The sequence below is a fragment of the Loxodonta africana genome, chromosome 15, assembly GCF_030014295.1.
Source record: "Loxodonta africana isolate mLoxAfr1 chromosome 15, mLoxAfr1.hap2, whole genome shotgun sequence".
Taxonomy (NCBI): Eukaryota; Metazoa; Chordata; class Mammalia; order Proboscidea; family Elephantidae; genus Loxodonta; species Loxodonta africana.
In genome coordinates this window covers 37,138,571-37,210,659 of record NC_087356.1, presented here as the reverse complement: position 1 = coordinate 37,210,659, position 72,089 = coordinate 37,138,571, and the positions used below count along the sequence as shown (strand labels likewise).

Sequence of the window (72,089 nt, the reverse complement as noted above, 5' to 3'; positions counted from 1 at the left end):
ATCTTTACAGGAGCAGATCACCAAGTCTTTCTTCTTCAGGGACAGAAGGGTGGGTTTGAACTGCTAACCTTTGAGGTAGCAGCCTAGCGCCTAACAGTTGCACCACCAGGACTTCAGTGCAAAATCACTAAAAAGGAATAGTTGTTTTTTTTTTTTTAATTAAATAGCCTATAAAGTATACAATAAGTTTGACTTATATTCTCATTTTCTCTGGACAGCCAATTAATTCAACAAGACCAGATGGGTTTGCTATACAGACATAGCATACATCTATTCATTAGTCTCTTCATTTCATTCATGCACATATTCATAGATATTTGAAATGTTAATGTGAAATAGACATAGTCTTAAGACTGGAAGGTTTAAACATCTGCTAAATCAAATGATAGTGTAAGCAATGAAATATAGGACCATTACAGTTGCTATCTCAACCTAAAAGTCAATGGAAGTTTCATAAAGGAAATTTTAAAATCACCTTGAGAAATGAGTTGGATTTCTCACAGCAGATAAAAGGAAACAGGTATTGTGTGGGTATGGTAGAATAGTTTCATGCACAGAATCAAGACAGAGAAGTGTTTGGGAATGGAGAGGGTTGCAGTGGCAGGAGTATTAATTGCTTAAGTGGAAGAATGTTGGGAAAGTGTACTCTGGCATCAGAAATGCCCTTAAACATAAGCTTCATATTCCCACCACCTGAAGAATCTATTACTGATGAGTCAGTAAAGAAACAATGTTGGGAAAACTTTAGTTGATTTCCATAGAGTCAACTTTCCAAATCTGAGTATTGTTGTTTTTGTTAGATGCTATTGAGTTGATGGCATAAATAGACCTCACGGCAACCTTATGTATAACAGAATGAAATGTTGCCTGATCCTGGGTTATCTTTATGATTGTTGGTATGTTTGAGTCCATTCTTGTGGCTATTGTGTTATTCCATCTCATTGAGGGTTTTCTTCATTTTCACTGACCATCTATTTTACCATACATGATGTCCTTTTCTAGAGATTAAATATTCATAATATATTTTCATGTAGTAATTCATTTAAATATTTGTTAGCCTATATCACACTTAAGGAATAAAAAAATCTATAAATTTTCTTCCACTTCTACTCTTCTGTGAAATAGGGTTTGCTTTATTCATGGCTTTCTTTCAAAACTTTTTAAGCCTGGTTTCCTAGTTCTCAGATTCTGAGATCATGTCTTTCCTTTATTTCAGGCAATGTAAGGAAAAATGTAATATTCTGTGCTTAACCTTATTTAGTTATTATAGAATACTGCCAAGCTTTGTTTAGTATATCTGTCTCTGCCATTCTCTTTTGAATCCATGGTACCTTGTTGGTACAATTGTGAAACCAGCATGCCTGAGAGCTGGTAGGTATTCAGGAAATAAATACTCAAAGGATGAATTGGTAAATGAAAAGTCGAATGTCAAGCGAAAAATACAAAGATCAGACTTTGTGTACCATAGAAATTTAAAGTGGTCTCTTTCCATCCTAATAACACCCTTAGGATGTAGGTGATTATCATTTTGGCCAAACCACCTCATCTTGGTCATGTTAAGACAGAGGGGCCATGTGAATAAGGCTTTTTTTTTTTTTTTTTTTTTTTTGTGACTCTTGATCCCATTTCTGGGAAAATTTAATTCTCTGTTCATCAGAGCTCTTAGTAATATGGCTTTTTATTAGCCATTCCCTATATGCAGCAATTCATGTATTTTTAAACAATCAACAGGGCTTTTCAAGCCTTTTCAGGGAAGTTTAGAAAGATTCAAGATAAATAACTCTCTATGGGAGTAATTTTTGATAGTGGAGGAATGATTTCTTAGAATCTGAGAAATTTTTTTCTTTTTTAAAAATTTATGTAGCATTTTCCTTCTTTCAAATTCTGTGAGTTCCCCTCCAACCACCCCTTCCTTTCTCTGTGACGTTCACTAACATGGTGATCCACTGTTACTAATGAAGTAGGTGAGACCATTAGGTATGTTGGAGAAGGAAAAAATATTTGAAACCTAGCTGAATTACACAGTAGTAGCATTTTTGTTGTCCTGAATTCAAGATTAAAGTCAAATAGAATAAACACAACAAAATTTAAAATAATTGGTTTGAGTTCTTTTTCTGTAAAGTGAATAATTTTCATCATGAATGGATTTGTAAGAGTAGCTTAAAAAACTTAAAGAATGGAGTAGAGATTCTTTTTATTAGGTGATTATCATTTAGGCCAAACCACCTCGTCTTGGTCATGTTAAGACAGAGGGGCCATGTGACTAATACACATGAGTAAAGAAGGAAAGATAAGAGATGACAGGAAGTTATGAGAAATGGATCCAATGGTGAATGCATGCTAAATTGGATGGGAATAAGGCATCCTAAGTTCCAGCCACTTTTGGAAACCCTGGTGGCATAATGGTTAAGAGCTACAGCTGCTAACCAAAAGGTGGACAGTTTGAATCCACCAGGTGCTCCTTGGAAACCTTATGGGGGCAGTTCTTCTGCTTTGTCTTATAGGGCTGCTACAAGTCAGAATTGACTTGATGGCTACCGGTTTTTTTTTTTTTTTTTTTTCATTTCAGTGTATAAGTCATGCATTATTAAAGAGAAGCCAGCCGCCCATATAGATTTTTATCTTTAAAATAATTATATTGTCAAATATAATACATCTGTGGGCCACATAGGGCCTGTAGGCTACAAGTTTATAACCTCTGTATTAGAAAAAGAACCTTTCATTATTTTTTTTTCATATTGGTTCTTGCATATGGCTGTCCAATCAGAGTTAATCATGTGACTTGTAAGTTTTTTTGGATCCCAGAATAGCACTGCTCAGAGTTGACCAAAGGGGAAAAAGTTACTCGCTCTTATGTAAAGCAATGAGTCCTTATTTTTAAACTTATTTCTACCAGGCAAGAATAAATAAATAAATATATTGAAAATACATTTTGAAGAGCTGACAGAAGAATGTCAAGAACATTGAAACAAAACAAAAACTGATTAAAATGCCATGTATAATTACCATAATTAAATAAAAGTTTATGAACGTCTTTTATTAAAGAACGTACAGTCCTCTGAATTAAAGAAAAAAAAAGGCGGGGAGGGAATCATTAACAGCAATAATAATGAAAACTTGTTCCAACCATGTCTACTTTTGTCTTATTTTTGTCACCAACTGGAGCCCATTTAAACACCACCACCATTTGGAAACCTGCTTTAGAAATTCCAAGGATCTTCATTTAAACTGGTTTTTCTCAACCAGGGGCAATTTTGCCCTTTCTCCCCCAAGGGATATTTGGCGATGACTAGAGACATTTTTGGTTGTCACATTGCAAGGAGTGAGGGGGAATGCTATTGGCATCTAGTGGGTAAAGGCCAGAGATGCTAAGCATCATACAATGCCCAGAACAGCCGCCATAGCAAAGGATTACTCATCACAAAATATTGAAAGTGCTGAGTTTGAGAAACCCAGCTCACTCAGGTTTAATAGGAAAAGTTAAACAAATTGCAGGAATAGTCACAACTGGAACTGATTCCCTTACCCTTCAGTGTCAGTAACCACAAAGCACTCCACTAAACCCCTTCCCCAAGTGCATGACCATCCTCATACTTTCAGTGGGCTTATGACAACAACATGGTAGGATTATTCCATTGACATCTAAAAGCACATCCAAATCACTAAAATGTTTTAATTGTAAGTTTAGAAATGACCCAATTCAGATATTTCTTGAATTCTAAGGGATTACAAATTATGTTTTGTAAAATTGTATATTTTGTAAAATTGTATTAATTGTAAATTAATGAATATACCTGTATACTACACAATTGTTAAGTAGATTTATACGTAAAATAGTGCTAGGAACTGGGGGAAGACTAAAAGAAATTAAAACTTAATACATATTTTTATGGGGAAACAATCATACCTAAACAACTAGTGAATAATAACCCAAAATATCATATGACTTAACACCAAAATGCATTGTTCATATAACAAGAATGATAGAGTCAAGAAGAGGAGAAAAACAGTGGTGAATATGGTTGGAACTGTTCTATGGATAAAGTGAGAACTGAAATAAATCTTTAAGGAAAAAATAGAGCTTGCATGGGTGAAAATGAAGGACATAAATATAAAATAATTTTTGTGAAATTTTTACATTTCATTTTTCTGCATATATTCTCTCACTTTCTGACCTAACAGTATTCCTGAAAATAGGTACATTTCTGAGGGTGATTCTGGGGCTCATAGAATCCAAAGAAAGTTTCAAGCTATATAGGAAAGCCCTGTCACAGTCAAAAACAAATTAAAATAAAAAAAAAAAGACAAACATACAAAGAGACCTTAGTTCAACAGATTTATGTCTGCCTGCACATTTAGTTTGGAAAATCACTCAGCAGATTTGCTGAGTTTTCAAAATGTTCTGAATATTTTTTTATTGTGCTTTAAGTGAAAGTTTATAGCTCAAATTAGTTTGTAATACAAAAATTTATACATAGGTACGTGACCCTAGTTTCTCTTCCTATAATGTGACAGTACACTCTTCCTTTCCACCCTGTATTTCCCATGTCCATTCAGCCAGCTCCTGTCCCTTTCTGCCTTCTCATCTCTCCTCCAGACAAGAGCTGCTCATTTAGTCTTATGTATCTACTTGAGCTAAGAAGAACACTCTTCACAAGTATCATTTTATGTCTTATAGTCTAGTCTAATCTTTGTCTGAAGAGTTGGCTTTGGAAATGGTTTCAGTTCTGGACTAACAGAGATTCTGGGGACCATGTCTTCTGGGGTCCCTCTCCAGTCTCAGTCAGACCATTAAGTCGGGTCTTTTTACTAGAGTTTGAATTCTGCCCCCACTTCTCTCCTGCTCTGCCAGGGACTCTCTGTTATATTCCCTGTCAGGGTGGTCATTGGTGGCAGCTAGGCACCATCTAGTTCTTCTGGTTTCAGGCTGATGGAGTCTCTAGTATATGTGACCCTTTCTGTCCCTTGGGTTCATATTTTCTTTGTGTCTTTGGTGTTCTTCATTCTCCTTTGCTCCAGGTGTGGTGGAACCAATTGATGCATCTTGGATGGCCACTTGCAAAAATGCTCTGAATATTTTTATTGATGACTACTACTGATCTATTGTCTGTCTTATGGGAGAAAAATGTATGTATAAACGTGTGTATGTGTGTGTGCATATTAAATTAAGAGCTGCTAAAGGGTCGCTATGAGTTGGAATCAACTCAACGACAGCAGTTTTGGTTTATTTTGGTTTGAGATGAGCTTTTAAAACAAATCACTGAATAGTCCAACTTAATGAAAAATGTGAGTTCCAAAGGAAATGATTTTGCCTAAGACTCAGATAATTGAAGAGAGAGTGTCCCCAAGGAACAAGTTTTACAAACTGTACTCTGGAATTTACTTGAATTTCTATGATAATAATTACCAAACAGAGCTGGTCTTTCCCTACTTGATAAATACCCCTATGAATATCCAAAGATATTCTCATAACCATGACCTGTGGAAAAGCCTGTACGTTTGGAATGAAATATAAACTCCTAGGACTGCTTCATTCTGCAGAGGCTGTGGAGGGCTGAAAGAACAGAGAGGGAGTGCAGATTTATTGCAATGTGAAAAGTATACAAGGGGTGTTTGTGGTCCAGCTCTAGAAATATAGAGCTAATCTAAAACAGAGACCCCTGAGGATGTGAGTCTAGACAAAATTTTTAATGCCACCTTGTTTTGCATAGCCCTGGCATCCACACATAATTGAATATCATGCCTAGCTGTGGAGGCAGAAACACAGCCCCTCAGTGCCTTAGCAGCTGAAGGAAGATATTAGATGCTCTGCAACTACGTTTGTACATCTTAGTCAAACCTTCCTGTTCTTGATTCCTTTCAGGAGCAAAGGACCAAGCTCGAAGTTATATTCTCCCCAGTGCAATTTATTTCTTTTTATTTGAACTAGCTGTGGATTTGGCAGAGCCACCAAGCTCCTCTACTCAGTACTGTCCCATCAGACTTCATAGAATAATGGAAATATTGTATGTCTGTGCTTTCCAACAGAGCTGCCACTTGTCAAGCATGACTGTTGAGCCCTTGCATTGTGTTTAGTGTGACAGAGAAACTGATTTGTTAATGTTAAGGAAGTAAGTTTAAAAGCTGTATATGGTCTGTGGCTAGTCTATTAAAAATGGATAGCATTAATTCTAGTCTCAACCTCTTAAAAATCTTAATACTGTGAGTGATTATAAAACAATACTGTCTAGCATATTCTCAACCACAGTCGAAAGAAAAACAAAACAAGAGAGAAACATTTGGAATCTCCACCCACTCAGTTTATCTTGTTACTATTGTTTAGCATCTCTTTGTGTCAGCTACTATGGTAATAGTTTGATGTGGCATGTCATTTAAAACATGGTCCATACACACCAGGTAGTGTACTTCCTACCAAGGAAAGCAGGCATGCAATATTAAAGATTCGATGACGTAATACATAAGCACAAGGTGTTACTGGAATGCAGAGAAAACCTTTTACATCTAACTAGGATAAAATGCTTCCTCTAAGAGATGACATTAAAATTGAGTTTGAAAAAAGAAGCAGCAGCAGTAATGGGGCACAATTGCTTGATAAACTTCCAGTCATAAACTCTTAGAATTGCTGGATAAAATATATCAAAATAGCCTTAATAGAATAAGGAAGCTCACAAGAAAAAAGGAAAAAAAAAAAGGAAGTATTTCCCAGCTCATTAAAAAGGAGAAGAAACTGAAAAATAGATTGGCAAGTATTATATATGAACTGACGTTGGAATTTGTTAACCCAGTAGATTTTTGTTCTTCGTTGCTCAGAGGCCTGGGTTTAAAATCTCCCCAAGATGCTAGACAAGGTCATGGGAGTAGAAACATAAACCTTTGCAAAGTCAGCGTCTGGTTGTAAAGAGCTGTGTCCTTGCAGACAGGTTGGACTAGCATCAGTGAAGAGCGTCAGACAAGCAATGTCTCTAAATCAGCGGTTCTCAAACAAGGCTGAACGTTAGAATCTTCTGAAGGGGCTTACAAGCAAATAACCACACCCACAATAAAGGAACAAAAAACAAGGCTGCTAAGACTGGGTCCAGCACGCTAATCAAATCAGAATCTCTGTGGGCATCAATCAACCTTCATTTAAAAGTCCATGGGCAATTCAAATATGCAGCCAGGTTTTAGAACCACTATGGGAGGTGGCAATCTTTTGTAAGAATTGAGAAGCCAGCCTAAATATCATACAAAATTCATATTTAAATTTATTCTAATGCCTTGAGCATAGAACCACAAACTGAAATACTAGGAAGGATAATTTCCACAAGTTGGTGTTATGCCTGGAGATCATGGCAAAAGCACTCTGAAGTAATGTTCTCAGGCTTCAAGAGATCTCCACTGATAAAAGGATCTCCTCCAAATATGAACTCAAAAAATAAATAAATACAACAAACAAACAAACCAACCTGGAGGAGAATGTGTATATGAGAGAAATTGTTCTAAATAGAGACTAAAAGAAAAAAAGAGACAAAATATGTTCATATGGAGGGAGAAAACAGCCAAGAGTAGAAAATAGTTATCTTTTCAATGCACAGAAAATATTAGGGAAGTAATGTAGTTGAGGCAGACTTATCGTTTTTTACTAATACCAAATCCTGTTTCCTCTCTTTGTAACTATGGTAGATTTCATTATTGCCTTGATTCTATACCGCTTCCTGTGTCTATAGCCCTTTGGTTTGACATTTCAATCAAACTTACTAAAAAAAAAAAAAAAAGTGGAGTATATTTCCTACCTTTTAAATTTGGACTTGGGTTTGTGGCCTGCTTTGCCCAATGGTCTCTAACAGACATGATATAGGCTGTTGCTGTTGCTGTGAGGTGCTGTTCAGTCAGCTCCTACTCATAGCAACCTTATATATAACAGAATAAAACGTGTCCTGTTTCTGTGCCATCTTCATGATTGTTGGTATGTTTGAGTCTATTGTTTGGCTATTGTGCCGGTATATCTCATTGAGGGTTTCCCTCATTTATGCTAATTCTCTACCAAATGTGATATTCTTTTCTAGTAATTGGCCTTTGCTGATGATGTGTCCAAGGTAAGCAAGGGCTCAGCATCCTTAGTGCAAAGGAGTATTTCAGTTGTATTTCTTCTAAGATTGATTTGTTCATTCTTCTGACAGTTCCCAGTATGTTCAATGCTCTTCATCAACAACACAATTTGATGCATCAATTCTTGTCTTCCTTTTTTATTGTCCAGCTTCCACATGCATATGATGCTATTAAAAAGACCACAGCTTAGGTCAGGAGCAACTTTAGGCATCAAAGTGACATCTTTGCTTTTTAAAACTTTAAAGAGGTCTCTGGGAGGAGATTTTCCCAGTGCAATACCTCATGTGATTTTACATTGTTTGATTTCTTGACTGCTGTTTCCATGGACATTGATTGTTGATCCAAGTAGAATGAAATCCTTGACAACTTCAGTTTCTTCTTCATTTATCATGAGGTTGATTATTGGTGTCATGACACAAATAGAGGTTTAAAATGTACTTGTGCAGCTGGGCCTGTTTTACTGTTCCTCTGTCATCTGCATTGGAAGGCTACCCTCCAGCTAGCTCTGGAAGATTGGAGATACATGGGACAGGATTGCCCCAGACCACTTAGGCCATAATGTGGGTGACTGAAGTAAAGTATAGCTGAAGAAAAACGATGAGAAGATGTCCACAGGCTGTGTAATGCAAGTCATCCACATAAATGTTAAAGTGTTCCGGGATAATGGCCCCGCCACTTTTGAATGATTAGTGAAGAAATAATCAGGCTCTCCTGGAAAGAGATACAGGCCGAGATATAAGACAGAAATGAAAAGTGTACTGTGTCAAAGATTAGGAAATGAGGCTTTGCTTTCAATGTTTTCAAACGGAAATACACTTATGAATAAAAAGGTACATAGTATATAGAGTAATTAACCAGCACCATTTGCCTTATAGAGTCGACTCCGATTCATGATGATCCCATGTGTGCCAGAGTAGAACTGCTAGCTAAAGTTTTCAATGGCTTTTTTGGAAGTAGCTCTCCAGGCCTTTCTTCAGAGGTGCCTCTGGTGTGGACTTGAACCTTGAACTTTTCGATTAGCAGCTGAAGGCATTAACCCATTGTACCACTCAAGAACTCCTAGAGTAATTAATCTCTACATAGTAATTCTGGTAATGCAGTTGTTAAATAAAATTAAATAAAAATGGACTTGATTCTTTTTCTTTCAGATAAGATAATGTTGGGAATTCAAGGTACATGGACCATTTGGAGATTTTTCCTCAAAGTCATCTTTTTTATCAAGTGCATCTGGCTGGCAGTCACCTTGTCTGTGCATTAGCACTCCTTCCCATTTCCCCATGAACACAAAGCTCATGACTTGTCCATGTGTTTTTATCAAATGCTTGCTCTCTGGGCAGGTTGACTTGTTGTATTAGCTTGAAATTATGCTGACTTTTCTCTCTGTCAGGAAAATCAAAGTTAAACTTTGCAGGCAAGTCTAACACCCAGGCTTTTTTCAGAATTCTCTCCTTTTCAAGATAAGATGAATGACAAGGTTAAGTTATTTTTGTACTGGCTAATATTAAATTAAATGAATATTAAATTTAGAATAGTTATTTTTTTAAAAAAGTATATGTTAGCCAGCAAGTTTGGGTATTGAGAGTATTCTTGTCTCCAGAAAGACTTTAGACATCATGGTGACCTAATAGATACATGGATTGTTATATTAAAGAAAGAACCAAAAAATAATTACTTTCAACAAAGGCAAAAAGCTTCATTATTTAATTTAATTATGTATTAATGCTATACTAGCTCTATAATCCTCAAAAGGTCCTTGTATTCCCTTAGCTCTTACCTCCGATTGCAGAGCTTTGGAACAAAACAGTCTATTCTTGAATATCAACTTTTTCATATATTGGTTGTGTCGCTGTGGGTATATTATTTAACCTTCTTATAATGAAGTCTCCTCAGTTTGTAAGATGAAGGTGAAAAACAGAATTACTTCATCAGATTGGGTGTTTGATTAAAAAAAAAAATGCAAACAGAAAAAAACAAAGCATAGCACAGTGCCCAGAGCCTGTTGTGTGCTCAGATTCTAGCTATTAACAACTAAGATTATAACCACACCCTGTAGTAACGGCTTGATTCTTTGTAAAGCCTAGAAAGGCAAAGGTCCCCACTTTCTATGTTACTTTTCTGCATATAACTAGCACATTAAATATGTTCCCCTGGCTGGGGACAGAGAAAGGGTCTTATCTCCTCCATGATGACACTTAACAATCTTTTTTTTTTTTTTTCTTACACTATTTCCTTCAGGAAAACTGTTCCCATTTTTTTTATTTCTTACACTCCTGTATTTGTATTGATATACACTAAATGCTTTGTATAATTCTAATTAATAAACCTGGATGGGTTGACAATTTAAAATTCTTATTTATGTTACTTCTTGTTTCCTAAGTGATTTGAGATGGTTTAAAGAAACACAAGAAACCTGGGGGACCTGGAAGGAGAAAGTAATTCATGAGTTATTAACACATAAAATAAAACCTGCTTGTTGGCTTCCTAGCCATTAATGTAAAGAAGGGATAATAAAGTAAATGAAAAGGTATAATATTTAAACATATTAAATCATATATAGAATCAAACTTAATAATAGTGTTTATTATATTCACTGTGAAAACTCTTTATACTTAAAGGAATTAGCATTAGAGATGTAAAGAAAGCATCTTTATGCCCCATATGTAGGGGAGTAAATAGTGGGGCCTGTTATTAATCTCAGGCTTCAAAGAATATTTTTAACCACCGTGCTTATCTCATCCATCATCCATACATGGCAATAAAATAGTAAATACATACATTTCCATTTTTTTTAATAATGTCAATTTGGAGGCACATAAATTTCTATTTACCATGCCAAATTTAGCATTAAGTGATCATTTCTAGCTAAATAAAATGCAGCACAACTAATGTTGACCTTCGTTTATTAACACCTTTTAATTTATTACCTATTTTACAGTGTTCTCTAATTGCTTTGTGGGGGGATGGGTAGGGGTGGGAGGAGACCTGTAAATACATGCAGTGATTTAGGCTGGTGAAAGATGATGCCAAAATTTATAAGCCAAAGAACTGTTATCACCACAACAGAATCTGAGAATTGTTGCTTTGAAATGTTGAAGCACAGTAGTGATTGGGGCAGCCCATTGATAACCAAGGTCAGCTTTTAGATCAGCAGGCCAATTGATCAATTGCTATCAATTTACCGGGGCTCCTGCTGTAGTATTACCCAGAGGCAGAAAGCGGCCCCTTCGGACTGCCAAGTCTCTATTTGTGAATAAGCTAAATACAGCCTCACAAGGAGCAAAGCAATTAAAATGTGACTTTGTTTACATAAGACTCTATAAAAGCCGTAAAATACATCTTTAATTGCTTTCTCCATTATCCTCGAGTTGATTTTGACTCATAGTGAATCTATAGGACACAGTAGAACTGTCCCTTAAAGTTTCCAAGAAGCACCTTGCAAATTCGAACCGCCATCCCTTTGGTTAGCAGCCATAACACTTAACCACTACACCACCAGGGTGGTTGCTTTAGTTAGTGCATATAGAGCAAGATCTAGTGGTTCGTCATGTATCGGATTTCCAAGAGGGTCATTGGATGGGGAATATTTTCCAGGACGTGTTAAATGTAACATGAGAGAAAATTGGTAGGAGATGTGCTAGAGTGATCAATAGCCATGGAAGCAGCAGTCAAGAAATCAAAAGATGCATTGCATTGGGTAAATCTGCTGCAAAGAACCTCTTTAAAGTGTTGAAGAGCAAAGACGTCACCTTGAAGACTAAGGTGCACCTGACACAAGCCATGGTATTTCCAATTGCATCACATGCCTGTGAAAGCTGGACAATGAATAAGGAAGACTGAAGAATTGACGCCTTTGAATTGTGGTGTAGGTGAAGAATATTGAATATACCATGGACTGCCAAAAGAACAAACACATCTGTCTTGGAAGAAGTACAACCAGAATGCTCTTATAAGCGAGACTGCGTCTTACATATTTTGGACATGTTGTCAGGAGGGATCAATCCCTGGAGAAGGACACCATGCTTGGCAGAGTACAGGGTCAGTGGAAAAGAGGAAGACCCTCAACGAGGTGGATTGACACAGTGGCTGCAACAATGAGCTAAAGCATAACAAAGATTGAAAGGATGGCTCAGTACCGGGCAGTGTTTCATTCTGCTGTGCATAGGGTCGCTATGAGTTGGACCTGACTCAATGGCACCTAACAACAACAACAACATGCTAGAGTGAAGAAGTCATCTTTAGTGATATTTCTGACTCATCAAAAGACTTCCCTCTTACCCTCTTATCTTGGAAAATACATTAGAACTTACTCTAAGTTATGTTTCTCAGACATGTCTGAGTTTTCTAGCATTTCTGAGAATAATTTAAAATTCACACCTGGCAATAGTCAGAAATGACATGTATATAGATAGGAGGGTGTTGAGGTGTAGGGCAAGAAACAATATAAGTATAAATAAGAAGATTAAACAGGGGTGCGTTTCCTTCAAATAATTCCTATAATTGTAAGGAGTTAATTATTTGTGTGTTTATTCAATATTTGTAAAGTCCATGAAATCAGAAAAGATGTCTAGTTTTTATTTGTATACCCAGAATAGCTAACAGTGTTTATGGCATATAAACCCACTGCCATCAAGTCGATTCCAACTTATAGCAACCCTATAGGACAGAACAGAACTGCCCAGTAGAGTTTCCAAGGAGTGCCTGGCAGATTCAAACTGTCAACCTTTTGGTTAGCAGCTGTAGCACTTAACCACTACACCACCAGGGTTTCCGTTATGGCATATAGACATTGCTTAATATATTCATTTTCACTAAGAGAGTTGATGAGTGTATTATTGAACTCATGAATGAATGTAGCTGGGAACAGGAAAGTGGACAAACCAAGCTTATCCACACAAAAGGATCATAATTGGAGAATAGTTACTAATAAGATGGATTAAATAACTGATTTTTTTTTTTTAAAGCATTGACAGCCAGGTAAAAAGGATTTGAATTTAATGTAGTGGGAATAGAGAATCACTAGAAAGGATGGCAAAGATAAATTGAGGGACTGAGATGAGGCTTACCTGATTCTAGATAAGAGGAGGAGAAAAGGAATAGACAGAATAAAAGATTTTGTGGACTCAGAAGAGGAGTTGGCTATCAGAAACTGATAGTTTATGATATATGAATTATATTCATATTGCTACAGTTCATACTGGGGGGTAGTCCACTACCTGGTGTCCCCAAGACCACCCTCAGGTTCAAGGATTTCCTAGAAGGACCCAGAGGACTCAGAATTATTACGCTCATGGTTACTGTTTATTGCAGTGAAAGGATAAAAATTAAAAGCAGCAAAGAGTAAAAGTGCATGAGGCAAACTCTGTAGGAAGCTAGGCAAAATTTCCCCAATGTCCCTTTCTAGTGTAGTCATGTGGAACACCTTTAATACTCCCAAGAACGATGTGTGACAAAGCATGGAAAATGGGGCCAACCAAAAAACCTCACCCTAGCCTGGATATTCAGGTATTTTTTTTTTTTTTCGTCAGTCATGCGGCACTTTCATGGCAGACCTAAATTTCTCCAGCTCTAAACTCCTGGACAGAAAGCAAGTGTACACCATAAACCACATGGTGAGTATAAACTATCTGGACAAACAGGTACAGAATGACTCAAGGCATCAAGTATACAAAAACACTTATTCAGGAAGCGTATTCTGAGAACTCAGTTCCAAGGAGCCAACCAAGGACTAACACTTCTTGGGAATGTGCAAAGCTTGAAAAACACAAGCATGCCTAGTTAACCCTTTTCTGAGAAGGTTAACTGGCTCTTGGCCTTTACTGTCGTACAACAAAACAATTGTATTTTTCTGGACGTCTGCATTTAGTGTAGCATCTATATAACATCTACCATAAACAATAACAACAGAATAGATATTCCCAACATTTGTAGGTGCCAACAAAATGTAGGTGGTTCAAATCCACCAGGTGCTCCTTGGAAACTCTGTGGGGCAGTGTCTACTCTGTCCTATAGGCTTGCTGTGAGTCAGAATCGATATGACGGCAATGGGTTTTTTGTTTGTTTGTTTGGTAATGTGTGGGTATGTACAGACTTAAGGAAACACTAATCCATCCTATAAATCCATTAGTTACATTTTCACATTTTTATACTAATTTGATTCCTTGTTTACCCCTTAATCTACTGCTGTTTTTACTTTGTGGTAAGCTTGCATGCAATGATTTAACCTGGGAATTAGTCGATGTTTAGTTAAATTCATTTCTTCCTCAGACAAGTTATTTTCCATTGATTTTACATCCTGATAAGGCTTTAATTAAAAATTCCAAAACCTTTGATCATAGTATCAGTACTATTACATGAATTATTTACATAGGATAATTAAGTCTTGGCAACAACGTCAGTGTTCTACCACATTGTAGTATGGTCATGGCATAATCAATTTCATTACAGACCAAATCAATAAGAATTACAGAGCTATTCTTTATGCATTTCCAATTGAATTGGCCTTTATCCTTATACCAGATGTTATTATGGACAGGTGATATTATAATTGGCCATATTTGGTTATTTCATGTTCCATATCAATTGGGGGCAAAGCCAATCACCCCGTCTTAGTTTAGAAGCTTGAGCTAAGTCTGATTTTCACCATGTGCTTTCATATAGCAAATCCCACATCACTCTTACAAGGAGGACGCAGGTGTTATTTAGAGTAGTTCACAGTCCTGCTAAGTATACTATACAGTGTGTTTATTATGATCTGTTATCAAGGTTAGAACAGTCAGAGGGCATTGATGAAAATTGCACAAGCCTCCAGAGAACATATGTTAAGTTTTGTGGTCCATGAAATCCCCATAGTTTTGCCCCTTGAACCACAGTGGCTAGGATGCAAGACATTTCCCATGGCTACTTTGGCTTCCATCTGTATTAAAACAGTCAAGAGGCCCCATTTGGTTAGGGCGAAAGAGGAATATGTTGACATTCAATTTACTTTTCCATAGCTGTAACACCCCCGTGTCTACTCATTTCACAAAGGTAGCTTCATCAAGTGAGCATATCAGGATACCTACTTGCAGTTCCAATTACCGTCTGATCCTGGAAGGGAGTTCTGATAAACATTGACATGTCCTACTTTGATTTGCCTTTTAAAATTTCAGAGTGATTTCCACTGTGTTGCGCCCCGTATGGACATCCCTTTGTCTTTCTTTCTTTTTTTTTTCAGTTTATGGACATCCCTTTAGTAGTCTTTTTTTTTTTTTTTTTTCAGTTTTCCATCTGCTCGAGAAAATGGCCAACAATTGACTGCTTATAGGTCAATAAACCCCCAAAATTCAAGGGTTTTATTCTTATCCAATTCTCCCATTGATTCAAGGTAAATAGCATGTTATACAACTCACTGAGCTAATTATCCTTATCTTCTTCAATCAGAATTTTTCTATCAATTGGTTTTAGTGCAGTGGCTTTCTAAACTGGATGTTGTCTGTCCACCTTTGAGCTGCCGTTTTTAAAAGAAGCAGCTGTTTGTTGGTCAATTTAGAGCCATTCATAAGGAAAAGCCCATGTGGAAATACGATCTGATAGCTCCTTAGATGGTTACATAGTTGTACCTAGAGGAAAAGAGCTACCTGCTTGCATTCCTCTGGTAGCATTTTACTACATAAACCATTTCCATTTTATTCTAGAACTTTTATGGGTGCTGCCTTTCTTATCTCTGACATTACCCAAGATACTATAGGTGTTTCAGGTTTCAAAATTATTTTACGTCTTTCAGTCATAGGATCAGTTTCAGTTAATATCCAATTGTAAACCAGTAATTGTCTTTCTAATGCTGTGTATCATATCACTGTGTCAAGAGAATTTCTGGTCGGGTATACCAGCAGTTGCTACTAGTATAGACAGCTTTCTTGGCTTTTGCTGTAAACTCCAGTCTGAGTAAATGTAAATTTCAAACTGTGATGGTTGATGTTATATGTCAGCTTGGCTAGGATATGATTCTCCATGGTTTGGCAGAAACAGGACTGGTTGCTCTACAATAATGCTGTTGTTGTTAGGTTGAGTCAGTTCTGACTCATAGTGACTCTGCACAACAGAATGAAACACTGCCCGGTTCCCATCCTCTTCATTGTTGTTATGCTTGAGCCCATCGTTACAGCCACTATGTCAATCCATCTCATTGAGGGTCTTCCTCTTTTTTGCTGACCCTCCGTTTAACCAAGCATGATGTCCTTCTCCAGGGACTAGTTCCTCCTGATAGATAACTTGTCCAAAGTATGTGAGACAAAGTATGTCTTGCCATCCTCCCTTCAAAGGAGCATTCTGCCTGTATTTCTTCCAAGACCGATACCACACAGTATTCCCTTGTTCTGTTTGAACAGTTGCCTCTTGATCTAGGTACAGGTTCCTCATGAGCACAATTAAGTGTTCTGGAATTGCCATTCTTTGCAATGTTATCCATAATTTGTTATGATCCACACATTTGAATGCTTTTGCATAGTCAATAAAATACAGTTAAACATTCTCTGGTATCTCCTGCTTTCAGCCAGTATCCTCCATAATGTAATACAATGTAATTACTTTCCATTTCGTGATCTGATGTAAGCAGCAAATCAGTCGAAAGGGGAATTTCCTTGGTGGTATGTCCTCTCTCTTGACCTTCTCTCCTGACCTCTGGTTCTTGGGATGTAAGCCTGCAAAAGTCTCCATCCTGCCACCTGATCTGTAGATTTTGGATTCACCAACTCCTGCAATCACATTAGTCAGCAGAGGTCTCTAGCCTCCCCTCTGACCTACAGATAGAGGTTTGGGACTTGCCAATCCTCACAATTATATGAGCCATTTCCTTGAAGTAAAAGTCTCTATATTTAGACAGACAAATAGGCAGACAGAAGGACAGACAGATAGATGCAGACACATGTCTCATTGTTTTTTTTTTTTTCTCTAGAAAACCCGGATTCCAAAATCATATCTGGATATGGATCATAAGGGTTCCAGGACATTGATGGAATCACTGCTTTTTGCAATTCAGAATAGCCTTCCTTTTTTCAGGCTCCCATTCAATTTGACCTTCTTTTGGGTATTTTTATGGAAAGGAGCTAAGAATATTCTTGGGCATGACATATGTGTCCTTCAATATCTGAACAACCCACCCTGGAATTGTGCTTCTTTTTTGTGAATAATATTTTACTGTGCTTTTGGTGAAAATTTACACAGCAAGTTAGGTTCCCATTGACAATTTCCATACGAATCGACCAATGACATCAGTTATAATGTCCATATTCATCCTAACCAAAATATGACAGTAAGATGGTGAATCCAAAATAAACTGTGGCAATGCAGTGTATAAATAAGGATCTTTCCCACTTGAAGGCAAGCTATAGTTGATTTTTTTAAAGATTGGCATTGAGGAAAAAGTATTTTTTGACCTGTCACTGAGTACCATTCTCCTTAATCTTCTTGTATTGTTTGCACTGTTGAAACCACACCAGGGACTGCTGATGCTGGTACTAATTTATTCAACCCTTAACCTGTGATTAGTCTCCATAGCTATTCACTGTTTTCATGTACCACACAGGGCTATTGAACTGAGAATTTTTTTTCGTTGTTAGCTCTCTAGAGTCTAACATGTTATTATATAAAGTGGTAATATCTTTTTTGCCCACCGAGCATTCCGTATTGTTTCAAATTAACAACCTGTGTGGGATGGTCAGTTCTGTATATTTCCATTTACCATGCTCAATTAATATTGGCTAAAGGACAAATCTGAATGTCTTCTGTTTTACAACATGAGGTATGGGAATTGCAAGCCAGTCAGACAGAATATCCATCCTAATAATGTATTAAGGTAATGGAGATACAACCACTTCACAAAAAGTCTGCTCAAACATTTAAATCCCCATCCGAACTTATATCTTAAACTCATAATATTTAATTACGAGTTGCATCTCCATACCCTACCAATCTAACTGTAACTTCACCAGGCTTCACCAATAGTGCTTGTAATCAAGGTGGCTTTCTATGGAAGAAGCTCCAGAAACACTCCTTCTCCATCCCTCGGCCATTTAAAAAAAAAACAAGTGCCAGTATCCCACAAATATTCATATGGAATCTTCAGGTAAGGGTCATTACAAGAGACTTTCATCACTTTCGCACCTATTAATCTGTATACCATCACTCCAGAAGATTCAAGAATATGCTTTTCATTGTTATCATTGCCTTCCAGCTTTTTGTTGTTGTTAGTTGCCTCTGAGTCTGCTTCGACACATGGGGACTTTACATATAACAGAAGAAAATGTTGCCCAATCCTGCACCATTTTCATGATCATTGGTGTGTTTGAGTCCTTTTTTTTTTTTTGGCTATTGGGTCAATCCATCTCATTGAAGGTTTCCTTTATTTTTACTGACCATCTACCAACATGATGTCCTTTTCGGGGAATTGGTCTTTCCTGAAGACAAGTCCAAAGTAACTGAGCTGAATTCTTACATTCTTCCTTCTAAAGAACATTCTTTTAAAATGGGTTGTTTTGTTCTTTTGCCATCCATGGTTTAGTCAATATTCTTCATCAACAACACAATTTGATGCATTGATTCTTCTTCTACCTTTTTTATTGTCCATCTTTCACATATGTATAAGGCAATTGGTCAGACTCACCTTAGCCATGAAAGTGTCATCTTTGCTCTTTAAAACATTAAGGAGATCTTTTTTGAAGTAGAATTGCTCAATGCAATAAATTATTTGATTTCTGCTTCCATGGATGTGAATGATAACAAAACAACTAGTTTGTTAATTAGTTTGTTATGATATGGCTTTTTAAATTTCTTTAAGCAGGGGAAAGTACAGCAAATTTGTTTTTTAAGGTTCTTCAATGTTGGGTGAACAGCTGGGACTCCAGTTGGTCCACCTAACCTCGAATAATAATAAGGCCTTTATTTTGACACCATGTATGCCCTCTCTGCTCATCTAATTCCTTTCATAACTACTTAAAGACTCTCAGTCTGGTGGGAAAAATCTCTTGGCCATTCCCTTTGTCTTTCTCCATTTTTTTGTGAATCATTTTGATTGTAAGCATCTGTAAAATCCATAAGCGGAATCTGAGAAAACAAATCTGGTATGGCTTCTCAGACTGTTGCTTGATTTTGAAGCAGTAAGCTTATATGGGAAATCTGGCTAAGGGGCACCCTTAACCACAGCATTTATTGTGACCTGCGTAAGGGTAATAATAAGTACACGAACTTGCCAATTACCAAAAAAAGCCAATTCAACATGGCTTGCGTATGCAGCATAACAGCCACTTCATCCAGGGTGTTCAGCTTGGCATCTAAAGAAGAGGAAGGGAAAATTAAACTAAATTTTTAATAAAAAAATAAATGCAAATAAATCCTAGTATCTACCAGCAGCTTTATAAAGAGAAAATGATTTAGCAAAATGCATTTATGTCTTATTGAAATGACAATGCATAGAACTTGATGAATACCTGGTATTGACAGCTTGTATGTGCCCAGCCTCTTCCTAAATCATGGGAAATTATAAAAGATAATAGATATTTTTTCAGCTTCTGTAAATGCCATATTTATGACAACCTAGGCCAAGGACAAAAGACCCATCAAAAAAAGAAGATAGTGAATATACCATTCTTTTTAAACATTTAATTGTCATTTCAACCCAATAATGGCCCTGTGCATTTAAATACCAGATCTCTTTTACTTTGGTATTCCAGTTAAAATAAAAATACAGTGTCCAATAGAAAACACTCATTTTTTTTTCTTCTCCTCCTTCTTTAATATGTAATTATGGTAATGTAAATGTGGATAATGTTCTGATTGTTGAATGTATCTAAAGAGGACACAACTTATGAGGTTATGGGAAAAATGACATTCTTCATTAATAAGTCTGAGAAAACTTGAAATTTAAGAACATGTTCTGGAATAAAATATAAACATGATTCTCACATGATCGCCTAAACATATCAAGGTCCTGGAATAACATTCTATAACCTACAAAAATCAATGCTTATTCCAACAATCAACATTCCAACAAAAAAACCAAACCCATTGCTGTCAATTCCAACTCTTAGGGACCCTATAGGACAGAATAGAACTGCCCCAGAAGGTTTCCAAGGAGCATCTGGTGGATTCGAACTGTAGGCTTTTTGGCTAGTAGCTGTAGCTCTTAACCACTATGACACCAGGGTTTCCAATCAACACACACTGCCACTTTTCTCCTTCAGAGATGGACATGTCTGAAGATTGTATGCAGGTTTTAACAGAAACTGATGATGCTGCACATGGACCCAGCTAATTTTATGCTCAACTTGCATCCATTTATGAACATTGATGGAAAGTTATAAAAACTAAGCATATCAACATTGATTCTGGTTCATCTCGTGAAGTCACTCGATAAGTTAGGGGAAGGGTTTTTTGTCTTGTTTTATTTATTGTGTTTTAAGTGAAAGCTCACAAATCAAGTCATTCTTTCATACAAAAACTTATAACACCTTTTTTTTTTAAATTCTCCTAGTTGCTGTCCCTCTAATGAGACAGCACACTACTCCTCCCCACCCTGTGTTCCCTGTGTCCATTCAACCAGCTCCTGTTCCCCTCTACCTTCTCACCTTGCCTCCAGACAAGAGCTGCCCACATAGTCTCATATGTCTACTTGAGCCAAGAATATCACTTCTTACCAGTATCATTTTCTGTCTTACAGTCCAACCCAATCCCTGTCTGAAAAGTTGGCTTTGGGAATGGTTCCAGTCTTAGGCTAACATAAGGTCTGGGGACCATGACCTCCGGGGTCCTTTTAGTCTTAGTCAGACCATTAAGTCTGGTCTTTTTACAAGAGTTTGAGGTCTGCATCCCACTGTTTTCATGCTCCATTAGGCGTTCTCTGTTGTGTTCCCTGCCAGGGCCATCATCAGCGGTAGCCAGACGCCAGACATCATCTAGTTCTTCTGGTCTCAAGCTGATGTAGTCTTTGGTTTATGTGGTCCTTTCTGTCTCTTGGGTCATATTTACCTTGTGTCTTTGGTGTTCTTCATTCTCCTTTGCTCCAGGTGGGTTGAGACCAATTAATGCATCTTAGGTGGCCACTTGCTAGCATTTAAAACCCCAGACGCCACTCATGAAAGTGGGATGCAGGACTTCTTCTTAACACATTTTGTTATGCCATTTGACCTAGATTCACCCTGAAACCATGGTCCCCAGACCCCCGTCCCTACTACTGTGGCCTCCGAAACATTTTGTTGTATTGAGGAAACTTCTTTGCTTTTGGTTTAGTCCAGTTGTGCTGACCACTCATGTATTGTGCGTTGTCTTTGCCTTCACCTAAGATACTCCTTGTCTACAATCTAGTTAGTGACTACCCTCTTCTTCCCTCCCCACCCCATAAACATCAAAGAATATTTTCTTCTGTGTTTAAACTTTCTCTTGAGTTTTTATAATAGTGGCCTCATACAATATTTGTCCTTTTGCAACTGACTAATTTCACTCAGCATAATGCCTTAGGGAAGGGTTTTTACAGATGTTTGAACCTTACTTTGAAAATGACCTGCAAAGATTTTCAGGAATTTGAGATTCCCTAGAAACACGGTCTCTTTTTTTTCTGATTGGACAAAAAGAACAGCAGGTTTTATAATGATGATGCAGAGGCAAAGTCAAATAATATTCACTCATTTCAGTTCTTTGTTGGTTTTACTTAATTTTAGAGAAAACTACGAGATAATTATAAAACCTCTAACAAGCAGCCCCCGAAAGCAGGCAGTAATGTATATGTTTCCCTGTTTGAGGGAAACCTTCTCTACAACTCTCTTGTTCCCTTGTTTTTGGATCAATCTCTGAGAGTGGAGAGACCTCATTTCTAAATAATACTTCAGAAATAAAACCTCAGAATGCTTATACTAAGTGAAATAAAGAATGAAAAGGGTGATTGGTTTCACTCTTTGAATCAAAACAGAGGATGTAAAAAAGCTGAGTAACAATTTAAAATTCTTGAAAACGCACCCTAATTATCATTCTTAAGCTTTGATTTTCAAGTATGCTTTTTGAATATTACTTGTGGTATATATGCACTGATTCCATAAAATGGTATTTTTAATTTAAAAAAGACAAAAGAAAGTTAATCTCTTGAGTAAATGTGACTATGACTGAAATTTGGATACTTTGTACATGAGACTATATAAGTAAGATACTATTGTCACTAGCCGCTCTTACTATATTGTCTACCTATATTACCACCTGCTCAACCACTATTATCATTTATTCACCTGCAAACACTTCAATAAGTCTTTTGCATGCATTGTCTCACTCGATTCTTAGAACAATCTATGAGAACATATTGTGTCCACTTTAAGAAAACTAATATTCACTGAAGTTAATAAAAGTGCCCAAGGTCATTGCCTAAAACAGAGAATCCAGGTATGCCTCTGAAACCTGTACTCTTAGCAACTGTACTGTGTTTCTTCTCATGCTTTTTACTTGTGGCTATAATTTTATAACCACTACTTTGAACCATAAGTTTATGAAGAAGGAAGATGAGAAGGGGATTTATATTTAATTTAAATACATAAAGTAAATGAGGTGCAGAGAGATTAGTTAGCATGCCCAGAATTACACAGTATGATAATATTAGAAAAACTGCTATAACCGTCTTCTACTAATTCCATCTCCAGAGCTTTTTCCAGTTTTCCTCACCCATTCCGGTATTCTCTTGTATACCAAGCATCTTTCTAACTAAAAGTGTCACCTCAATAGGGTTCTCCATCTTCTTCTATCTTTCATGACTTATTTAAACCAAAATGGCTTTGCTTTCAGACATTTTCTCAAGGTATCCTGAGAAATGCCGAGATGAAATCCCACATTCATTGTGTTCAAAATAGACAAAGGACAAATTCAATAAAAAAAAATTTTAGTAAGTAATGCATTGAGAAAACAGCAGAAAGTTGTTGTAGTAGTGCAGAGAAAGGGGCAGTAAGTTCACCACCATGTTAAAGATGACTTCCGAGATTAATCTTATAGATTATTTTATTTAGAAAAAAAGAGGAATAAGGATTTGGGTTAAAAGAGAATGAATAAGATGTGAACCTGTCCATATGCATGGTGTGTGTATAACACAATTAGTGGTAGAAATTGGCAGGAAAGAGGACAGACATCTGGAGGAATCAAGTGAAAACCACAAGACTGGACTAGCACTGTATGCTGATGGTATTTCGCTAGAGGATCCGAATGATCTGCTCTTTTTTTTTTTCCTAAGTGTATATGAGCTATTGAATATTTAAGCTTCTCTCAGATGAGAAATGATTTCAGGATATTTTGTTATTTTAGCCATTACATTTCTATCCGAAGCCAACCAGTTTTTATGAAGGTAAAACAAAAACAAAATAGCAATTACATACTGAATTTTTCACTTTTTTTAACTTCACACAATTTGTGCTCAGTTATGTACTTCCTGAGCATAGTCCACAAATAAAATGTATTTGAAATTTCGAGCATATTTTATACATAATTATACACTTTGGCCTGTTATTCACTTCCATTTAGACAAATGAGAAAATAGGCATAATGTTGAGAAAAGCAATTATGAAGGGGCAGGAATGAGAGACAAATATGGGCTTAATGAAAGAGAAATGACAGAAAGGGAAGAAGAATAACAACAGAAATCAGTAATTAATTCTGAGCTGGATCATATAAAGAGAAGTAATACAAAATGGTAGCTTGTAATACAAGGTGTGTTTCCCAGCACTTGTTTGTTTTTATTGTACTTTAGGTGAAAGTTTATAGCTCAAATTAATTTCTCATACAAAATTTTATACACACTTTGTTATGTGACACTACTTGCTATCCCTATACTGTGATGGCACACTCCCTCTTTCCACCCTGGGTTTCCCATGTCCATCCAACCAGCTCCTGTCCATTCCTGCCTTCTCATCGGGCCTCAAGACAGGAGCCGCCCATTTGGTGTCCCGTGTCTGCTTGAACTAGGAAGCACAATCTTCATGGGTATGATTTTACGTTTTATAGTCCAGTTTAATCTTTGTCTGAAGAGTGGACTTCAGGAGTGGTTTTAGTTCTGGGTTAACAGAGTGCCTGGGGCCCAAGGCTTCGAGGGTCTCCCCAGTCTCAGTTAGACCATTAGGTCTCATCTTTTTACGTGAATTTGAGTTCTGCTCCACACTTTTCTCCTGCTCCTTCAGTGACTCTGTTGTGTTCCCTGTCAGGGCACTCATTGGTGGTAGCTGGGCACCATCTAGTTCTTCTGGTCTCAGGCTGATAGAGTCTTTGGTTTATGTGGATTTTTGTCTCTTGGGCTCATATTTTCCTTGTGTCTTTGGTGTTCTTCATTCTCGCAGCACTTGTTTAAAACATGGATGCCTATCAGAAACGGAAAATGGACTAATTTAATAAAATTCTATTTTTAATAAAAAAAGATTTTAATAAAGTTAATCTTTTAAGTAAATGTAACTGACTAAAATTAGTATACTTTGTGCATGAGACTATATAAATAGGATGCTGTCATTAGCTGGTGTTCCTATATAGACACAAAATTTTAGTAAAATTACAAGTGATGGCACATACCATTAATATGAACTTTCACTTAAAAAAAATAAGTGAATATTTCTCTTCAGATAAGATTCAGTGGAACCACTTTTAATTCATCTACTTCCGCTATAGTCTATCTTTCTGCAGCTATTACCTGGTATGAGAGATGCGTGTGTATGTGTGTCTGTGTGTGTGTGTGTACGCAGAGTACAGAGTATGCAGAGTACAGAGTATGCATTGTATGCTAGTTAGCAGTGCTATTTAACTTCAGAAGTTTTACACATCACCTAATAACTTACAGTCAATGTGGAAGACTGTATCATATATTATTAATGGTAGCAAATGCTCAGGGACATAACAATGAAGAATATATTTCTCAAGCTCCCTTTATTGCCTTTTGGGTCATTTCACAGTAAAAAAAATCTTGAGTTGTCACTTAAGGAAGCTAATGTTCACACCAGCCACAAAAAGAAAGATCACTGATTAATTGCTGTCTCTGAAGTGATTCAAAGAACAAAATTAACAAAGGATAAAAAACAAAACAAAGAGCCAATGTTCTCACTAGCACTACTCTTGAGTTGTTCATTCTTGGAAATCATCTTTAGGTTTTGCTGACCCTGAGTCATTAAGAAAAGATGTCATCTGTCTGCATGTCAAAAGCCACCCTCCCTGGGGCGGGGAGGTGGGGAAACTCCTTATATACTTTTCTGAAGCCTGCAGGAAAGTTCTGCAATTACATCTTCATCTGTTGATTTAAGCAGTATAATGGATACACTGGTGTACCACAGAGATGCCAAACCCACACTTCAAGATGCGGCACTCGTTTGGCAAGATCCTGGAAATGTTGACAGAGAAAAGCTCTCACCCAAGTCCCTCCCTGTTAATCACTACTGAAGAGAGCTGACTTGCCAAAGTTTATGGCCCCTTTATGGGAAGTAGTTTACGTTCAACGATGGGTCAATGCAAGGGTACAATGTCTTTCTCCCTTTCTTTAAGTGAACAAACCTGTAAGGCCATGCCAACTCCAAATTTCCCCCATGGAATCAACTGAGGCTTTTTGATGACTGCATCACAGTTCAGTGCCCTGCTTCCTTCACTCCCCCATAGTTGTTGAATTCAAAAGCCCTCTCCATTTAACATTTTGCTCCCAAATGTCTGTTTCAGAATCTGTTTTCCAACAAACCTGACCTAAGACAATTAGAGCCATGAATGGCTAAGAAGCAGATTGCAAAATGGAATTTTGGATCTGGATCACCCACAAGCTGGCTAGGAATAAGAACCGCATCACTGATGAAATGGAAAGCAGCGTTAGTGTTTTGCTTGCTCTAGCAGTGCAATCCCCCATGTGTCTGTCAGTTTGTCCTACTGTGGGGGTTTGTGTGTTCCTGTGATGCTGGAAGCTATGCCACCAGTAATCAGATACCAGCAGGGTCACCTATGGAGGATAGGTTTCAGCTGACCTTCCAGACTGAGACAGACTAGGAAGAAGGACCCAGCAGTCTACTTCTGAAAAGCATTAGCCAGTGAAAACCTTATGAATAGCAGCAGAATATTGTCTGATATAGTGCTGGAAGATGAGCCTCCCAGGTTTGAAGGCACTCAAAAGATGACTGGGGAAGAGCTGCCTCCTCAAAGTAGAGTCGACCTTAATGACACGGATGGAGTAAAGCTTTTGGGACCTTAATTTGCTGATGTGGTATGACTCAAAATGAGAAGAAACAGCTGCAAACATCCATTAATAATCAGAACCTGGAATGTACAAAGTATGAGTCTAGGAAAACTGGAAATCATCAAAAATGAAATGGGACACATAAACATCAATATCCTAGGCATTAGTGAGCTGAAATGGACTGGTATTGGCCATTTTGAATCAGACTATCATATAGCCTACTATGCTGGGAATGACATCTTGAGGAGGAATGGTGTTACATTCATTGTCAAAAAGAATGTTTCAAGATGTATCTTGAAGTACAACTTTGTCAGTGATAGGATAATATCCATACGCCTACAGGGAAAACCGGTTAATACGACTATTATTCAAATTTACGTACCAACCACTAGGGCCGAAGATGAAGAAATGAAAGATTTTTATCAGCTGCTTCAGTCTGAAATTGATTGAACATGCAATCTAGATCCATTGATAATTACTGGCGATTGGAATGTGAAAGATGGAAACAAAGAAGAAGGATCAATAGTTGGAAAATATGGCCTTGTTGACAGAAACAATGCCGGAGATCGAATGATAGAATTTGGCAAGACCAATGACTTCTTCATTGCAAATACCTTCTTTCACCAACACAAATGGGGACTATACACGTGGACCTTACCAGATGGAACACACAGAAATCAAATTGACTACATCTGTGGACAGAGACGATGGAAAAGGTCGATATCATCAGTCAGAACACGGCCAAGGGCCTACTGTGGAACAGACCATCAATTGCTCATATGCAAGTTCAAGCTGAAACTGAAGAAAATCAGAGCAAGTCCACAAAAGCCAAAATATGACTTTGAATATATCCCACCTGAATTTAGAGACCATGTGAAGAAGAGATTTGACGCATTGAACACCAGTGACTGAAGACCAGATGAGTTGTGAAATGACATCAAGGACATCATCTATGAAGAAAGCAAGAGGTCACTGAAAAGACAGGAAAGAAAGAAAAGACCAAGGTGGATGTCAGAGGAGACTCTGAAACTAGCTCTTGAGCCTTGAGCAGCTAAAGCAAAAGGAAGAATTCATGAAGTAAAAAGAAGTGAACAGAAGATTTCAAAGGGCCCCTAGAGAAGACAAAATAAAGTATTATAATGACATGTGCAAAGAGCTGGAGATGGAAAACCAAAAGAGAAGAACACGCTCGGCGTTTCTCAAGCTGAAAGAACTGAAGAAAAAATTCAAGCCTCGAGTTGCAATAGTGAAGGATTCCATGGGGAAAATATTAAATGATGCAGGAAGCATCAAAAGAAGATGGAAGGAATACACAGAGCCATTATACCAAAAAGATTTAGTCGATATTCAACCATTTCAAGAGGTGGCATATGATCAGGAACTGATGGTACTGAAGGAAGAAGTCCAAACTGCTCTGAAGGCATTGGCAAAAAACAAGGCTCCAGGAATTGATGGAATATCAACTGAGATGTTTCAACAAGCAGATGCAGCCCTGGAGGTGCTCACTTGTCTATGCCGAGAAATATGGAAGACAGCTTCCTGGCCAACTGACTGGAAGAGATCCATATTTATGCCTATGCCCAAGAAAGGTGATCCAACCGAATGTGGAAATTATAGAACAATATCATCAATATCACATGCAAGCAAAATTCTGCTGGAGATCATTCAAAAATGGCTGCAACAGTATATCAACAGGGAACTGCCAGAAATAAAGGCCGGTTTCAGAAGAGGCCGTGGAACCAGGGATATAATTGCTGATGTCACATGGATCCTGGCTGAAAGCAGAGAATACCAGAAAGATGTTTACCTGTGTTTTATTGACTGTGTGGATCATAACAAGCTATGGATAGCACTGTGAAGAACGGGAATTCCAGAACACTTAATTGTGCTCATGAGGAAATTTTACATAGATCAAAAGGCAGTTGTTCAGAAAGAACAAGGGAATATTGATTGGTTTCAAGTCAGGAAATGTGTGCGGCAGTTGTATTCTTTCACCATACCTATTTAACCTGTATGCTGAACGAGTAATATGAGAAACTGGACTATATGAAGAAGAATGGGGCATCAGGATTGGAGGAAGACTCATTAACAACCTGCTTTATGCAGATGACACAACCTTGCTTGCTGAAAGTGAAGAGGACTTGAAGCACTTCCTAATGAAGATCAAAGACCACAGCCCTCAGTATGGGTTACACCTCAGCATAAAAAAAACAAAAATCTTCACAACTGGACCAATGAGCAACATCAGGATAAATGGAGAAAAGATTGAAGTTGTCAAGAATTTCATTTTACTTGGATCCACAATCAACAGCCATGCAAGCAGCAGTCAAGAAATCAAAAGACGCGTTGCATTGCTCAAAGCTGCTGCAAAGGACCTCTTCAAAGTGTTGAAGAGCAAAGATGTCACCCTGAAGACTAAGGTGCACCTGACCTAAGTGATGGTATTTTCAATCGCATCATATGTATGTGAAAATTGGACAATGAATAAGGAAGACCAAAGAAGAGTTGACGCCTTTGAATTGTGGTTTGGCGAAGAATAGTGAATATATCATGAACTGCCAAAAGAACGAACAAATCTGTCTTGGAAGAAGTACAACCAGAATGCTCCTTAGAAGCAAGGATGGCAAGACTGCATCTTACATACTTTGGACATGTTGTCAGGAGGGATCAGTCCCTGGAGAAGGACAGGGTCAGTGGAAAAGAGGAAGACCCTTAAGGAGGTGGATTGACACAGTGGCTGCAACAACGAGCTCAAGCATAACAACGATTGTAAGGATGGCTCAGGACCGGGCAGTGTTTCACTCTGTTATGCATAGGGTCGCTATGAGTCGGAATCAACTCGACGGCACCTAACAACAAAAACAGCAGTGCAATTTTTTGGACCTTCATCATGGTAAACTGGGAAGTGGTTTATACAATAGTGGGGAGATATCTCAGGTGTTTAAGGAGATCTAAGAAAGTACTAATTATTATATAGTGGAATTCAATGATTCTTACTAGAGGCTATCGATGCTTTGAATAAAGAAAATTAAAGGCTGAGGGTAGCTGACCACCAGTTGATAAGTAAGAGGAAAAGTAGTGGACTTCCTTGGTTGTATATACTGAATTTCTCTTTCCAGCAGCTAAAGGAAAAAAAAAAAAATCTTAGGATCAGGCCTGAGACTTAAGTATTATAGTAGCATAGCTATAAGAGAGGTTGAATTCTCAAGCTTGGAAAATGGCCTTATCAAGATCTAGCCTGTGATAGGAAGGAGTGGGGCCCATAGGTATGTGATAGGGTTATCTGGGTAAATGCAGCCAAAATATTGAATATTCAGATATTCTTGAGATCCTGAGCTAATATAAGTGAACCACTACCCCTTGTTAAATGTAAGAGTTCTTTCTTTGTATGAAATCTATTGTAAAGGTTGAGGTCTTGCAAAAACCAGGGACCCCAATGAGGACCTACCCACACTTGCACTTATGCCCGTAAGATCAATAAATAATAGATTCAAGTTGGAAAAGTGAATGGCCAGTTAAGAGAAGAAGGGTACTATACTCTGAAGGAAGGGGCCCTGGTGGCAAGTGGTTAAGAGCTCAGCTGCTGACCAAAAGGTAGGCAGTTCAAACCCACCAGCTGCTCTGCAGGAGAAAGATGTGGCAATCTGCTTCTGCAAAGGTTACAGTGTTGGAATCCCTGTGGGGCACTTCTACTTTGTCCTATAGGGTCACTATGAGTCAGAATAGACTCGTTGGCATGCATCAACAGTATACCATGAAAAAACTGCAACCTTCAGCCAATATGCATTGGTAGAAGGCAGGAGATTATATTTAGAACTAGATTTAAGGAAGATGGATTAAGACGGAGAGAACATAAAGCTGAAAGAAGAATTTACGGATCTGGGAACTCTTTTCTATAATATTAGATTTAACATCTGGGCAAGATGCTGGAAAATGGTGCTAACACATGCCAAGATGGTTTTTTCGAGCTTGAGGAAGGTGATGGTCCATGGTAAGTGAAATAGAAATGCCAGTGTGATGTGTCAGAACGTAGAATAATGGAAGTGGGAATGCTGGCATGAATAAACAACATATGGCTAGAAAATTTACCAGCCGACAATGTTCCATGGGAGGAGCTGGAAGATACTTTGTTTACAAAATTTACAAAAGGTGTGCTGGTGAGAGAGACACACACAATGCCAAGAAGCTCAGTGATTGTCTTCTGTAGGCCACTGTTGCTGGTAAGAAATGCTGTTACAGCATTGGGTTATAGGAATGGCCATAGGAACAATGGGTTTGTGAAGAAAAGAAAAACAAAACAAAAAAAAGTAGTGGATCGGAGGTGCAAACATCGTAAGTGGGACTATCTGAAAGATACCGGGAGAAGATTTGATACTATCTCAGAAAATCCTAGAAACCTCTCAAGATGCTTAAAAGCAATTCATGTTCCTAGAGAAGTAGTTCTCAACTAGGAGGAATTTTGCCCCCCAGCGGACACCTGTCAATGTCTGAAGACATTTTTTATTGACATGACTAAGACAATAGTGCTACTAGCATTAAGTTGGTAAAGGACAGGGATCCTGCTAAACATCCTATAAAGCACAGAACAGCCTCCCTACCCTCAACAAAGTATGGCCCAGAACACCATGTTTGTTGTTCAAGGCTAAGAAACCCTGTCGTAGAATCAAAAGATATCAAGCGTGGCTCATCAGCAGTCTGGTGGCATGTACTCCCAAACAAGTCATAAAATCTTGACTAGTTTCTGGATTTGGGCCAGTTTTCCAGATTCAGAATCCACTGGTTTCAAGAGACATTGGGTATCGTGGGTGAAGAACATTAAAATGCCACAGGTACTGAATATCACAATGATTACTCAGTTTTTCACCCAAAAGGCCCATTCAGGTATTTCATGCTAGGAAAAGGGAGTACACAATTATTTTGAGGATTACTGGACACCGAAATCAAGGTGATATTGGGTATGTGGAAGAAAGGAAATAAATGAGGTTCTGGCTCATGTCAGATGTATCTTCAGACTCACATCCCCAAAAGTATATTTAAAATGAGCATATGTAAGAGTTATCAAAACTCAAACATTGGTTATTTGGCCCAGTAGGTAAGAGCAATTGTAGAAGGGAAAGTAAGTGGAAGTATCTATAATTGTCCGTCTTCATTGCAGGCCAGATAGTAAGTCAGAAACAATATCCTATCTCAGAAAGAAAGGCAGACATTCTTTTCACCTTTATAACATAAGGGAGGCTGTCAGCCAAGATGGTATAACAGGGACCTTCTGCATGAAGTAAATAAAAAATGGGAAAAATATACAAAATAAGTCTTCCAAAGAAGGTACATCAAGCAACAAAGTGTGGTTTTCAATGAAAGATGGAAAACAAACAAGGTGTGCCCTAACATTGCATGAATTAACTGCCTTGAGTTAACAGGCCACAGTACAATAAGGAGAGCCCAAGAAGAACCTGGTAGACTCACTGAGTTGAGGATATGGAATTGAAGAGTCCAGGGAGAACAAGATGGATAGACTTTGAAAGATAGTGTAGCAGAGAAGAGACAGCAGCAGACAGAGTGAATTCCGGTGGTCTGCAGCAGGTCCTTCATGAATATTCAGCAAAGAAGAAATCATCAAATGCATATGATATATGTGTATATATCATCGTATATATATAAAAACCTGTGAAACCCAGAACCTGTGTAAGGTGAAAACCTGTCAAAGGAGGAAAATTCAAATATTTCCCACTAGAAGGAGAGATAGAATAGTGGTAAGACTGCACCTTGACAAAGGCAGAAAACTAGAGAGACCCAGAAAAACAAGGCAGTGCCGTCAAGTTGCAGCTCTCACAGTTTTCACTGTGTGTGTATATACACATATGTATATATCCATGTGTGTGTGTATATATATATACACATATATACATATGTGTATACACATATATATGTATACACATATATACATATACACACACACACACATATATATATATCAGTTGCCTTTGACTCTATTCCAACTCACAGTGACCCTATAGGTCAGAGTAGAACTACCGCATAGTGTTTCCAGGGAGTGGCAGGTGATTTGAACTGCCGACTTTTTGGTTAGCAGCCATCCTCCTGACCACTGTGCCACCAGAGCTCATATATATACATACAGCCTTAGAGTCTATTCTGACACATGGCATCTCCTTGTGTACAGATACACATATGATATACATATGTATATGATACACGTATGATAAACATACACATATAAATATCCATCCTCAAAAAAGAGTCAAGATCCTAGATTTAAATTTAAGCTTAATGTAGAAGCAGGCAAATCAGGCTTTTTGGACTACTTTCGTTTTGGCCTAGTGATAATTAGAAAAAAGTAAAACTCTATAATTCTTCCTAAAACATTTGCCTCTTTTGTCCATAGACTAGCTTGGAATATCTAACAGAGAATGATTCCTTCTCTGTGACAATCTCCTATAATTTTTAAAATTTGCTATGTAAATACACACTTATTTTAGCAAAAGTTATAGTCTAATAACATATTTATCACATTATTCTTAGAGACTGCTTATTAAGACCTTATGTTCTTTCTTGAAATAATTTGAAGTTTGCCACTTTTTCTACCCTTGTGTTAATAATCAGTGCTTAACCAGGTTAAGACTTTAAGTTGGTTCTCATAGGATATTTCTACCTGAAATTCTCCATATTTGCTGTCTTCTCTGGATTTGGCCGCATATCTAAATAAGAACAGCACAAATCTCAAAAGAGGAAAACAAATACAGAAAAACTTGACAAATAATTATGTGTATTTCAAATCAGCTAGATGGTAGACTGTACATCTGTATATTTAGACATTTTTGAATGCTATCAGACTGTAGTAGTCTAAACATGAGAAGCAACTTACTCAGAAGGCATATGAGGTCTTGAGGATATAAAATTGAACAAGAAATTCATTCTATTATAGAATAAAAAAGTCAGAATTTAATATTTTTATTTTCAGTTTAGAAAATGAAATAAAATGATTAATGCAATGTGATACAGCCAGCCAGCCATAGCTGGAAGTCGGGAATCATTTTCCCAATCTAGTTTACCTTCATCCTTACATTTGTATACCTCGTTCCAGAATGGATCTCAGCTTTAAATTATGTTATGAAACCTGCCTGTGTGTTTTTATAATCTATTTTTTAAATTTTTCATCAAATTTAAATTCCACTTAAATGTTTACCTCTTTCAGAAAGCCATCCACCATCATTCCATCTTAGTCCCATACTGACTACTTTTTTCTCTGAGTTCATCTTAGTGGAATTAAGCAATTAACGGTTATCTAATTGTGATATCGAACTACATTTATCTCCATTACAGAGAAAACTCAAGTCAGGTACAATGTATTTTGCCACTATTATGGCTTTAGTCTTCAACATTATCAGTCTCTTTCTGTATACTGGCTCACTTCTTTGGGTTCCTGAGAGTGTGACCTTTTCTACTTATCTTGAATTTTTTTATTCCCATTATTAACTGACTCCTAAACTTCTTAGAAAATTGGCCAAGTCTACTTTTTGTTTATTTTCCCTTCCCTCTGTCAATATCCCACAGCTAAGATTCCTTAAATTGCAATTTTAAATGCCCACATAATTATTCCAATTACCTATACACTGATATTTCTCTGAATACTTTCTTGTTATCATTCCTGCTGATTTTGATTATTTACTATTAATTTTCTTCCCAACTGTAATCATGTAAGACCCCTCTTCCTCCTGCCCTGTTCAAAATGAACACATTACTGAGTATAAATCACACACAAGAATTTATTACTGCAGCATAATTCAACTTTCCTGACTGATATAGTCCTTATAAACATATCTAATAGTTAACAAGATCACTTGAAGATAGATAATGTAGGATTGGTTTAAATGGATCTATCTCAAGTTCTGGGGGGAAACAAACAAAAAGAAAGGCAAAACAAACAACAACAACAATAACAAACACATTTTCTGCCAATTCCCTTTAGTTAAGACACCTTAATATCAAAGAGCCTAAGCAAATTTGTGATATGGTTGGCTAGAAGAAGGTGGCAATACCTGCCATTTGTTATTTGGTGACTAAAAAGGCTTAAGTGTGAATATCCAATGGTATCCTGTCATTTTACTGACTATTCTTGGTATAGTGGGATTAGGATAAACTTGCCTCCATGATTTTGGAAAAGTATGGTCCACTTAACCTTGAGAGTAGAAATATTAGAGAAATAAAATGCTGTCACACTTTGAAGCCTCCATGACATAGGGTGACTCTGTTCTTTTACCTTACATTCTTCTCAAGGACCCAATATAATCTAAGGGTATAATCAAAAGGATGATATGATTTATGCACTGGGTTTATTACCATCTCAGAGGAAGTTACAAAGCATACCTGTAAGAACTAGGTGACAATACCGCCACAGTAGTCAAAACAGCCTGGTACTGGTACAACAACAGATACATGGTCCAATGGAACAGAATTGAGAATCCAGACATAAATCCATCCACATATGAGCAGTTGATATTTGACAAAGGCCCCAAAACAGTTAAATGGGGAAAAGACAGTCTTTTTAACAATTGTTGCTGGTATAACTGGATATCCATCGGCAAAAAAATGAAACAAGACCCATACCTCACTCCATGCACAAAAACTAACTCAAAATGGATCAAAGACCTAAATATAAAATCTAAAATGATAAAGATCGTGGAAGAAAAAATAAGGACAACGTTAGGAGCTCTAATACATGGCACAAACAGTATAGAAAACTTTATTAAGAATGTAGACGAACAGCTAGATAATTGGGAGCTCCTAAAAATCAAACACCTATGCTCATCCAAAGACTTCACCAAAACAGTAAAAAGACTACCTACAGATTGGGAAAAAGTTTTTAGCTATGACATTTCTGATCAGTGCCTGATCTCTAAAATCTACATGATACTGCAAAAACTCAACTGCAAAAAGACAAATAACCCAATTAAAAAATGGGCAAAAGATATGAATAGACACTTCACTAAAGAAGACATTCAGGTAGCTAACAGATACATGAGGAAATGTTCAGGATCATTAGCCATTAGAGAAATGCAGATCAAAACTACAATGAGATTTCGTCTCACTCCAACAAGGCTGGCATTAATCCAAAAAACACAAAATAGTAAATGTTGGAGAGGCTGTGGAGAGATTGGAACATTTCTACACTGCTGGTGGGAATGTCAAATGGTACAGCCACTTTGGAAATTGATTTGGCACTTCCTTAAAAAGCTAGAAATAGAACTACCATGTGATCCAGCAATCCCACTCCTTGGAATATATCCTAGAGAAAGAAGAGCCTTTACACAAGCAGATATATGCTCACCCATGTTTATTGCAGCAGTGTTTGCAGTAGCAAACAGATGGAAGCAACCAAGGTGCCTATCAATGGATGAATGGATAAATTATGGTATATTCACACAATGGAATACTACGCATTGATAAACAACAGTGAGGAATCCATGAAACATTTCACAACATGGAGGAACATGGAAGACATCATGCTGAGTGAAATTAGTCAGTTGCAAAAGGACAAAGATTGTATAAGACCACTATTATAAGAACTTGAGAAATAGTTTAAACTGAGAAGAAAACATTCTTTTGTGGTTACGAGAGGAGAGAGGGTGGGAGGGGGCATTCACTAATTAGATAGTAGATAATAACTATTTTAGGTGAAGGGAAAGACAGCACACAATACAGGGGAGGTCAGCACAGTTGGACTAAACCAAAAGTAAAGAAGTTTTCTGAATAAACTGAATGCTTCAAAGGCCAGCGTAGCAGGGGCAGGGATCTGGGGACCATGGTTTCAGGGGCCATCTAAGTCAAATGGCATAATAAAATCTATTAAGAAAACATTCTACATCCCACTTTGAAGAATGGCATCTGGGTTTTAAACGCTAGCAAGCAGCCATCTAAGATGCACCAATTGGTCTCAATCCACCTGGATCAAAGGAGAATGAAGAACACCAAGGACACAAGGTGATTACGAGCCCAAGAGACAGAAAGGGCCACATGAACCAGAGACTACATCATCCAAGAAGGGGTGAGCTTCTTGCATCAGGTGGACACTTGAGACTATGTTGGCATCTCCTGCCTGGAGGGGAGATGAGAGGGTAGAGGGGGTTAGAAGATGGTGAAATGGACACAAAAAGAGAGAGTGGAGGGAGAGAGCGGGCTGTCTCATTAGGGGGAGAGTAATTGGGAGTGTGTAGCAAGGTGTACATGGGTTTTTGTGTGAGAGACTGACTTGATTTGTAAACTTTCACTTAAAGCACAATAAAAATTATTAAAAAAATGAACTAGGTGACAATATTTTTAAATGTTTAATGATTTATGCACTAAAATGTGGACGTTAACATTGGAGGGTATAAATTCAGACAATCTAGATTTAATCTCCTCTGACTTACCATTTCTATGTAACTTTGAACACATTACTTACCCAAAGCACAATTTTTTTCATTCACAAAATTGAAATTAAAAAAAATATATTAAAAGGATCTGCCTCACAGGGTGGTGGAGGATATTGCATTAGCATTTAAAATGATTGACACACAATATGTGTACAATAATTTTTAAGTAGTATCTATTTTTAATCAATCACGTGGTCTACTATGCCAGAAAAATCAAATTGAAGAGGAATGGTATTGTGATCATTGTTAAAAAGAACATTTCAGGATATATCCTGAAGTACAGCGCTGCCAGTGATAGGATTATATCTATAAACCTACAAGGAAGGTGTTAATATGACCATCATTCAAACTTATGCACCAACCATCAATGCCAAAGATGAGGAAACTGAAGATTTTTACCAACTTCTGCAGTCTGAAATTGATCAAACATGCAATCAAAATGCATTGGTAATTATTGATGATTGGGATGCAAAAGCTGGAAACAAAGAAGGATTGGTAGTTGAAAAATATGGCCTCAGTGACAGAAACAACACGGGAGATTGAATGACAGAATTTTTTAAGACCAACAACTTCTTCACTACAAATACCTTTTTTCAACAACATAAACAGAGACTATACACAGGGACCTCAAGGATGGAAAAGAGAGGAATCAAATTGACTACATCTGTGGAAAGAAATAATGAAAAAAGCCTAAAGTCATCAGTCAGAACAAGACCTGGGACCAACTGTGGAACAGACCGTCAATTGTTATATATACAAATTCAAGATGAAGCTGAAGAAAATTAAAACAAGTCCATGAGAGCCAAAATACAACCTTGAGTATATTACACCTAAATTTGGAGATCATCTCAAGAATAGATTTGACACATTGAATGCTAAGGACCAAAGACCAGAAGGGTAGTGTGATGACATCAAGAACATCATACATGAAGAAAGCAAAAGGTCATTAAGACAGGAAAGAAAGAAAAGATCAAAATGGATGTCAGAAGAGACTCTAGAATTTGTTCTTGAATGTAGAGTAGCTAAAGGGAGAGGAAGAAAATTGAAGTAAGAGAGCTGAACAGAAGATTTTAAAGGACAGCACAAGAAGACAAAGTAAAATATCATAATGAAATGTGCAAAGACCTAAAGTTAGAAAACCAAAAGGGAAGAACATGCATTTCTCAAGCTGAAAGAACTGAAGAAAAAAGACAAGTCTCGTGTTGCAATTTTGAAGGATTCTGTGGGCAAAATATTGAATGTTGCAGGAAGCATCAAAAACAGATGAAAGGAATACATACAGTCACTGTACCAAAAAGAACTGGTTGCAATTCAACCATTTCAGGAGGTACCATATGATCAAGAATCGATGGTATTATAGGAAGAAGCCCCAGCTGCACTGAAGGCACTGGTGAAAAACAAGGCTCCAAGAATTGACAGAATACCAGTTCAGATGTTTCAACAAACAGATGCAGCACTGGAGGTGCACATTCATCTATGCCAAGAAATTTGAAAGACAGCTACCTGGCCCACCAACTGGAAGAGATTCATATTTGTGCCCATTCCAAAGAAAAGTTATCCACAGAATGCAGAAATTATCTAACAATATCATTAATATCAGACAAAAGTAAAATTTTACTGAAGATCAGTACATCAACAGGAAGCTACCAGAAATTCAAACTGTATTCAGAAGAGGATGTGGAATGAGGGTTATCATTGCTGATGTCAAATGGGTCTTGGCTGAAAGCAGAGAACACCAGAAAGATGTTCACCTCTGTTTTATTGACTATGCAAAGGCATTTGCCTGTGTGGATCATAATAAATTACGGATAAAATTGTAAAGAATGAGGATTCTGGACACTTAACTGTGCTCACGCAGAACCTGTAAGTAGACCAAGAGGGAGTCATTTGAACAGAGCAAGGGAATATTGCAAGTTTTAAAATCAAGAAAGGTGTGTGTCAGGGTTGCACCTTTTCACTATACTTATTCAATCTGTATACTGAGCAAATAATCCAAGAAGGTGGACTATAAGAAGAAGAATGTGGCATCAGGATTGGAGGTGGACTCATGAGCAACCTACAATATGCAAATGACACAACCTTGCTTGCTGGAAGTGAAGAGGGCTTGAAGCACTTACTGATGAAGATCGAAGACTACAGTCTTTAGAGTGGATTACAGCTCAACATGAAGAAAACAAAAATCCTCACAACTAGACCAGTAAGCAACACCATGATAAATGGAGAAAAGATTGACATTTGCAATAATTTCATTTTACTTGGATCCACAATCAATGTCCATGGAAGCAGCAGTCAGGAGATCAAACATCATAGTCCATTGGACTAATCTGCTGGAAAAGACCTCTTTAAAGTGTTAAAAAGCAAAGATATCAATTTGAGGACTAAGGTACACCTGACCCAAACCATGATATTTTCAATCACCTCCCATGCATGCAAAAGCTGGACAATGAATGAGGAAGAAGAACTGATGTCTTTGAATCGTGGTGTTGGTGAAGGCTATTGAATATACCGTGAACTGCCAAAAGAATGAAAAAGTTTGTCTTGGAAGAAATACATTCAGAGTGCTCCTTGGAAATGAGGATGCTGAGAATTCATCTCACACACTCTGGACAGTGTTATCGGAAGGGACTAGTCCCTGGAGAAGGGTGTCATTCTTGATAAAGTAGAGGGTTGGTGAAAAAGAGGAAGACCCTAGACAAGATAGATTGACACTGTGGCTGCAGCAATGGTCCAAACATAACAACTATTGTGATGATGGTGCAGGACTGACCAACGTTTCGTTCTGTTGTACCTGGGGTGTCTATAAGTCAGAACTGACTCAGTGGCATGTACCAACAACTACAAATTATCTATTTTTAGTTAGTGAAGCATTTACCTGTTCAGTGGTAGAACCCTTGCCTCTCATAGACTGAGATCCAGCTGATTTTCCAGCAATGAGCCTCATGAGCAGCCACTACCCATCTGTCAGTGGAAACTTGCCTATTGCTATGATGCTGAACAGGTATTAGTGAAGCTTCCAGACAAAGATTAACTAGGAAGAAAGTCCTAGAGATCTACCTCTGAAAATCACTCGGTAAAGACCCAAGGGATCGCAATGATCTGAACCACAACAGATCATGAAGGCAGCATTTCATTTCACTCTGCATGGGGCAGCCATTAATCCGACTGACAGCAACAATTATTAGATTATCCTCCCCTTGGTTTTCCCTGAGGGGATTAGGTTTTAAATCCTTAAAGTAGAAATTACCCGTATATTTTTCTCTGAGGCCATTAGAAAAATAGTAACTGAGGAAATTACCTCTAACTGTGGTGCCAGGAGTTTCCCTGGGTGGCACCCGTTTGCTCTTGACAACTGATGCAGGTGTTAAGAGCTCAGGCAGCTAACCAAAATGTCGATAATCCAAATTTACCAGCAGCTCTTTGGAAACCCTATAGAGAAATTCTACTCTGTCCTACAGGGTTGTTATGAGTCAAAACTGACTCAACGCACATAACAACAACAACTAACTGAAACATTGGTGGCTCGAACCCACACAGTGGCAACCAGAATAAAGCCCTGGTGATCTGCTTCCATAAACATGACAAGAAAACCTTACGGAGCTCAGTTCTGCTTTGTAACACATGGGGTTGCCATGGGTTGGAATCAACTCTATGGCAACAGCTTTGGTTTGGATTTGGTTGTACCAGAATTTGGTTTTCTCAGAGGCAGAAAAGGGAGATCCCCAGAAAGCGAAAGAATGATGGGAGACTTGGTATAGCATATAAGCGGTAACCTGTTTCACACTTTTCTGTTTCCTGTCCTAGCAAAGCAATACCATGAGGAACATGTAAATGTTTAAAAAAGTATTAAAACTGAGTCATGCAATTATAACTGAGGAAGCTGGTCTGGTGCTACCTCCATGAATGTTCTTTTCAATTTGCCTACTTCAAATCTTAGTTTTTTCTTCTTTACTTAGCAAATATTTGAAACCATTAACTAAATATGCAGAAGTAAATAAACCTTCGAGAAAAAATCAAATCATGTGAATTGTACACAGTTCTAAAGCATATTTGTCCTTTTTTTCCCCTCTTATTATCAAACCAAATTTTAGACCTTGGTATGCAATATTAGTAAAAAGGATGCTTGCATTTCTATGTTAATATACAGCTGGAACAGAATACGTAGCAATTTTGTGATGACTAAAAGGCCCCAAAACATAATAGCCAAGTTTTGAGCAATTTAGTCCATTAAAATCCCAGTTAAGCAAATAAAGAAAAATGCTTTTAACATGTTTGTAGTAAATGATGGACTGGTAAACATTTTAGTATAATGTGATATTTTTGAGTAGTTTCACCTCCTAAACTAACTTTTTTCAGAAAATGGAATGAGACTCCCTTTATTCGTTGACATTCTGATTTTCAACAGTATCTCATCTAATCCCCATAATTTAATTTTTTATGCTTTTCTACAATCTTGCTTTCTCTTAACCTTTACATCCATATTATTTCTCTGATGCACTCTATAAATGTAGGTCTGTCATCTTCCAAATTAAGTGCTACGGCTGCTAACCAAGAGTTCAGCAGTTCAAATCCACCAGGCGCTCCTTGGAAACTCTATGGGGCAGTTCTACTCTGTCCTATAGAGTCACGATGAGTCGGAATCGACTCGACGGCAATGGGTTTTTTTGGTGGCTGGGTCATCTTCCAAAACCAACACTCTCATCTCTGCCTCCTTCTGTTTCTCTTATCACTGTCTTTTAGATGCCACTTCCCTATTCAAATCCAATTTATCCATGATACCCAACTTCACAGCCACCCTCTTCCAGCCAGTGCAATTTATTAGCAACTGTGTTTCACATTCTACCCTAGGTACTGAGGATAAAACATAACAGTGCCATGGAGTCAGTGTTATTAATCTGCTCACAATTTAGTACTAGATTTTTTTTTTATATTATTTAGAAGTAATTGCAGTAAATTATGTTTTATCCTGCATGAAGGAAAGAGTATTTCACTTTGCAAGGGTCAAAGCCTGTTGAAATTATTGAAGTGAAAGCTTGACTGTGGGAGTGATATGCAATGATTGCTTGGAAAAATGATTATGAATGCCTAGGTAGAAGAAAACCCTGGTGGCGTAGTGGTTAAGTGCTACGGCTGCTAACCACAGGGTCGGCCGTTCGAATCTGACAGGCGCTCCTTGGAAACTCTATGGGCTAGTTCTTATCAGTCCTATAGGGTTGCTAGGAGTCGGAATCGACTCAACAGTGTTGGGTTTTAGGTAGGAGAAAGGGAAGTTTAAGAAGAGGGGAGAAGTTGTTCTAAACCACGGATGATTCAAACAATGTAACAGTTACAAATAGGAGTCAATATAGCATAATCTATAATATAGCATAATCTAATCCATAATATAGCATAATCTAATCTATAATATAGCATAATCTATAATTAATATAGCATAGTCTATAATATAGAAATTGGTACCCATTCAAAAAGAATTCACAGATCATTTGACTAAAGCAATAGTATGCAGAGGGGCACTTTATTAAGAGGCAAGGTTCAACAGGCAGATTGGGGCCAGATCATGAAGGGTAATGCCCAAGTATTCTCCATAGTAAAGTGCTCAAAAGTTATTCTGTAGTTGGTGAGGTGCCAAAGGAATTTAAGGAGTGATACTCTTTTATGTATATCACTCTGAAATCTTTATGGCAGATGGGAAGAGATGGGATGAAGAGTTGGGCTACCAAACAACTGAAGTGATGTATCTGAACTACTCTCTCACCAGCAATGCCAATTTCTGTCTTTGCTCTCTGCAACATCTTTCTAATAGCAGACTGGTCATTAATGCAGGCCTCAAAGTGGGTTTTCTATTTGCATACCTGGAGGACTAAGGATTTTGAAGGAAAAACCATGTTCACCTACCATTATAGGAGCCTCTGCACAACCTGCAATTAATTATTTTCTTCTGATTCCTTTCTAAAACTTAGATGTTCTCTTAAAACCGTCTGTTCAAGCACACCCTTTCATTCTCCGTAGACTACCTTATCTTTTATATCTTTAAGGATATTGAATATTTGGATAATTTAATGCCTTGTTTTTCTTAAAGAATATTTATTCTCATTAGCCTATAAGGTTCCAGACCACATTCTAAAAGTTCTCTCTTGACGCTATATGCATTTAGTTATTAACTCATGTATTTTGTTATAAATCTCAAAAATATTGTCGACACTAGCTTTCCTTAATTTTACACTCTTCATTTTCCTCTTCAGTCTGGTTCTCCCTCATAGTTGTAAATGAATGGCTCCCATTAGTGTCACCTATGCCCTTTAAATTGCTCAATCTCTGGGCTATCTTCATCATATATTTCTGATGACCACCATATTTGGCATTTCCCAACCCCTCCACTCTTACGGTTTTCAATCTCTTTGACTCTTTTTTTTACCTCTTTAAACATGCCTTCTTTTGTTAATTGTTCAAAGATTTTCATCTTAATGTTTTGATCTCCCATCTGCACACACACTTTTGTTATGTCCTCATATATAGCATTTCAATGCAACATAAACATTAAGGATTTCTGAATCTACACATCACAGTAGAATTTTCTAACTCTGATATTTAGTTGAGTTCTGAACATGTTCACATGAATCACTTTTAGGTACCTTAAATATAGCATGTCTAACATGTCATCTTGACCCCAAACTTACTTTTCTATTCCCTAGTACAAAGAAAGGTAACAATATCGCCCCAGTTACAGAGTCAGAATCTAATATTGGGTGTAAGTTGCTATCATTCATCTGATATCTTCAATCATTTGCAAGTCCAGAAAGTCACATTTCTTTTGAGCCCCTCAAAAGTAACAAATCCTAACCCTTTGGCCAATACCCAAGGCCAAAGTTTAAAAGATAGAGTGATGGAATTTGAATGAGAAGCAGACATCATATGAACAAGGTCTATTTTATACAACTTTCCTTCTTTTAATAGTGAAGTAAAGTTTTCTAATTATCTTATTTATGATCATCCAAAATCAGTTAAAATATCAATATTCTTTAAGAGAAGTATTGTTTATTTATCTATTTTTTATTTAATTTGACACAAGTAAATGAGCAAAAGGAAAAAAAAAATCTGGCCCTTGTGATTTTGCGTTTTGAAAAATAACAAATGACCTCAAAATGAGGTTGATCTAGTTTCCAGTTTCTATCTGATAAGAAGTATTGGAGTGTTTTGTTCGTTTGTCTGTTCTTATGATCTTTATGGTACCAGCAGTAGCAGAATTCCAGATATTTATAAATGAACAAATACATATTTAGTTGTAGATTACATTCAAAAGTTTTATGGTTGACAGAGTTTTGCAGAAAGCAGTAAGAGTTGTACATATTTGAAAATGCTGACAGTGATCAAAATATGATTTGTAGAGGATGGAAAGTACAAAATGACAAGTAAAAGTGGGGTCAAAATGCCAAAGGGATGAAGAGCATGTAGTGGCCAATGTGAATTAACTAGGCATTCCTTGGCTAGGCTCTGTAGCTAATGAGGGAACTTAATAACTAAATGAGTATTCTTTTTTCCTGGTGTAAATATCTATAAATCCAAATAAAGTTGCAGATCTAAGCACTCTCAGGAATCCTTATTTTTTCTCATTAATTTGGGGACACTTTAAATAAGTGCGTAAAAATAAATAAATTGGGAGATGTTGATGCAAAGTTATGAAAGAAAAACTCTTAAATTTAAGGTAGCCTACTGAGGACATTCCAAAAATAAATTAAAATTGTATGGCAGCCTCTCACTCCTCCCTTCTTTATTTTATAAAAGGCTTCCACAGTCCTCTTCGTCAGCTGAAGTCTCACATCCTCTGATCTGTCCTATATATATTTACCAGACTAATTATCTCTAAGGACATATGTGATGATTCCCAAAAGGAAAAATAAAAGTCCCTTTGCAGCCTCTCCAGTTCCGCCCTCAGTAGGAGTTAATTTTCTCTGTACAGTATATATTTATCATCTTCCAGATTCTCTCTCTGAATCAATAAATATGTATGTTCCTAATTTTAAACTATATACTGTTTCCCAATTAGCTTTCTTTTCTTAAAGATAACTAATAAAAAAAAGGAATAATTGATTAATTATACATCCTCACAATAAAAGAAAATTGAATTTTATTGTGAAGATATACCCTAATTACATAACTTAGGCATTTTTCTGGTTAGACTTTTCCATAGTTTCTAGTTAATTTTTAATATAAACCCTTTATGTTTAGCCTTATGCATATTGCCTTTAAGGCAAATTCTAAGGAAATTGTAGGATTAAAAACTATAAAAAAGAGTATACACATATAAAATATGCCAAACTTTGGCAAATCTCTATAGAAAAGATTTAGCTAGCTTATCCTCTTACCGCCTCTGCATCAGGGTGCCTGTTGCTTCACACTCTTTCCAAAATGGAGTATTACCAAACATTAATGTCAAGTCAATCTTATACGTGAAACATAGCCTCTCAAAGTTAAAATTCCATTTTTTCTTTATTAAAAAGTTTTGACATAATTTCTCATGCTCGTTTGTCATTCATAATCATTTACCATAAACTTGCATTTTATAATAGGTTAACCTTTTAGTATTTTTTTGAAAATTTTATATATTAAATAACTTAACTCTTTGCTTCATATTTGTATTGCAAATATTTTTTCAAGTTTATTCTTTTAAACCTTTGAGGTATTGTTATTTTTATTGTGATTAATATTATCATTGATTTTTTTCAAGTAAAACATGTATGTAATCAGTTTTTTTATGAATTTCAGCTATTGTTTCATATTTTAAAAATAATTCTTTGTACCAAAAACACACACATATTTAGTTTGACTAATGTAAGAGTTGATTTTTCTACTTTACACTTTATATGGGATTCCTTTTGGAGTGTGGAATGAAATCAATCCAGGTTTACTTTATTCTAAATGGACGAACAAGTTGTTCTAAAAAATCTTAATAGAACAATTGATTTATTCATTCATATTTACTGAGAATTTACTATGTGTCAGTCATAACTAGAAGAACACTAAATATTTATGTTGAAGAATAAGGAATTTTTGTTTCCCCTAATGTTAATGGGAATGCTTCCTGTGGTTCCAAGTAATCCCAATTTTGATATTACTTTAAAACTATTGCTTTAAATAATGAAATTAAGATTTACTAATTTACATAAAAATAACTTTATACATTAAAGAATACTTCAAATTGTTAAAAAAAATATTTGAAGTTGTTGTTATTGAGATTCATGGGACATGGTTTGCATTTCAATCACTTGCTTCACAATTTCTGCTGGTTTTGTCCGTCTACTCTATCTGTGAATCCATAACTATTAATGCTGAAACTTCAGCAGAGTGTCTCTTAGGAGTTTGCATTCCCGGTTATGCTTCCAAACCTCCTGCATTACTTCATTCAGCTTCTCATCTTCATTTCCTCCTTTACTAGCCCTGGGGAGAATACACTGAGTAATCATATCTCAGAGCTTTTCCAAGGCAACATTGAATCCTCAGCCCCATTCTCAGGGTTGTGGATATAAGCACCATCTTTTGGTTTGGTGCCAAGTAACTTCCTCTTACTCACAATGGGGTTGGTCACAGAATGCAAAGGTTTGAGGCCGATGTTCAGATCCTGGATTCACATGTTGTCCAATTGCTCTGCATGAGACTGCTGGGTTCCTCCCACCACTTCCTTACCCATCATCAGTTGAGCGGAGGGCAGTACAGTATTCAGGGCCTCAGTACTGCTGAGCCAGGAAGGGTCCAACACTCCCTCGATGGTGAGTCTCTCTTCTGGTTTGATCTTCAGAAACTTTACCACAACATCTTTGGCCATATCTGAGATCTGGCTCCACTCTTCCTCTGGGAACTCAAAACTGCCTGTCAGGATCTTTTTTCCACATATCCTTTGGGATGTCTGGCTGCAGTATTTGGAGTGAAAAGGAGGGTATCCACACAGTAACCCATACATAATCACCCTAGGGACCACAAGTCACAGCTCTTGTTATAAGTGTATGGTCTAACATTATTATTTTTAAGGAAGTAGTATCTCTTCTGAGCTTTACTAATATCTTCTAAAATTAAAAATAGATGTTAGAGAGGCAAGATGGTGTTGTAAGTAGCTCCATGCTCCCATCTCCCACAACAAATCTGGAAAGAAGAAAAACTAGCAGAGGTTGGAGGAAGTAATGGTCTCAGAACTCTGGAAAACAGTGAAAGATTTACAGCATCTAAGTGAACCCCCGACCAAGAAAAAGGTAGGAAACCTTTCTCTCTACCATAGACACTCTTCTTCCTTCCCACTTCTAAGACAACATTAACTGTGCCAGTAGAGATGGCCCCTGCAGCAAACTTTGAACCATGCTCCCAGAGAAGGGCCCATTCTTTTGCTCATGAATAAGTTGAACAGACTTTGCTTTTGCTGGTGGACTATTGCGTGTGTGTTTTCGTATCTGACTAGGGGCTTCCTGAAGGCATAATCCTCCTGGTTTAGCTAGCCTCAGCAGCAGCCCTTAATTAGGGTGCTGAAATTAATTAGGGTGATTGAAGGATATAACAGCCTTCTAAAGGCCAAAGGAGAAAGCTGATGTGAGAGTTTCTTGCAGAATTTAAAACTTTCAAAAGCACCATGTAATCGCAATAAATGGCAGAGTAAGAAATGTTAGGGGTTCATCCCTCTGCCAAAGCACAATTCCACTGGAAAGAACAATGGGAACAAACGATTTTGAAAACATGGAATTGTATGGGACACTTAAATTCGCCAGGGGAGTGCTCAATGAAGGGACGCACTTTTGATCTTTCCTAGGTGAACCATGTAAGCCAACTTGCTTATTGTTGTTGTTAGTTGACTCCTAGTCAGTTCTGACTCATGGGTTCAAGGAGATCCCATGTGTGCAGAGCCGAATTGCTCCATGGGGCTTTGGAGGCTGTGATCGTTCAGAAGAAGATCACCGGGCCTCTCTTCTAAGGCACCCCTGGGTGGATTTGAACAGTCAACCCTTCGAACAGTAGTAGAGTGCTTAACTGTTTTTGTCACCCAGGGACTCCTGGGTTGGCACAGCCAACTAGCAGCCATCCACTCTTTCTAAGCCCCCACCGTGGTTGTAGGGACTGGGGCTTTTTTTTTTTTAGAGAGACTGGCTTTTGCAAGGCAGGCAGTGGGAACCTCCAAGACATTACGGTTACACAGTTTGCACAGTTGGGTTGGTCTGGTGGTGCCCTGAGGGACAGATGCAGGCCACTGCAGCAATTTCAGCCTTCTCACAAGAGCAAATTTCTCTTCTGAGAGATAAATGGCCAGTGTGCCTTTTGGTGAAATCTGCCAGTCAACTGTTTGAATTGGGACACACACTTCATAAAATATTAGCTTGGAAAAGTCACTATAAAACAGTTGACTACAGCCTTGTAAACCAACTAATTAGATGTTGTTTTTGTTGCCTGCCTTTGAGTCAGCCCAATTCATGGCGACCGCATGCACAATGGAAAAAAACTACTGCGCAGTCCTGTGCCATCCCCTGATCTGTTGCAGATTGAAGTATTGAGATACATAGGGGTTTTCAATGGCTGATTTTTGGAAACAGGTCACCTTTCTCTAGTTGATATTATTTTGTTTTTTCCATTTTGAGCAGTATCAGGAGATAATGGTGCTTTAAAAACCTAAATTTTTTAAGTAGTTAATTACATCCTACTTAACCATAAGTATTTGTTTTATTTAATATTCAGAGTGTCACAACTTGGCTGTTCTTTCAGGGAAATCTTTTGTTAACTTTTTTTTTTTTTTTTTAGTGCTACTCAGGCATTTTAGATAACTTTTTATTTTGTAATTTATGATAACAAATATCCAAGACTCATTTAGAGATCATCTGCCTTGATGTTGGGCTTCTCGAATGAAGTGTGTTTTGTTGAGAAAAAGAAAACAATTTCAAAAGCCTACATATTGTATTATTCCATTCATATGACATTTTGGAAAGACTGAAAAGCTGCCACCAAACAGAGGAGACTAAGGCAACGTGAAGCCTTGAGAACTGTGCCTTTAACCTTGCAGCTTGGTTTACTCTGGCTGAACCAAAAAACAAAACAAAACAAAACAAAAACCACTGCCACTAAGTCAGTTTCAACTCATAGCGACCCTACAGGACAGAGTAGAACTCTCCCATAGGGTTTCTAAGGAGTGGCTGGTAGATTCGAACTGCTGACCTTTTTGTTAGCAGCAAAGTGCTTAACCACTGTGCACCCAGAGCTGCCTAGATACTTAAAAATCTCTTAGGAGATACATATGGAAGAAAATATTCGCAGCTTGCAGATGAGGGATACAAGGCGCAGATTCTGGCCTGTGAATATCTGAATTTCAAAGAAAGGACCTGCTACACCAGGCTAGTTAGCTCTCAAAATGAGATTCCTAATTAACAGCTTTTATTTCTTTATCCTAAAAAGAACTCTGATGACTACAGAACATATCTGGAGTATTTTCTGGGAGATCTTTTCTTTTTTTTCTGGAAAGTTGCTCTCTATAGTATATTACTCTTGATATTTGTACCCATTCTTTCTCTCAACTACCTAAACATTAAATCTCCATGTAAGTAATGTTCAATAACACTGGGAAAACCACTGTCTTCTAAAAAAAAACAAAAAAACAACAAAAAAAAACTGCACCCTCATACAAAATATTAGTTCATAATTACTGATCCTTTCACACACGTCCAGCATCTGTACCATGTATGCTGTATAACTGCCTATCCTGCCTAGACTATTCTGCCTTGCTTGCTTCTGCCTGGAATTCAACAATTTCTTTCAGAATACTTCAGCTTAGGTGAGTATCCATAATTAAATGGAAATACCTTTGGGACCGTCATTTAAACTTTCCCTTGACCGCATATTGAAAGCAGATGTATATAAAAGGACAGATAAGAGAGCATGAGGGCCCTCATCTTGTCTGAGTCACTCATGACCACTCTGCTCTCTGGCCTATCAGAGGAAAGTCAGGCTGATGTTAATGTCTGCTTGCTTAGAAATGCCAGCCTGCTCCCTCCGCTTCACAGCCTGTTCCAGCTGTAGTCCAATTAAATTCAACAGTTCACAGGTGTTCAGAGAAATCCTTTCAACATAAAACCCCAGTTGTATTTAGGGCTCTTCACTCTTTTTAGAGCTCTTTACATTTGAAATATTCTTCCAAGAAAACAAACCACATTGACAGATGAAAAAAATATATAATGAGCAATGATGAGGATACTAATAATTATAAAAAAAAAAAAAAGTCATAAAAAAGGAAAATTATTTTCAGCTCCAGCTGGAATCTTAATATGTTCATCTCAAATCAGGAGGGATATAATATTTTCTTAATTGAAGAGTATGGAGGATGAAATAAGAATACCGGAGGGTTATGCATATGACCTATTTCTTTGAGTGGATTCTGACTCATAGCAACCCTGTAATACAGAGTAGAACTGCCCCATAGGGTTTCCAAGGCATGCCTGGTGGATTCGAGCTGTTGGCCTTTTGGTTAGCAGCCATAGCTCTTAACCATTATGCCATCAGGGATTCCTTTATGCATATGAGAAAGGTGAAAAAGAAAACATAAGAACCTATATAGCATCTTTACTGAAAGACTTAAAGCATTAGCCCACCTTCCATATTTCTTGCATTAAACACATATTTTATTTCATGTTGGAGTGCACAAACACACACCCACAATGCTATATCTAGCCAGTGAATGCACCAAGAGTAGCTCTGTCTGGGTTACTCTCAGCCTCAATCCAGAGAAATAAAAAGCTGAAAGCTAATGATTACTCTTCCATTTACAACTGCAAATACATTAACCCATTCCTATTGAGCTTGGAATTACTACAAATAACTAAGTTCTGGAAAAAAAGGGGGGGAGCACAAAACCTGTGACCTTAACACTGTACAAGTCAGATCACTGGTAAGGTCTTGGTAAGGTCCAAATTTGGAGGGTCACCACTGTAAAAGACCTTAAGAAATATGAGTTTTATTAATGTAAACCAGACTAAACCCATCAATTTACTCATTCATTTAGTAAATATTTATTGTCTACTATTTTTTTTTTATGTGCTAGGCACTGTTCTAGAAGCTAGGGTACAGCAGTGAACAAAGGTGACTCAAAATTCTGCCATACTGAATATTAAGACAGATAATGAATGTTAAATGTATAAAATAACTAAATTATGTAGTGTGTTAAAAGGTAAAGTGTGCAATTGGAAAACAAAGAAAAGACAAAATTAAGCAGGGAAATTGAATCTGGAGTTGAAAGGGAGGGGTGGAGTGGGAAAGGCAAGAGGTAGCAGAAAGCAAATATACCTACATTATTTATCTCAGAAATACGTATCCTTGTTGGGTGAATTCTGTATTGAACATAGATGATTTCTATTTACAGAAATCAGAACTAAGAAATTGCAATTTTTGTTGGGTGATTATGTGATGATATTAATTGCTAAGTGATCTTGAACACTTAGTACGTGACAAACACTGCAGTAAAGCACTTGGTATGAATTATTTTATATGATATTTACAAAAGCTCTAGGAGATACTTAATGCTATCCTATCCATTTTAAAGATAGGGAAAATAAGGTTAAGAGAGGGAGGAGTGTAATTCGTACAATTTCACATGGTACCAAAGCTGAGACTCAGCCTGTGCCCTGACTCCCAAGGCCATGCAGGCTCTTAATCACTACTACATATTCCATGTCTTTCATGTCTTTTTTTGAAATATATTCTGAACTCAGTTTCATTTTTTTTCAATTTATATTGACAAAATAGAAGACTTTATGAATTGTTCATGAATTTTTAATATATGTGTTCTAGAAAATTTGTAAAAAATAAAATAGAAAAATATGATGATAATCCTATAGACTTGAAATCATTTTGTTTTCTTTGATTTGCTTTTTTTTTGCCTACCAATATATTGTGAATATTCCCCTGTATCATTAGTCACCAAGAGCATATTTATTTATCAAGAAAATAATAATTACCCATATTAACCCATCACAATTTATTTAACCAATCCATTGCAGTTGGAAATTTAGGTTATTTCCTTTTTTTCATTTACAAAAAGCACAGCATTAACTATATTTTTGCTGAACATGAATTATTTTCTTAGGATAAACACCTAAATATAAAATGGCTGCATCAAAAGAACAAATAATTAGCGAAATTATATTTCACTACATCATTCTTCAGACAATTTTAATCATTGTACGTTTCTATATGTAGAAAATGAGCATGTGCATTTTCTAATACCTCAGCCATTACTGTGGATATATAGGTATATATATATACACACAATGTATATTGTCATACAGTCACTGGTCTTTTTTTTTTTTTTTCCTGTAAATAGCTTGCTCATATAAACACATTTTAGTATTGGGCACATGTGCCAGGAATTGTTTTAAGTGTTTCAAATATATTAACTCACTTTAATTCTTGAATGAATGTATATATAATAAATTAAATATTTTCTAAAACTTTGTCATAAGCTGAATAACAGCTTCCCAAAGATGCCCATGTCCTAATCCCTGAAACCTGTGAAAATGTTACCTTTCATGGCAAAAGGGACTTTGCAGATGTAATTAAAACTATTAAAATGGAGAGATTATTCTGAATTATCCCGGTGTGTTCAATGTAAACACAAGAGTACTTATAAAAGAGAGGCAGGAGGGACAGAGGCAAAGGCGATGTGAAGATGGAAGCAGAAGTCAAAGTTATATGGGACCACAATCCAAGGAATGCAGAAAACCTATAGAAACTGGAAAGATAGGGAAAGAGGTTCTCCGCTAGAGCCTTCAGAAGGAACTCAGTCCTGCTGGCCCATTTTGGACTTCTGATCTCCAGAACTGTAGGATAATAAATATGTTTTGTTTTAAGTCAGTAAGTTTGTAGTTATGTGTTATAGCCACAACAGGAAACTAATATAGATCTTGGTACCTAGGAATAGAGTCCTGCTTCAACATATACCAAAAAATGTGGATGGAGCATTCAAATTTGGTAATGGATATATAGATGCTGGAAGAATTTTCAGGAGCATGATTGAAAAATCTTGATAGTGTTGATGAGACTATTAGAAATGTGAATGTTAATGACTCAGCTGGCGAGGGCTCACAAGTGAGAAGCGTGGTAGAAACAATCTATGTTGTCTTAGAGAATACTTATCATCATAAACAAGCAGTTGGTAGGAACACAGACATTAAAGGAATTGATTGTGAGAAATCAGAAGAAAGAAAGAAATACGTCATTGGAAAATGAAAGAAAGGGAATCCTTATTACCTAGTTGCAGACACTGGTTAAATTGTGTCCTACAGTTATGTCCAGCTTTCACACGTAAAAGTTGGACAATAAAAAGGGTATAGAAGGGGAATTAATGCATTCGAATTGTGGCATTAGCAAAGAATATTGAATATACCTTGGGCTGCCAGATGATCAAACAAATCAGTTTTGGAGGAAGTATAGCCAGCATGCTCCTTAGAAGCGAGGATGGTGAGACTGTGCCTCACTAACTTTGGACACATCATCAGGAAGGATTAATCACTAGAAAAGGTCATCTTGTTTGGTAAATTGGAGGTTCACCAAACACAAGGAAAAGGCTCCATGACTTGGGCTGACACAGTGGCTGCATCCAATAGCTCAAACAATGGGCTTTCAGGGACTACTCCCTGCTCTTTTCATCTGCATCACCTGCATTAACAATATTCTCAGGAACTATTCTGAGGATGGTACAGGACTGGGCAATGTCTCATTCTCTTATACAAAATGTCACTGTGAATCAAAGCCAACTTGATGGAAACTAACAAACACAATTATGTAGAAAGCAGAGCTTGTAAGTGGTGAACTTGGATATTTAGCTTAGGAGATTTCCAAGCAAAGTGTTTAAGGTGGGGCCTGGTTTCTTCTCCCGGCTTATATTAAAACGGGAGAAAACTGAGTTACATCAAGGGAAGAACCGTTAATCAAAAAGGAATCAGAACTTGATGATTTAGGACATTTTCTGTCTTCCAGGTTGCAAAAGAAGATAAAAGTAGGAAATTCAACCTATAGTAACTGGAAAGACAAGAAAACAAATTCTTGTCTTGATCCTCCAGAAGGAACCCAGTCCTGCTGACCCTTTTTGGATTTCTGCCTTCAAGGATTGTAGGATAATAAATATGTGTTGTTTTAAGGGAGTAAATTTGTAGTAATTTGTTACAGACACAAGAGGAAAGCATGCTTCATAAAGAAAGTCAAGGACTAAGGGCAGAGTTTGTTAGTGCCTCTGGTGGATCAAAACCTTAGAGTATTCAGTAATAGAGAGGGCTCTTTGAAGATATTAGGCATGTGACTCATGAATCCCTTCAGCCATCTCAACAGAAGGCAGAAACTGAGATGGGCTTGTCTAGGAAATACCTATGGAGGCACCTCTTGTTTCTGGGCTAACACCATACATAGTGTCTCATTCAACAATCAATCAGTCAGACAATAAAAGAGCTAGTATGTTTGGGATACTTATTTTTTGTTTCTTTCTGTGTTATGTCCTTTGAAAAATAGGAAAGAAGATATGTTTGATAATTGATCCCAGTGAACTTACGCATTATTTGGGGAATTAAAAAACCTTAAAATGTAAGATGAAAGTAGAGAAAACAACAGATAGTGATGAAATATTTCCCTGAGTGGTTTTGTTACCAGTTGCCAATCTGTTGAGAAGAGATGGAAATCTGTGAGGGCCTGAGTCTTCCAGCAGGGCAGTGAGGTTTAGACTGGGCTTCTAAAGATGGATGGTATTTTCACTTTGAGTAGAGTGGAGGACAAGTAATGAGAACTAAATAAATTCTGAGTAAAAGTTATAGTTTGGCTTAAATTAGAGAATTGAAGGAGGTTGTTAGATGAGTAAAGTGGGGTCAACTGTACGGGTTCTTGAAAATGAAGCTTAGCTCTTCCTCTTTAATTTGAGAAATATTATGAAATAATTAAAAGGGTCAACTTATCGTAGGCTTGAACTAATCATACTTAGGTTTGCTTTTGAGTTACGAAAGCCTACTTTTAGTGTTCACAATGTACCATATTGCAAAAATAAATATCTGAATTCTTACATTAAGAAACATAAACAAAAGAATTTAATCCTTTTTTATAATCACAAACACATGCATGCAATGATTTTATGTGAGTATATTTATATCTGAGTGCATATGTATTTGTGTATATAAAACATTAACTGTATGTAAGAATTCAAAGTCCATTTATGGAGGAGTACAAATAATTATGTTAAAAGTTCTTTTTGTTTAACTTTTATTGTGCATCACATGAAAGTTTACAGAGCATATTAGTTTACGATGCGCTGGTTTGTACATAAAGTGTTCCATGACTGTGGCTGCATTTCCCACAATGTGTCAGCACTCTCCCCATTTCCCCCCTGGGTTCACCATTTCCTTTCATCCTGATTTCTTACCCTTTCCTGCCTGCTCGTCTTTCCTTTCAGGCAAATGTTGTCCTTTTGATCTTGTATATTGATTGTTCTAAGGTACACATTCCTCTTGGGTGTTATTGTTTATTTTATGGGCCTGTTTATGGTTTGGCTGAAAGGTGGCTTCCAGGAATGGCTTCACTTCCAGCTCAGAAGGATGTTTTAAGGTCATAATCTCAAGGTTTTTTCCAGTCCCTGTCACACCAGTAAGTCTGGTCTGTTTTGTGAATTTGATTTTTCATTCTACATTTTTCTACCACTCTGTCCAGGACCCTCTGTTGAGTTCCCAGTCTGAGCAGTTGGTAGTAGTGGCTGGGCATCATCTAGTTCTTCTGGTCTCAGGGTCATGTAGGATGTGGTTCATGTGGTCCATTAATCCTTTGGACTAAGTATGTTGAAAGTTCTCGTACAGTAAATCAACCCATCTAGACGGTGCCTGCCTAGATACGGAATATATCACACCATTTTCAATTTATTTTTTATGCTCAAATTAATTTGTTCATATTCTTATCTGTTTCTGAACATTTTTATGAAATTATTTGTTTTCTGGGAGATTTATCTTTGCTCAATTATTTTATAATTGCACCGACTTTTGTAAAACAAACAAGCAAACAACTGTCTTAGATCCATAGACATTTTAAAGTACTAGAAACTCAACTTGCTATGAAGAGGCATATAATAACATCATTAAGCTTTGTTTCCCATTTGGGATAAAAGCATTATTATTGCTTTAAATGTACTAATTAAGCTAGTTTCAGATCCTTAAGGAGTTGGAATCTGAATAATCAGATTTCATGGTCTTTGGTTTTCTGCCTTTTGGCCCACATCTGCATAACAGATCAGATCATGTCAAGCCTCATCTACTGCTTTTATATAACAGCTCTGCACAGACAACTTTAGTCCAGCTATTGTCACATGTATATCATTCTTTCTATTCCTGTCTTTCTTCTTTGCTGATTTCACTGTGCCTGGAATAGCCTTCTTCTCTTCTACTTTATGGTCTTCAACAAAACCATGTCCCCAAAAGTAACTTTCAAAGACTACTTTCAGCTTTTTCCTTGTGCTTTTTTCATCTACATTTAAAAATTTCTCAGGCATGCTGACAATTTTTTAGTAGTGAATTTTCTATTTTTTAAGGGACCCAACATTCAGAGTTTCCAAAAATTTTCCTCATGGATTTTGCTTGCTCTAGCTTTTTTTTTTTTTTTAGAGCAGAGGATACTTTGGCCTCTGCGATTGGTTGATAAGTACCGTCTGCTTGTTGGTTGTTTTCTCCTCCCAGCATAGGAGCTTTCTGTTGATCAGGGGCAGAACTACTTTTATCCAGATGTCTCATACCCATAGGGACTTGCCTTATATTCTGGTCCAAGGTTTGTCAGTAGCCAGATCAAATGGGCTGCCTATCAGCTATAGTAACAGCACAAGTTTCTGTGAGCTCCACTGAAAATGGCCCTAACCACAACAATTCCCAGCAGGGCTTGGAAGCAAAAGTTTACAGGGGTATACATTAACACCTTAACATCATTAATACATACAGTAGAGGTTTGTAGAGGCCCCAGAGTGACTTATTCGTAGTCAGCCTGGGGCATGGCTGACTGGTGGTGATGACTACAGATCCAAAAAAGCAAAAAGGATCATCTTTTTTGTTTCCATTTTGGTACCAAGTGTTGCAGTAATCAGAGTCACCTGTGCAATGGTATTTTAAAAATCCAAGACATACTATTTTTTTAATTTATTTTTTAAATTTTTTTCATTGAACATTTTCCTCATTGAACTTGTGTCTTGGCATAGGGCCTTCGCCTTTCTCCCCTGCATTCTCCATCCTCCTGACAGAGAGACCTAGGCTTAATCTTTAATCTGGTTTATTTGAAAAACAGGAGGTTTGGGGAAAATTTGGCAGGGCTCTCAATCATTTGTGGAGCCACTCCTCCATCATAGGAAGTGCAAGCAGCCCTGTTGCCAAGCAACATGGGAGCAGCCCCTCCAGTTTTTAACTTTCCAGAGGTGAGTCTTTCAGGTCTATTTAAGACCTCTCAGCAAAAGCCAGTCTGAAATGGTGCTTTTCTGTCTCTCTCTTTCTCTCTTTTTTTTTTTTTTTTCCCACTGCAATCTACACTGGGTATTACAGGGTGTCTTATAGTGATGGCAACCTACGCGCATCGATTTGCGTAGAATCAAACAAATTAAAAGTACCAAAAATCCTAAATAGGTAAGTAAATTAAAAAAAAAAAAATCTTAAATTTGGAATCACTTAAAAACAATTTACTGCTTAAAGCAAAAATAATACGAACGAAATGTGCAGTTTATTAAAGTACATAGGTTCACTATGAGTCAGAAGCAGCTGTATGACAGCACACAACAATAATAACAACATGGAAATAATATAACAAAAGTCAGAAGAAAAAAATAGAATTGCACTTTTATGAAGTGATTATATTGTACATGAAGTAGTATATCATCACTTGAAGGTTGATTGTGATGTTCTAAAGAAATAACCCCAAAAGTAATCACTAAAGAAAAACAAAAACACTTCAACTAGTAAATCAACAAGGAAGATAAAGCCGAATTAATAAAATATACACAGCTAATTACAGAAAGGACGATATTAACAGCCAGAACAAGTCCAGAAGCCGACTGTGGAACAGGCATCAATTGCTCATATGCAAGTTCAAGGCGAAGCTGAAGAAAATTAAAACAAGTCCACAACAGCCAAAGTACAACCTTGAGTATATTCCTCCTGAATTTAGAGACCATCTCAAGAATAGATCTAACACTTTGAATGCTAATGACCAAAGACCGGAAGAGTTGTGGAATAATATCAAGAACATCAAACATGAAGAAAGCAAGAGGTCATTAAAAAGACAGGAAAGAAAGAAAACCAAAAAGGGTGTATGAAGAGGCTGTAAAACTTGCTCTTGAATGTGCAGTAACTAAAGTGAATAGATGACGTGATGAACTAAAAGGTCTGAACAGAGGATTTCAAAGGGCAGGTTGAGAAAACAAAGTAAAATAAGGTATTATAAAGTATTAAGGAAGTTTTCACCTTAGGAAACTAAAAAAAATTTATACCTAAAACAAACAGAAGAAAGTAAATAATTAAAATTAGATCAGAAATCAACAAAATTGAAAATGGGAAAAGAATACAGAAAATAAAATACTGATTCTTTGTGAAACGATGAGTAAAACCGATTGGAAAGAAAAAAAAAAAAAACTCAAGCCAAGCTAACCAAGAAAAAGAGAGAAGATATAAATTATCAATATCAGAAATGAAAGAAGAATCGTCAGTACTGCTCCAACAGACATTAAACAGAAAAAGAAAAAAGGTTATAAACAACCCAATGGCCATAAGTTTAATAACTTAGAAAAAGTGGACCAATGTCTTCAAAGACACAAACTACCAAGATGCCCATAAGGAGAAATAGATGCCTGAATAGTCCAGTATCTTTTAAAGAAATTAAATCAGTGATTTAAGATTTTCTACTAAAAAAAAAAAAATGGACTTCACTGCTGAATCCTACCAAATATTTAATTAAGATATAATATCAACCCACCACAATTTTTTCAAAAAAAAAAAATAGAAGCAAACGGAATTTTTCTCAACTCATTTTATGAAGCAGTTATTATCCTAACAACAAAGCCAGATAAAGACATTACATGAAAGAAAACTACAGACTCTTGTCTCTCAAGAATGTAGAGATAATAATTGTTAAAAAAAAATTAACAATTTGAACCCAGGAATATATTAAAAAAAAAAATGGCCAAATGGATTTCATTCCAGGAATGCAAGCTTGATTCAATATTCTTAAATCAGTCTATGCAATTTATCACAATATCAAACCTAATAAGAAAAAGCAAAACAAAATATATATTCATATAAAATCAATGTATAAAAAAATTATTTCAAAAAATTCAACACCTATTCATAATTTTAAAAAAGTAAGAGTAGACGGTAACGTTTTTAACCTAATATATGAATGATAAACATTTGTATGTATGAAAACCATATAGCTAACATCATATTTTTAATGGCGAGAGACTGAACATGATTTCTCTAAGATCAAATACGAGACAAGGATATCTTCTATCATTTCCTTTGCTACATTGAATTAGAAGCTGTAGTGAGAGCAACGCATAAGGCCAAAGAAATAAAAGTAAACAGAGTGGAAAAGAAGAAATAAAATTGCCTTTATTTACAAATTGTATGTTAATCTTTAGAAAATACAACCAAACCCATCGCTGCTGAGTCAATTCCGACTCTTACGACCCTATAGACAGAGTAGAACAGTCCCATAGGATTTCCAAGGGGAAAATGGATTTTGAACTGCTTACCTTTTGGTTAGCAGCCAAATGCTTAACTGCTGCTCCACCAGGGCTCCTAATGGTTGGAGAGAACCCTAAATAATCTACAAAAATCACACAACAAAACTAAACCAAACAAAAACAAACAACCACAAAATATCTCCTGGAATGAATGATTGAGGAAAGCAAGGTCAATATAAAAATGCTAATTGTTTTCTTATATGTCAGTAATGTAAAATTTGGAATTTAAATTTAAAAACTACCATTGACAATAGTGTTGCAGATTGAATTCTGTTCCCCCAAAAGATGTACTAGAATTGTAATCTCTATGCCTGTGATTGTAACCTTGTTAGCGAATAGGTTTTTTCTTTGAAAATATTATCTGTTAAATGAATGAAGTCATAGCACAGTAGAGGGATCCCTATGTTTTCTGAGTGGTGTCTTATAAAAGGAGAGAACAGACATGGAGACACAGTTGCACAGGGAATGACACCAGGTAAAGATACATCTACAAGCCAAAGAATACCAAAAGACACCTGGGGTTAGAAAAGCTGGAAGAAACAAGGAGGGATCATTCCTTAGAGTGGACAGAAAGAAAATAGTCATGCTGATGTCTTGGAATAGTACTACTGGGCATACAAATCAGAAAGAAGGAAGCACAATTATCTCTATTCACTAATGACATGACCCTATATATAGAAATCCCAAAGAATGAACAAGAAAATTAGTGGAGCTAATAAACAAATTCAGCCAAATTATAAGATAAAAAATCAATGCAAAAAGTCAGTTATGTGTCTATACATCAGCAATAAACAATGTAAAAGAAAATTAAGACAATCTATTTCCAGTAGCATGCAAAAAATAACATCTCTTGGAATAAATGTAACCAAGGACATTGTACATTTAAAAGTGTAAAACATTATTAAAAAAAAATTAAAAGACCTAAATATTTGGAAAGAAAGCCCTTGTTCATGTATTGGAAGGCTTAATTTTGTTAAGATGTCAGTAATACTCAAAACTGTTTACAGATTTAATACAATCTTTGTCAAATTCCAAAAGTCTTTTCTTCAGAAATGGTGAAGTCAATTGCCAGTTTCATATGGAATTAAAAGAAGTTTCAAATAGGCAAAACAATCTTGAAAAAGGAGATCAAAGTAGGAGGACTCATATCTTTCAATTTCAAAACCTACTCTAAAGCTACAATAATCAAAACAGCCTGCTACTAATATGATGTTAGGCTTATAAACCACTGAAATAAAATTGAGACTCCAGAAATAAACCCATACATCTATAACAATTTATTTTTGTCAAGTTCATTCAATGAGGAGAGATTAGTCTCTTAAACAAATGGTGCTGAGACAATTTGATTTCTACATGCAAAAGAATGAAGTTGGACACCTACCTCACACCACATACAAAAATAATTTCAAAATAAAGCAACAAACTATAAGAGATAAAACCCCAAAACTCATAGGCATAACTCTTTAGAACTTTGTACTTGGCAAGGAATTTTTATACACCAAAGAGACAAGCGACAATAACAACAAAAATAGTAAAGAGGAATTCATCAAAATTAAACATGTCCTGTTCATTAAAGGACATTATCAAGAAGGCAAAAAGATAGCCAACAGAAGAGGAGAAAATATTTGGAATTCATGTATCTTATAACGGGTTTAATATTCAGAATATACAAATAACTCTTTCAATTTACCAGCCAAAAGATAAACAACCCAGTCAAAAAAAGAGGCAAAGGACTTGGACAGACATTTCTCCAAAGAAGATATAAAAATGGCCGGTAAACCAATAAGCACATAAAAAGATGCTCAACATTGTCACCAGGGAAGTGCAAATCAAAACCACAAAAACATACCACTTTATACTGGTAGCTAATACTAAATAACTGAAATTAATGATTTTTTTCTGAGGATGAGGAGTAATGGAAACGCTGTCTATTGGTGAGAATTAAAATGGTGCTGCTGCTATGGAAAACAGTTTGATGGTTCCTCAAAAAGGTGAACATAGAATTACCTGATAGTGCAATAATTCCACTCCCAGGTATATACCCCAAAAGAATTGAAAGCAGGGACTCAAAGAGATACTTGTACACCAATGTTCATGATAGCATTATCCATAATGACCAAAAGTTGGAAATAACCCAAGTGTCCATCAATAGATGAGTGGATAAACAAAATGTGGTATATACATGTGATGAAATATTCAACCATAAAGAGAAATGTGGTTTTGATACACACTATGACATGGATAAACTTTGAAATCTTATGTTAAGTGAAACAAGCCAAATGCAAAAAGACAAATATTGTATGACCCAAATTATATAAAATATCCAGACAGGTAAATATAAAAAGACAGAAAGTAGATTAGTGGTTACCAGAGTTGTTGGGGGTGGGGATGGAGAATTATTGCTAAAGTGTACAAGGTTTCTGTTTGGAGTGATAAAAAGATTGGGAGTAAATATTGTGATGTACGAAGAAAAAAAAAAAAAAAAAATCTAAGGGAAAAGGATCCTTCGATTCCAGGGCCTCATTCTTCAGAGTCTGGAAGGCTTTCACTGCAGTCCCTAGCATACCTCCCCACTCATCTAATCGGCCAGGACTGAGTCACATACTTGTCGCTAAATAAATTGAGTATGGTTGCAATGGATCAACACAGCTGGCTCAGACAAACTGATGTCTGTGCAGGAGTGGAGCTAGGGTCTCATTCAGTATTTGAGTTAACCACACCCCTGAACAAAACTCTGAATAAATTGATTACCAAAAAAAAAGATCTGGAAATTTTTTATCTAAGATTTTATACTCCTTACATATCATGATTATCTATTTCAGATATTTAAAATATCTAAGCATATTATGATCTAGACTCAGCTGAAATCTATAATCTTAGCTTTTATCCCTTCCTTGACTTATACCACCCACCCACTCACCACTCCCCCTCCCCACCACCACCCTGCATCTTTTTGTTGTACTATGGGAGCTTGTGTGTTGCTTTGATGCTGGAAGCTTTGCCACCAGTATTCAAATACCAGCAGGCTCACCCGTGGTGACAGGTTTCAACTGAGCTTCCAGACTGACAGACTAGGGTGAAGGACCCAGTGGTCTACTTCTGAAAATAATTAGCCAGTGAAAACCTTATGAATGGCTGTGGAACATTGCTTGATATAGTGCTGGAAGATGAGCCCTTCAGGTTGCAAGGCACTCAAAATACAACTGGGGAAGAGCTGCTTCCTCAAAGTAGAGTTGACCTTAATGATGTGGATGGGGTCAAGCTTTCAGGACCTTCATTTGCTTATGAGGCATGACTCAAAACGAGGAGAAACAGTTGCAAACATCCGTTAATAATCAATCAGAATGTGGAATATATGAAGTATGAATTTAGGAAAATTAGAAATCATTAAAAATAAATAGAATTCATAAACATCAATATTCTAGACATTAGTGAGCTGAAATGGACTGGTATTGGCCATTTTGAATTGGACAATCATATAGTCTACTATGCCTGGGATAACAACTTGAAGAGGAATGGCATTACATTCATAGTAAAAAAAAAAAAAAAATTTTGAAGATCTATCCTGAAATAGGACACTGTCAGTGACTGGATAATATCCACATGCCTACAAGGAAGGCCAATTAATACGACTATTATTCAAACTTATGCACCAAACACTAAGGTCAAAGATGAAGAAATTGAAGATTTTTACCAACTTCTGCATTCTGAAATTGATTGAGCATAATATCAAAAAATCAGGTTGAAAAGGCAGAATTTCTCATAAAATTTTGGAAATGATCATTTAAAAAAATAGATATTCTTGAATCTTTGAAAGAAAATTCAGATGTAGGCTTTATATTGCATACTGATTACTAAAATTATATGGAATTTATCAAAGGTATCAGTGATATTTTGGCTGAATCCATCAAGGTCAGAAATTTATTAAGATATTGGTAACTATGAATTAGATTTAGGTGAAAATCAAATGAAATACTTGCTCAAAAGTTTGAAAAATTTGTTAGATTGCAGCATTTTTTAAATTAAGAAAATCTAGATCAATAAACATATTTACACATATGATTTAATGTAATTCTATTTGGGAATTATGTATTATACTCAATATACTTTATTATTATCTAACCCTTTCTAAAAAAAATAATTCCTCTGGTGAGTTTTTGCTGCTTTACTCCATGCCTTTGACACAAGTATGAATAAATGCGTAACTTGCATTAAATACTAAGTTGGTTCTGAAAGTCTGTGTTGTTTGAATTGCACCATTTGTACCAAAAAAAAACAGGTACTTAAATGATGGTAAGCAATTTATTTTAAAATAATGAGTAGTTATAATGAAGTAAATAGTCCTGAATTTCCTTTCCCACTGAATAGACTAGAAACCTCTTCCAAATATATGAAACAATTGTTCTCAGACAATGTATCACATGCAGGACAGTCTATTGTCCCTGAAAGAAAGGGCACAGATTAGGTGAGTCCTGGATTGATACAATAGCCACAACGACGGACTAAAACACAGCAACAATCATAAAGTTGGTGAAGGACAGGCAGCATTTTATTCTCTTATACGTAAAGTGACCTTGATTCTGAAATGACTTGATAGCAACTAACAACAAATAATCACACCGGTTCTGGCCCGTGGTTACTTGAAGATCAAGGAGCAGAAAGTACAAAGGTCTTATTAAGTTGAGAAGACAGATCTTAGAGTTGAAGAAAGTTGAGGTGAATAGATTTTAAAAGGCAAATTATCAGAGCTTCTGAGATCTGTTTAAGGTTTCCCTTGAGCCTTTGGTTAAATGTTGAGATATATTTGTTCGAGTCTTTGGTTGAATATTAAGATATATTTGTTTGAGCTGGACCCCATAAAGGCAGGCAAATGACAATTACTGGGAAAAGAAGTGCTGGAAACTGATCAATTCTCAGAGGCCACCAATTTACATTTCCTCAGTAGCATATATCAGTTGTTGCATAATTTTGACAACATTTGTAGTTTTGATAATATATGCTTGTCTGGTGGATATGAAGTAGAGACATTGGAGTTCCCGAGGTGAAAACCCTCATTGAACACCTGTGGCATTCAGTAGCTTCTCCAGAAATAATCCTTTAGTAGATAGAAAGGTAAGAGAAATATTTAAAAACCAGCTACTATAAATATATTCAAGGATTTAAAGAAAAGCATGTATATGTGGAAAGAAATAGAAATTATTAAATATAACCAAATGGAGCTTTTAGATTAAAAAAAAAAATACAACAAGTAAAATAAATTATATGGTAGGCTTTATCTTTACATTAGACATCAAAGGGTGAAAAAATCAATAAATTTGAAAACAGAAGAAAAACACTTTCTAAAGTGAAGTACAAGGAAAAAAACATAAATAAAAAGTCTGGTATGAGAGGGACAAAAAGGGAAAAGATTCTTAAAACATTGGATCAACATCAAGTGCTCTAACATTTCTATACTCGGAATTCCAGTAGAAAAAAAAGACAATGGAGAGGAAGAAAAAACAAACAACAAAAAAAGATTGAAAAGAAATATATACACATGCACACACATATACTTAGCTATATGTGTGTTATGTATGCATCTTTTTTCTTTGAGAAGTATAATATTTCACGAGTAAATCCATTCTTTAAATAACAAAGAGGAAGTAAGCAAGCAATTATGTCCAAAACTACAGAAAAAAAAATAAGATGAGGACTCAGGTTAGGTTTTGATTTAGAAACCAACAGACTATTCGTGGTTTTGAACATGTTTTCAAAATAAAGGTGAAAACTAAACACAATTTAATAGAGTTCAAGAGGAAATAGATTTGGATGAGCTGATAAATATCAATTGCTCCAACTATGTGTACATCATACATTATGCTTTAAATTTAATTATACAACATATTTCAGTTAATGCTGATATTAATAGTTAAATTTAGTAGAACTCCTTACTATTATTTTCAGTTGCATTTCTCCCCCTTTCTTTATATACTAGATATAATTTCTACCCTGATTATTACACACTCCAGTTCATTAGTTGGAAACCTTAAACACTATGGTGGCATAGTGTTTAAGAGCTATGGATGCTAACCAGAAGGTCAGCAGTTCGAATCCACCAAGTGCTCCTTGGAAATCCCATGGGGCAGTTCTGCTCTTTCCTGTAGGGTTGCTGTGAGTCAGAATTGACTGGACAGCGATGGGTTTGATTTGGTTTGGTACAATGGTTTATAATTTTGCTACGTATATGCTTGGAGTCCTGGTGGTACAGTGGTTAAGAGCTTGGCTGCTAACCAAAAAGTTGGCAGTTCAGATACACCAGGTGCTCTTTGGAAACCCTATGAGGCAATTCTACTCTGTCCTACAGGGTAGTTATGAGTCGGAACCAACTCAGTGGCACCCAACAACAACATATACGTATATAATTTTTTTAAAAAAAAATTTTTTTGTGGTTTTAAACTTCTTGTAAAGGTAAGAAAATTTTATATATTCTTGTGGATTCTTGTATATATGTTTATGAAATGCACCAATGTTGATGTGTGTGACTACAGTAATGTTAATTATGACCATAAAATAAACCATTAATATATTTAATCTGCTTCTAATTGAATTGTCTATATGGAGTGAGGTAAGAATTCAATTATATTTTGTCCCTGCAGCATTTATTGACTAGCTCATTATTCCCAAATTGATCTGCAATGGCATATCCGTAAACACATGGATCTGTTTTCAGGATCCTCATTCTATTACTTCAGTCCGTTGTTCAGCTGAGCACCACTGTGACTCTGAATTATCATACCTTTAAAATGTATTGCTAGCTGATAAAAATTTCCACCCTACCCCTCTTGGACACACTTTAGTTCTTCAATATTACTTTCATTTTATTTATACTTTGTTCTTCCACAGAAGATTTGCTCTTAAATATTTTACTCAATTTGAGTGGAATTCAGGGATTAATTAAAACACAATTCCAAACCGATGATTTGATGATATTGTCTCATTCTCTCCAAGGACATGGTATATCTTCCATTTTATTTTTTAACACACGTACATAATTTTTCTTTTCCCAACTGGGTATTAAACATTTTTTATTAGATGTATTTTACAACATGTATGAATGACATTAATTTGACATCTAATAACTTCACTAATAACATTTTGCTACTCCCCCCGTATATATTGTTTTAGATGTTTAATATAGGTGTACTAGTTTCTTTGGGGTGCCCTAACAAATTACCGAAAATTAGATGGATTAAAACCGTAGAAGTTTATTCTCTCACAGTTCTATAGGCTATCAAAAAAAAAAAAAAAAAGTTGCCACTGAGTCGATTCTCATTCATAGCCCCACCGTATAGGACAGTAGAATTACCCCACAGGGTTTCCAAGGAGCAGCTGGTGGATTCGAACTGAGGACTTTTTGGTTCTGTAGGCTAGAGGTCCTAAATCAAGATATCAGCAGGGTCATGCTCCCTCCGAAGCTCTAGGGAAGAATCATTCCTTGCTTCTTCTTCACAGATTCTGGTGTTTGCTGGCAAATCTTGGTGTCCCTTAGTTTGTACTTGCATCATTCCAGTCTCTGGCTCTTTTGTCACATGGCTTTCTTCCTTTTGTGTCTGTGTTTTGAAATCTCTGTTCTTTTAAGGATGGCAGTCCTTGGACTAAGGTCTGCCTTAATCCAGTATGACTTCATTGTGACTTGGTTGCATGTACAAAGACCTTATTTTCTAATAAAATGACATGCACAGGTACCAGGGATACAGCTTTAACATATCTTTTTGGGGGAGACAATTTAACCCACAATAGTACCAATTTTTATGTTTTCTAGAATGGTTGTTTTGTTTCTTTCTCTGCAACATTTACAAGTGATATTTCTCTTTCTTGTTTTATCTTACTGTTTAAGGCAGCTATGGATAATATATTTGGGTGTTGCATTTTTTATCTTCTCCTTCATATTTTGACAATTTCTTTTTTTCTGTATTGCATTTGTAATTTCTGTATTTATTCAAAACTATTCTTTGTTCATTTTTTTTTAGCTCTTGTTAACCTGTTTTAGCTCATCCAATGAGTTTTCAATTATAATAACTATATTTTATATTTATACAAGAATTATAATTGTTTCATTTCATTCCACTTTGAATTTCAGAAAACATTTTATATAGTTATTTTATATTCTGTATAAAATATTTTCTAAATTTAAAATTTCGACTCTCGCTTCTACTGTTGTTTGTTTTTCTTGCATACTACCATTACAGCTTACTTTGCTAATTATTCTTAAATTTGTATTTTGAACTCATATTCATCTGCTTTTTCTCTCAGGGAATATAGGGATCTCTGTGTTGAAGGTATAAACTTTCAAAGACATTTTGTTTTTTTTCTGTAGACCACTCTAAATTAATATTTATCTTGGGATGTCTTTGACTACCCAAATAAGTTAAGTGCAAATCATAAGTCTATGTAAGGGCAAGGAAATTCTTCTGAATTCTCAAAGGACACCCTTTTTAAAGCCATAGCCCATTTTAGGACAGGCTATGATTTTATCGTCTCCCTTTGACAATATATGAATTTTCCACCCCATTTGTTCACTAAGAATGCCACTGAATGGGTTCCATTTTTATGTGGATATTCCACCTACCCTTTGCAGGGCCAATTCCAAATTTCCTGATGCCTGAACAACCATGAAAATGTTATCTTAATTATCAGTGTCAGCATAGGTGCCAGAGTAGCTTCAAATCTTCACTGAATTACCTCTCCAGTTATTAGTTCCCCTTTTCATCTGGGATCACTAGGATCCCTCTTAATTTCTTGAGCAGTAAGAAGGGACTTAAAACAGACAAAAAAACTGCAATGAAAATCAAAGCAAATGAAAAAAGAACAATACCAAACAAAACAAACAAATGAACAAAAAAATAGTGGTTTGCCATATGACATCCAGTATTCATGAGTGTTATGTATCAGGAGATTTCCTTTCAGGGAATTTTGTATACTATAATCCTAGAATTGAAAAGTCCAGACAAGTATTTCTAGGAGTTTTGATATAAAGGGTAGCAGAATAAGGGGCAGTAGTGGGCAGTGTTTTCCCCATAAAATATATATATGCCTGTATATATATATATATATATATATATATATATATATATATATATACAGACATATACAGACATATATATACATATGTGTGTATATACATATAACCCATTACTGTCAAGTCAATTTCAACTCTTATCTACCCTATAGGACAAAGTAGAACTGCCTCATAGGGTTTCCAAGGAGCCCCTGGTAGGATTCGAATGGCCAACCTTTTGGTTAGCAGCCATAGCTCTTAACCAAGTACGCCACCAGGGTTTCATATATATAATGCTAAGTAGGTGCTCTTCAGTTGTCTACAGTTTCAGATTCTTTCCATTTTTTTTATGCACCCTTCTCTAATTTATGCTCTTTCCAGGGCCTAAAAGCATTAATGTTTGCAACACTAGATTTAAGCATTTAATTTTCTAATATATTTATCCCACTCTTTCAAGTTTGAAGAGCATGCTACTTGGAGAAAAAAACAAGAAAAATTCGAAAAGTGTGGTCTCCTTTCTCTTTGACATCTATTAAAGTAGTAACTCCTGCCTCAAGCAGTTGACTTTCCCTTCTTGATCATCCTCTCTCTGTGAATATTTTCTGAACAGCCACTTTTATTCTCTTTAACACTCTCATAAGCCACAGCTTATCCTGAACTCAGATCTTCCTGACAACCTTCTTCTATATTTTTGTCATTTTCTTGTATACTTCCTTGGCTACATGCATCTCTTCTGGTCTTTTGTAGTAAAGAAAAAAAAAAAGAAAAAGAAAGAAATAGAGATCAAAAGAAGGAAAGAGAGAGAGGGAGAAAGATCCAGAATTATGCACAAGCTTTTTTGGGCCTGCTTACTATTCATTTTAGATGGCTCTAATTTTCTCCTTTAGATTATTCTTGGGTATGTGACCAGAATTTCATTTCTGAGGTTTTTATTAATTTTAAATCATATTCCCCTCTAGAGTTTCTGATTATTGGGTCATAGCTATATTTATACGTAAAAATCTGCTTTCAGAAATTTATGTGAATTGTCAAACCGTGCTTAGCATCCCTGTCCTTTATCATCAAAATCTCCAAAATGTTCCAGTCACATCTATCTAATCTATTTCATATTGGTGTTTTTTTTTTTTTCTCTCCCTTATAATTTTGAGTGATTAGTTAACACTATCAAACATTACCAACATTGATAAAATTGTTCAAACTACCTTATTTTTTTTCTGTGATAATAAAGCTTTTAGAAAGTGTTGGCTGTTTGATAAATATCTATTCATATTAGATGAAAACTAATCCAAATTGAGGGATTTAGTCAGAGATATTCTTGACTTACTAAAACCAATATTTTACAACCCTTTCTGTTACATCTCCAATTGTGTGATAAAAAGGAATTCGTGTTCAGTCTTACAATGCTGAGTTTGACAATAAGTGATTTTACTACAGAAAACCTGCCAATCTGCCCCTATGGCTTTTTGGCTTTTTAGAAAACTTTCCTATAATAAAGCATGAAAAAGAAAATGTTTTGTTATCACCTTTTAGCTGCCCAGGGAATCCACTTGCATTAACTACCTGCAAATCCCAAACATTTTGAGCAAGCAACATCTTTATAAAAGATGAAAATGACATGCACTTAAGTCTTGAGTTGTGCGGATTATACATATAACCCATTGCTGTTGGGTCTATTCCCACTCACAGTGACTCTATAGAACAAGGTAGAACTGCCCCATAGGGTTTCCAAGGCTGTAATTTTTACAGAAGCTGATTTTCCCCTGAGGATGGGCTCAAATTGCCTACCTTTCAGGTAGCAGTTGAGCATTTTAACCACTGTGCCACCATGGTTCCTTCATACACATATATATGTATACTACATATATATATTAAAACATATATATATATATATATATACATATAAACACATACACAATTCTGAATTTTAGGCAAGAAAGGTCAAAGAGAAATGAATCAGTTAGGGATCTGTCTTCAAAAATTGAATAACCAAGGTGAATTTTTTCAACCTTACTCATTTGCTCCTTATCCATTAGTAAAAGGCATTTATAAACAACCCTTCATATGCAAGAAAAAATGAATATTGGTTTTCTCTTTAAAATTGAGGGTGAGAGTTTAGCTCTCAACACTATTATTTTCTTCCTACCTGTAGAGTTTTCATGCCATTAGAGTAAGTTATTCAGCATAGAAATCACCAAGTGAATAGAGCAACTTGTTCATGCTTTTAATGCTAAAGAATGAGCCTTTTCACAGTCCATTAGCTGAGTTAGACAAATCATACTTTTTCACTCAATAGTTTAGAAAAGTGACCTAAAAGAAAAAAAAATTAAGTTCATAATTTCAAGAATATCCTAATTTAGTTGACCAAAAAAAAAAAAAAAAATTTAGTTGACAAAGCAGTATATATTTTAATTGATCTTGGGTATAACATATTCTACTAGAAAGGAATGAACAACATAATTTAAAAAAACATAAAGTTAAGCTAAACTGATATTTCTCCTCCACTTCCCAATAATTTATAGACTGGCAGTTTCAGCAAATAGTTGCCCTGAGTAATGGTTGGAAGGCCATGGATTAGCTATCCGGGGAAATAGCCCTTACAATTATCTAAGACAAGCACTTTGAGGAAGGGGAGACCAGAAAAATAAACCCAGTTGTGACCCTTTTTTGCAACACCCACTGGTCTTCTTAGGCCTATCTGAAAGTGTGAGGCTGGAAGAAGAGCCAGCAGGGAGCCCACTTTAAAGAGTTCTTGCCTGCCAGAGTTTTACCACAGAAAAATTAGGAATCTTCTCTGCATTTCTCAAGCTGAGGGAACTGAAGAAAAAATTCAAGCCTCGAGTTGCAATAGTGAAGGATTCCATGGGAAAAATATTAAATGATGCAGGAAGCATCAAAAAAAGATGGAAGGAATACACAGAGTCATTATACCAAAAAGAATTAGTCGATATCCAACCATTTCAAGAGGGGACATATGATCAGGAACCAATGGAACTGAAGGAAGAAGTCCAAGCTGCTCTGAAGGCATTGGTGAAAAACAAGGCTCCAGGAATTGATGGAATATCAATTGAGATGTTTCAACAAACAGATGCAGTGCTAGAGGTGCTCACTCGTCTATGCCAAGAAATATGGAAGACAGCTTCCTGGCCAACTGACTGAAAAAGATGCATATTCATGCCTATTCCCGAGAAAGGCGATCCAACCGAATATGGAAATTGTAGAACAATATCATTAATATCACACGTAAGCAAAATTTTGCCGAAGATCATTCAAAAACGGCTGCAGCAGTATATCCACAGGGAACTGCCAGAAATTCAGGCTGGTTTCAGAAGAGGACGTGGAACCAGAGATATCATTGCTGATGTCAGATGTATCCTGGCTGAAAGCAGAGAATACCAGAAGGATGTTTACCTGTGTTTTATTGACTATGCAAAGGCATTCGACCGTGTGGATCATAACAAATTATGGATAACATTGCGAAGAATAGGAATTCCATAACACTTAATTGTGCTCATAAGGAACCTTTATATATATTAAGAGGCAGTTGTTTGGACAGAACAAGGGGATACTGACTGGTTTAATGTCAGGAAAGTTGTGCGTCAGGTTGTA

At 36.4% G+C, this 72,089-nt stretch overlaps 1 pseudogene; it reads right to left on the bottom strand.

Annotated features, from left to right (window-relative positions):
• Positions 1-45,923: 45,923 nt before the first annotated feature.
• Positions 45,924-49,557, bottom strand: LOC100677566 (MAP kinase-activated protein kinase 5-like; annotated as a pseudogene).
• Positions 49,558-72,089: the final 22,532 nt, after the last annotated feature.